Source organism: Salvia miltiorrhiza, chromosome 7, assembly GCF_028751815.1.
Source record: "Salvia miltiorrhiza cultivar Shanhuang (shh) chromosome 7, IMPLAD_Smil_shh, whole genome shotgun sequence".
Taxonomy (NCBI): Eukaryota; Viridiplantae; Streptophyta; class Magnoliopsida; order Lamiales; family Lamiaceae; genus Salvia; species Salvia miltiorrhiza.
Window position 1 is genome coordinate 28,306,291 of NC_080393.1, and position 59,900 is coordinate 28,366,190.

Here is a 59,900-nt window from a genome sequence, read left to right on the forward strand (position 1 = left end):
TTCTCAAAAAATTGAAGAGAGAATGAATCGGTTCATGGGTTTCTCTTATTTCTCAATCATATCAAATCTCAATAGCCGAAATAAATTAGGCGTCCATTTCGAAAGTATGTAGTTGGCTATTTGGAAAGTCGAAACACAGATGCCCAATTTACCCTCCAGAGCAATTTTAGCGTGAATTTATTCGACACATAAAATGAATCATTTGGTATCTTTAAGATTTGATCTCAGCCGTTAAATAGCTCAAGATCTAAGGTCAATATAAATTCTTAATTTATATGTTAAAGGGAGTTTGTGGAATAACTGCCCCCTATATATATATATATATATATATATATATATATATATATATACTTGAAAGCTTGAGAAATAAAATTAATTTTACACCTTTTTTATAGATGAAATATAAGATTAGTTGCCAGATTTATGTTGTGATTAGACATTCTGAATATTTCAAACTTTTCAATAGATCATCCATCGAAGACTTTTCTCTCTCGGTGAAAATGGGTTTCAAACCTGCGAATTAACTCACGTTGACCGGCAAACCTCCGTTGCCGACGTCTCGGTGGCTTCGACCAGGTAGAGCCTCCGGTGCAGCAGCCGACCTCCTCCGTGAGCAGCAGCAGGCGTTCCGTGAGCAGCAGCCGCCGTGACCAGCAAAGGAGTTGCAGCAGCCGGCGTTCCGTGAGCAGATCTCCGTTGAGAAGCAGCAGCAGTCGGCGTCGTCCCACCTACGGCCCGTTGCAGCAGAGCAGAAGAGAGGAGAGATCTGCACCGGTCGTTGACCGCGCCGGAGGAGCATCGACAGCCGCTGAGACGCGCTGCCGCCTGCCCCAGATCTCGGAGCTCGCTGCGCGACTGTCTCTCGCCGATCTCAGCTGCGCGACTGCACCGCGGCTCACAGCTCGTCTGCGCGGCGCTGCCTCTCCCCACCGTACCAGCGACCGGCGTCATCGGCAGTCCCTCTGTGCCTGCGCGGCACCGGCTATCCACAAGCCCGGCGACCGGCGTCCCCTTGGCAGCAGTCAACCAACAGGCGGTGGCTGCGTTTCTGGTGGCCAAACTCTGGTGGCCGGATCCGACAGCGTGGTGGACCGATCTGGTGGCTAGTCCTTGGCGTCTACAACCTCCACAAACAAGGAGTTTTTTGGTACAACATGACTTCTCCGGGAGGTCTGAATCTCCCAATAGTTTCGAACAATTTTGCCTGCAATAATTCCCCGATGAATGACTACACAAAGACTGGTGCGGGCTTGGCTGGCGGTAACGGAGCAGATTCTACTTTTGTGGAGGAACGAGAAGTTGCTATACCCAACGCCACAGCTATCTCAAACCCTAATGATTCGGATGTGGGGGCTGATAACATGCCCAAATCCAAATCGTATGCTGATATCACGATGAACAGGCCACCGAGACGTCCCGACCTAGCTGCTCATCGGTTTCACTCATTACGTCCCACCAAAGAGGGAGAGCAGTTCTCCTTAAAAATTCCACAGCACCTATATGCGCAAGAAGTCAGTAAGGAATTCTCTCATGCTATTATTGGTCGTCTTTTCCTTCGTAAAGGAGACAAACCTCAACCTGCATTGCTTCTCAAGGCAGAACTTCACAAAATTTGGAAATTAGAATCTGAGTGGCAACTTATTCCTCTTGGGAAAGGGTATTATACGCTGGTTTTCCGGACTCCTGAAGACAAAACTCGTGCTAAAGCCAAGCCGGTCTGGGAATTATCTTGTGGTCATGTACGTCTTAGAGAATGGTCCAAACACTTTGATCCATTTAAAGAGAATTCTTCCATGGCGAATGTATGGGTGAGGATACATTATTTGCCAATTGAGTATTGGCATCCTGAGATTCTAGCCGGGATTGGGCGGTACATTGGTCATCCTATTAAAATTGACGGAGCCTCGGCCCGTCGTGATTTTGGGCAGTTCGCGCGCCTTCTTATTGAGTTAGATATGTCCAAATCCTTTCCTACTACTCTCTTAATTGATAACGATTCTTTTTCGTTCTATGTTGAATTCACGTATGAGAATTTACCTTTCTATTGCTCAAAATGTAAACTTACAGGACATCCCACCGAAAAGTGTCGGAAAATCTCTGTTAAGAAGACGGTTGTGGAAGAGGATGTTAAAGATAGAAGTCAAATGCCTTTGGTTAAAAATGGGAAACAGTGGCAACCTATCTCTGGTGATGCTAGAGACGAGAGAGAACATGAGCAGGAGACAGCCAAGGGAGATAGGTCGGTTGAGGTGGGTTCGAGAAGCGACATACAGGTTTCCCCAGCTCGTTTGGACCCGGGATGTTACTCACTTCAGAAAAATGATCACCATAAACAGTTAAGCTTGCCGGTTTCGGCGTCGAACAACAGTTTTGCCCTGTTGGATAACGAAGGCACTGAATTGCTTGAAGAACCGGAGCAGCAGCAGCGGCGGGTACCTCTTTCTAGGGGTAAATCTTTGGATGATTCCAATTCTGCTGAACACTACGGCCCTGATAGGTTGGCCGAGTGTCTAAAACCTTGTAAAAACTGGGTGTTTGATCAGCCAGTCAACATTTCTGAGATCAATGATGGACATATCTCGGAGGAGGTTTCGGATGAGGATGAAGAAGTGAACTATGACAGCAGTGGGAAGTACGTTTCCACAACGGATGATATTGCTGTTAATAATGCCTTGAAAGCTCAAAGACTTGAGCAGATTTTGGCGATAGCTAAAGCGCCCATGCCAGAAACAGTTGCTCCTGCTAAGCGACGAGGAAGACCATCCAAACAGGACCAAGCTGCTAGGGCAGCGGAGAACACAGCAAACAGGCCAGCGGACACAAGCATTAAAAGTAGACTTCGTAACACGGGGGATACGTCGCGTACTTTTGTGATTGATACAAGTAATAGAGACAGCGCTCTAGCCATGGAGAGCGTCGCCAAAGAGAGCTGGGCGGAAGAGGTTGAAAGAAGCGGAGCTGCCTCCGCTAACATAAATTAATTCTGATGAATATTATTGCATGGAATGTCCGTGGTTTAACGGATGAATCCAAACGTCTGCTGAAGGAGCATTGTAATTCTTTTAGCCCGGTAGTGTTGGGCATTCTTGAACCGAAACGGGCATTTCGGAAAGTTAGACAGAGTTACTGGCATTCGTTGAATCTTGTCCCGGTGCATCAAAACTGCCGGTCTCCTCGCTGTTCGAATATTTGGGTTTTTGTTCACTCTTCTGTTGTTACTAATGTTTTGTTCTCTTCTGATCAGGTGGTTGTGGTGGATTGCCTGTGGCATAGTTATGATTTTCGTATTGCTTTTGTTCATGGTTCGAATGACCAAAATGACCGCCGTGATCTCTGGAATGATCTTCTTCGTTTCGTTTCTGGAAAAATAGTTTTCATGGGCGATTTTAATGCGGTGAAAGGTGCTCATGAGCGTCTGAGTTTAGCTTCGCCACATAGAGGTTCTTGTGAGGAGTTTTGTGATTTTATTGATAACTCTGGCTTTATTGAATCCCCTACGGAGGGGCTTCGATTCACTTGGTCGGGACGTAGATTTTTACCACACCATGTGGAATCTGTTTTAGATCGTGCTTTGTTTTCGCAGGGTTTTGCTGATCTCTGGTCGTCGTTGGTTACTGCTGTCCTGCCTCGCCTCACTTCGGATCACTCTCCGTTGGTGTTGCAATGCAAATTGACAAACCCTACTGGTCGGAGGCCTTTCCGTTTTTAATATGTGGACCTTGCATCCGACCTTTCAGGAGATGGTGGCGACATCTTGGAGGGAGACTGTCAGCACACGCTGCCCGATTTTATGTGTTATGTTGAAATTGAAAAGGCTTCGTAAGGAGATTGGGGTTTGGAATAAAGAGGTTTTTGGCAATGTGGATTCCTCCATTTCTTCTCTCATGAAACAGCTTGAGACTACTCAGGGGAAGATTTCTGCTTCTGGATATACGAACGATCTCTTTGATGAGGAGGTTAGTCTTCAGGCAAAGCTTAATGTTTCGTTGACACATAAGAACTGTTTGCTTCAGCAAAAAAGCCGTGCGAACTGGCTTCGGGATGGAGACATGAATACTGAGTTTTTTCACCGTTTGACCAAGTTCAAGAAACGGAATGCGCCTTTCACTCGCCTCAAGATTGATGGTAGAGAGACTTATGATGCCACTATTATTGAGAATCATATTATTGACCACTTTACGTCTCTTTTCGCTGATGATGGTCGACCTTCTGGAGATCAGTTAGAGATTGATGCGCTTTTTGAGTCGGGGGTGTCTGATGATCAGAATGCGCGGTTGGTGAGTATACCCGATGAGAGTGAAATTGCGGCGGCGGTTTTTAATATGGATGCTTCAAGTGCTCCTGGCCCTGATGGTTTCTCTGGTAACTTCTTTCAAAGTTGCTGGGATGTGATTAAAGCGGATGTCATTGCGGCTGTTCAGAATTTCTTTCGCCATTCTTATTTACCTTCTGGGTGTAATTCCAGTACGATGATTTTGATTCCCAAGAAGGATTCAGTCGACACTGTTGCTGATCTTCGCCCGATTGTCCTTTCGAATTTCTTATTCAAGATTATCTCGAAGATTCTTGCCTCTCGTCTTGGCGTGGTGGCTGCGTCTCATGTTTCTGACAATCAATTCGGCTTTATTAGCGGGCGTAATATTCATGATTGCATCATGCTCAGCTCGGAAGGTTTCAACTGTATGAAACGCACGGACAGGGGACGTAATATGGCTTGTAAAGTTGACATCCGAAAAGCCTTTGATACTATTCGATGGGATTTTATCTTGCAAGTTTTGCGAGCTAATCACTATCATGAGAAATTCATTTACTGGATTTCTATTATTTTCAGCTCGGCGAGGCTCTCTATTCTCTATAATGGTCAGCTGCGGGGATATTTTGCTTGTTCTCGCGGAGTGCGTCAGGGAGATCCCCTTTCTCCGATTCTCTTTGGAATTGCGGAGGATATCTTGAGTCGGCTTTTTAGCAGATGCGTTGATTCTGGGCATCTACAACCTATGCGCTATAGTCGAACTTTTCAGTTCCCTACTCACTTGTTCTATGCGGATGACGTTATGATCTTTTGTAAAGCTACGGTTCGAAATGCTAGAAAAATTCATCAGATCTTTTCGTACTATGACTCTCTTTCGGGTCAGCAGTGTAGTCTGGAGAAGTCTTGCATTTACTTTGGTTCGGGAGTTCTCAATGACAGGAAAAGTGCTATTCATCGTGAGCTCAGTTTCACTACCGGGAACCTTCCTTTCAATTACTTGGGAGTTCCGATTTTCGTTGGGCGTCCGAGAGCTTCTTTCTTTCAGGCAATTCATGATAGGATTGTCCAGAAGTTTGCTCGATGGAAAGGTCGTCATCTTTCTATGGCTGGGAGGCTTTGTTTAGTCAAGTCCGTTATTCAGAGTTCGATTGTTCACTCCATGATGGTTTACAAATGGCCAAAATCGTTACTGCACTCCCTTGACAGGAAATGTCGTAATTTCGTTTGGTCGGGAAATATTGATAAACGGCCCAGCTGTGCTGTTAGTTGGGGTAGAGTCTGCTCCCCCTTGAAAGAAGGCGGCCTCGGCATTAGATCTTTTACGTTAATGAACAAATCTTATTTGATGAAGCTGGCTTGGAAGTTAATTCAGGGAACTGTTTGGGCGCATTCCATTTTGAGATCGAGATATCTAAACAATTTTGGGGTTGCAAAGGATTCGGTGTCCAACTCTTCTGTTTGGATTGGGATGAAAGAAGAAGTCAATCAGTTGGTGGATGATTCTTATGTTTGTATTGACCGTGGTGAGCATACTTACTTTTGGCGGGATGATTGGCTTGGGTACAAGCTTGTGGATAAACTTAAAATTCCGATATATATGCATGATTTTCTGAGCTTCTCGGTTAGTGATTATTTTTATGATGGTGTTTGGCATTTCACGACATCCTTTGTTTCTCGTTTTCCTGATATTGTGGATGATATTCTGCGTATTCCGATGGGCGGCCAGAGGGATACGAGATATTGGAAACAGTCGGTTAAGGGTGAGGTTTCGGCCTCTTTGGCTTTTTCTAATATTTGCCATCGTTTTCCTGCTGTTAGCTGGGGCAAATGGATCTGGGAGGACTTTATTCCGATGAGGCGATCTATTCTCTGTTGGCGTGTCCTCCATGGGCGCTTGCCTACTATTGATGTTCTTATCCGGCAAGGGTTAATTGCGCCCAATGCTTGTTCTTTGTGTCTCCAAGATAGTGAGACGATTTCGCATGTGCTTTGGGAGTGCTCGTGTGTTCGCCCTATTTGGACTGATTTTTTAGGTTGGTTTGGTAAAGAGAATCTCTTGGGGTGCATGGATATTCATTCCTTCTTAGTTCTGGCTTGGAATCTCTCTTGGAGTTCCCAAATTGGTTCTTTTTGGAAGGCGGGAATTATCACTCTGATGTGGCGTATCTGGTCGGGACGCAATGCGCTTATTTTTGAGGATTTGTGCTTTGATAGACGTGCAGTTTTGGCCTTTGTCAAGGCTTACTTTATGGAGATTGATGGGGTTTTCCGGAAGTTGGGTAATATTTCTAATTCTTGGGCTGACTATTCGATCACTCGTGCGATTGGGGTGAGGAGCCGTGCTGCTCCTCCCCCCTGTATGGTGGAGGTTCACTGGTGGCCTCCCGTTAGTCAATGGATTAAAGTTAATACAGATGGCTCGGCGGCGGGAGCTCCTGGAGTTATTGCTGCGGGTGGGGTTTTTCGAGACAAGTGGTCTCATGTCCGAGGTTGTTTTCATTTTAAAGGCGGCAACGGCTTTGCTTTCGAGGCGGAATTGTTGGCTGTGATCTATGCTATTCACATTGCTCATACCCGAGGCTGGCGGCATCTGTGGGTTGAGGCTGACTCTATGTATGTGGTTCACCTTTTGTACTCTCGCTCGAGTGATGTTCCTTGGAGATTTAGGGCGTTTTGGCAGCATACTCTTCGCCTGCTTCGGGATTTTTCTTTGATGGTCTCGCATATTTACCGTGAGGGTAATCAACCGGCAGATATTATGGCCAATGATGATCGGCAGGAAGGCTGGTGGCCTTTTGCGATTGAGGAGATTAGGATTGCGGTTGCAAGGGATATGTCGACGCATAGTCATATCCGTATGGTTATATAAGCAGGTTCGTTGGTTCCCTTAGGCTTTGGTTGGGTTGTTTTCTTTTGTTGTTGGTCTCCTGTTTTCTTTCTTGGTTCTTCTTCTTCCGGTTTTCTTGAGCCGAGCTTCTTAGGGGTGATGGTTAGGCCGGAACTCCTGAAGTTGTCTCTTCCCGCTCCTGAACCGAATGTGAGTCTTTCACGAGTACTCTTTTTCCTTCTAAGGTCTCTTCTTCTTAGAAGGTTTTAATGAGGCTCGATCTTTTGTTTGCTCTCTTTTGCGCTTTCTTGGATGTTTTGTACTCTTTTAGTTTTCCATTAATACAAGCCTTATTCTCATATAAGATTAGTTGATTTATTAGATGAAATATAAGATTAGTTGATTTATCTATATTTGCGTCAATCATTTATTTGTTAATAATTGTAATCGTGATCAAATACACGCAGATACATTTGGAATTAATTTATTTATCTATGCATGTACTCATGATATTAGAAGGAAAAATGTTAATAATTGAACTTTATGGTTTTTAGATATTTAATTTAATTATTTATATAATCATAATTATAACAATCCTAAGATAAGGTAGAATCATATGCAAGTAAAATTCTGGTGGGGACGTATGTTAAATAGGATTTTAATTAAAATTTATCTGTGAGATATAAATGTTTTAGATATTTGATTATTTTTTTAGATATTTAATGGTTTAGAATCATATGCAACTAAGGGGGGTGTATTCGTTGTGGAATTTTATGGATTTCTATGGATTTTAAAAGTCTGGGTGTATTCGTTCAAGACTTTTAAAAGTCTGCAGAAATTTGGGTGTATTCGTTCAAGACTTTTAAAAGTCCATATAAATCTGGGTGTATTCGTTCAAGACTTTTTAAAATCCATACAAATCTAGGTGTATTCGTTATTCCATTGACTTAAAATCCGGAATGACTTTCATGGATTTCATCCAAAAAATACACACGACGAAATCCAGTCAAGAACTACGAAAATTAAAATCCATGAAATTTTAAGCGAGCGCTGAGTTCCAGCGCCCGCGGCCAAGAAGCCAGCAAGCGCTGGAACTCAGCAATCGCTGAGAGTGTCCAGCGAGAGTATTATCCTATTTCTCATTCAGCAATCGCTGGAGAAGGGATATGTCAAATGGATGATCCGATAATAATATGCATATTAAATCATTGAAAAAAAGTATCATATTTCATACTGAAATGTAAAGAATATATGTCCATCCACTCAAATTGAAGAATTTTTAAAAATACATATTATAACTACTAGCTATCCTATTTGTATGTTAGGAACAAAAGAAGGGTACAAGTGTACAAGTGTCATAGATTTTGAGAAAAAGATATGTAAATATTATTCCCTCTGTCCACGAAAAAGTGCCCTACTTACCCCTTTTTTTTGTCCACGAAAAAGTGCCATGTTTACCTTTTTGTACATTCATACCCTTTACTTTTCAATTTATTTACAACTTATGTCATTAATAAATCCACACTTTTATTTAATCTATGCAATTAACCCACACAATTAACTCACTAATTAAAACTACGAAACCAACTCCCCCACGCCTAATCAATCCCATTTATTTATTTTTGAATTTTCAGTTTATTTATTTCCAGTTTATTTACTTATTTATTTATTTATTTCCAGTTTATTTATTTATTTATTTTCTGAATTTTCAGTTTATTTATTTATTTATTTTCTGAATTTCAAGTTTATTTATTTTTGAATTTTCAGTTTATTTATTTATTTATTTTCGAATTTTCAGTTTATTTATTTTCCAGTTTATTTTTTTTTTCTGAATTTTCAGTTAATTTATTTCCAATTTATTTATTTATTTATTTATTTCCATTTTATTTATTTATTTTCTGAATTTCAAGTTTAGTTATTTATTTATTTTTGAATTTTCAGTTTATTTATTTTCCAGTTTATTTACTTATTTATTTATTTATTTCCAGTTTATTTATTTATTTTTCTCAATTTTCAGTTTATTTATTTATTTATTTTCGATTTTTTAGTTTATTTATTTCCAATTTATTTATTTATTTATTTATTTCCAGTTTATTTATTTATTTTCTGAATTTTCAGTTTATTTATTTATTTATTTATTTCCAGTTTATTTATTTTCCATTTTATTTATATATTTCTGAATTTTCAGTTTATTTATTTATTTATTTTTGAATTTTCAGTTTATTTATTTTCCAGTTTATTTATTTATTTATTTTTCTGAATTTTCAGTTAATTTATTTATTTATTTATTTATTTCCATTTTATTTATTTATTTAAATGCTTTCATTTAATTCACCTAATAAAATAATGCCAAATAGTTAGTGCAAGATTAGTAAAAGTAACCACAATACATTAATACTACCCTTTTAGTCTTTTACACCACCTTTACACCACCTTTTTCAGCTTTCTTAAAACCCGTGCCAGCACCCAAATGGGGCACTTTTTCGTGGACGGAGGGAGTATGAAGTGATAAATTACATTATTGAGCAGTCATTAAACATATTCGCTCATTGTGCGTGGGTGTGGCACAGAGAGAGAGAACCACACTTCCAGCGCTCGCTGGAACTCAGCGGTCGCTGGGTTTTCAGCGGGTGCTGGGACTCCGCGGGCGCTGGGTCTCTTCTAGCGGGCGCTGGTTCTCCGCGGGCGCTGGTTTCATGGAATTCAATTCCAAAATTATCCCGTGAAGTCTTCGAAAATCAGTGAAAATCGGGGTGAAATCCAACCACGAATTCTTTGAAAGTCGTCTGGAATCTATGTGAATTCCATGGACTTTTTAAAGTTTGTGGAAATCCTCAACGAATACACCCCCCTAAAACTCTGATGGGGACGTATGTTAAATACTAGGATTTTAATTAAAATTTATTTGTCAGATATGATAGTTTCTAGATATTTAATGATTTTTATTAAGAGCTTATAAGTTGTCAAAGTGTTTGGCTAATTGAGTTTATAAGCTAAAGAGAAAACTTTTAGTTAGTGAGAGATAATCTTTGTTAGAGAGAGAAAATCGAAGAAAAATGAAATTATAATTATATATGATGAAAATAAAAAATTATAGTTGAATTATTTTTGTAAAATGAAAATTTCTTATTATAAGATAATGAGAAAATAAGTTGGGTAGATGAATTTATTTTTTAGGGAGCTTATTTATACATTTGATAAGCTCTTAATAAATTACATTTTTGGGGAGATGAAAAATGAAATAAGAATATATATGATGAAAAATAAAAATGAAAAATAGCTAATTTAAAAGTCAAAAATTTGAGAAAAAAGATAAATAGGAACGGAGTGCTTAATTAGAGATATGCTAATGCCACAGAATGGAGGCCGGATAACATAGACTTCTGCTATGTCCCAACCTATCTATTTTGTGATCAAACTTATATAGTTATATTTGACCTTTTATTATTTAGTATAACATAAAATAACTTATGCCATTTATAAATTTACTATCGCTTTTGTTTGGTTGATATCCTCATTTATTTAGACTTAATAATCAAGAGGAGTTCTAGCATAAGTCATCGTATGCATTAAATATACGATGAAAATTATTTAGATATGAAAATTGATTAAAAATTTAGAAAAAAATAAGAATAAATAAGAATTAAGAAAAATTAAAATGAAGTGATTATATGATGCCATGTAAGATAAGATTTATTTTGCTATTATATATAGATAGACCATATTCGGTTTGATTCGTTTACATTACTACATGAGACTAATAATTAGGGGAACCAAATTTCTTATTGAAAAAAAAAAAGGAGGGAGAGAGAAGAGGAGGGAAAATGGTTTATCCAAAACCAAAATCTTCAACAACCTGAACCTCATCTCCCAACTATACAGAAAAAACTGATACAATACATTCTAGTAGCAGGGGTAAGAATCAAATCGAAGAAAGCGTTAATGGCGTCTCTCTCCACCATCCACCATCTAAAACCCTCATCAATCCTCAAAACCCCTCAAAATTACCGCTTCTCTCCCTCTAAAACAAGACCAACTGTCCATCATTTCAACAACCGATCACTCTCGCCTAAATCCGTTCTCTCCACAGAAACCGAACCCAAAATTCCGCAAAAAGTGGAGAGATTCTGGCAATGGCTCCAAGATGAAGGGATTGTCTCGTCTAAGACTCCCGTGAAGCCGGGAATCGTGCCAGAGGGGCTCGGGCTCGTCGCGACGCGGGACATTTCCAGAAACGACGTCGTTCTGGAGGTTCCTAGAAGGTTGTGGATTAATCCCGATGCTGCTGCGTCCTCGGATATCGGAACCCTTTGCTCCGGATTGAAGCCATGGATTTCCGTTGCTCTGCTTTTGCTGCGGGAGAGGTTAAAGGGGGACGATTCTAAGTGGAAACACTATCTTGATGTTCTTCCACAAGCAACTGATTCTACTATATATTGGTGGGTTTTGCTTTTGTTTCTCACTTAATATTTCATCACTGCGTTTCTATTTTTGTTGATAAGTGTTGTTCCACTCCAGTGCAGGTCAGAAGAGGAGCTTCTTGAGATTCAAGGTCACTTTCTTGATTTGTTTTTATCATAAAAATTTAAGCTTTATGGTGATTTATGTGTTGTCTCAGGAATTGAAATTTTTGATACTTGTGAAGGAACCCAACTGTTGAGCACTACATTGAGTGTGAAAGAGTACGTGCAGAATGAATTTCTAAAAATAGAAGAAGAAATCATACTCCCAAACAAGCAACTCTTCCCTTGTGCCGTAACACTGGATGATTTCTTCTGGGCATTTGGGATGCTCAGATCAAGGGCTTTTTCACGCATTCGCAATCAGAATCTTGTTATCATCCCCTTTGCTGACTTGGTAAGCTCTGTATCTTGGATTTCTAGTTGAAATGTAGTTACTTAATTTTGTTGGATGGTCAGATCAACCACAGCTCCAAGGTTACAACTGAAGATCATGCCCATGAGGTTAGAGGGGCAGCAGGCCTTTTCTCATGGGATTATCTGTTTCAAATAAGGAGCCCTTTATCTCTCAAGGCTGGTGAGCAGGTGACATTTTCATCCCCATTTCTACAATCCTAGTATAAGTTGAAGGCTTTGGCGTTTCATAATCTGTTTTGTGGGCAGGTTTTCATCCAATATGATCTCAACAAAAGTAGTGCAGATATGGCTCTGGACTATGGATTCATCGAACTGGAAAACTCCAGCCGTAATGCATTCACTTTGACGCTGGAAATATCAGAGTCTGATCAATTTTACGGAGACAAGTTAGACATAGCTGAGTTGAATGGTTTAGGCGAATCTGCTTACTTTGATATCAAAGATGGCCAACCTCTCCAAACAGAAATGCTTCAATATCTACGGCTTGTGGCCCTTGGAGGAACCGATGCTTTCCTCCTAGAGTCCATATTCAGAAACCAAGTATGGGGATTCCTCGAGCTGCCTGTCAGTCGTGCCAACGAGGAACTCATATGCCAAGTAGTCCGCAGTGCATGCAAATCTGCACTAGCTGGTTATCATACCTCCATTGAAGAGGTAACAACTAGTGAGCCCTTGATTCATTGTTTTCACGGGATCGCTTTGAGCTTACGTTAGAAATGGAATTGAATTGCAGGACGAGAAGTTGATTGAAGAAGGGAATCTGAGCTCAAGGCTTGCAGTGGCAGTTGGGATAAGAAGAGGAGAGAAGAAGGTGTTGCAGCAGATAGATGACATCTTTAGAGAGAGAGAGTCGGAGTTGGATTTTCTTGAGTATTACCAAGAAAGAAGGCTTAAAGATCTTGGTCTAGTTGGTGAGCAAGGTGATATAATCTTCTGGGAGCCTAAATAGTACACTCTCAAAACCCAAAACAAAACACTCCTTATCAATTCCGATCATGCCGTTTTCAAGTTTTGAGCTACGAATTTGTATGTGCGAGTGTTTATATTTAGGCTTAGTTGTCAGAAAAACACAACATTTATTTAAATTTGCAATTTTTGCATGATTTTTAAACTGTTGTTGTAATGAATATTGTGAGAAGAAAAATTTGGGAATGTAGTCATTGCAAAAAATTAAAGGTGGGATTATAATTGCATTGTATAGAAAACTGTGTACAAATTGTAAATTCGGACAAATGTATTTTTCTAGCAATTAACCTTTAATAAGGTGGTTGCCTTGAGATAGGAAAAAAGATTTTAAACAAAAAAAAAAAAAAAATAGGAAAAAGGATTTTATGTGATTAGTCGAGGTTTATTTTCGAAATTTAAATTCATAGAGATTGGGTGATAAAGGTTATGCTTTGTTTTTTCACCAAATGTCACAAATCTTGTATCAACTCGGACCTCTCCAATTGTATCGGCTTGTACTAAAACACCATAATAACTATAGACAATAATGAATTGTTGTATTAAAAAAAAGAAGATAATAATAAACTTTGTTCCTTTCTGCATGCAACAGTATTAACTGAAGATCATAATGAATTGTTTTCTATTATAAAAAAAGAAAATAGTAATAAACTGGGGCAACTTTTATATAAATAGCAGGGAATCATGTGAATTACAATCTGCAGCAAGCAGCAGAAGAAGAAAAGAAATGCTTATGAACAAAATGAATAAAGGCAATTCCAGCTTTAACATCTCACTTTTCATGCATTTCTTCATGCAATTCATAAATCGTAACGTGTGACGATCAAAATCACATACCTACCAACAAGTTAGGTCTCTTGTTATCTCTTACTGCTTTTCATCGAAGCATTCTGCCAAATCGAAGCCTTTGCTTTCTCAAATGGCGTCATTGCTTCCACTCCACACTCGATTCACAGACTCCGTCACTCAGTAGATCCTCGTTGGGAGGCAAATCTCACGAAGACACGGTAGCATTTCCAACAGGCGACAAGTTAGCACAGTTCGTTGCTTCACACAGACACTCCTGAGGATTCGCATAGAAATATTCTTCTTCCTTGGGTTTGTCTGCAATAACTCTACGCTGAGACGGCTGTCCCATTTTCGTCGCATGAGCAAGCCGTACAGCAGATGAAAACTCGTCCCATGAGAGAGTTCGATTATGATGTAAATCCAACAATTCCACGAGTCTTCTACGATCCAGTTGGAATGTTTTCTTGAACCCGAGATACCTGCAAAAAATCAGAAATGAGAATCTTCAGATTTTGTGGTACTAGATTAGATTAAGATATAGCATCCACCACTTTGAGAGTTCATCCTCGTACCTGCGATGGCCTTCTACAACTCTTGCCATATTACCGTCGTACGTGGGAATAAAGATATTACTGGCAACAGAAACCATAAAATCGAGAGCTGCCATTTGAGACGAATGATTCTGGAACTGCTGTAAATCTTCAGGGTCTAGCAGCATTTCTTTTTTCACCTGAATTTGTAAGATGGTAGAATCTTAGTGAAGAAGCAACCTAAAATATCAAAGTCGTGATAAGACAAATAAACTAAAGAGGTCTACATTTACTATCCAAAGACAGTTAATTTCATGAACTTGTGTTTGTTTGAATCTACTGTCCACCAGCCTTAAAATCCCAAAACACATATTGCTAGTAAATAGTTTCCTCGTCACAAATTTGAGCACACGCAGGCACATATAAATAGAGCCGGGCACAAAGAAACCGACTCACAATCCTTGGAAAAGCGGCTCTTAGTGCTGCAAGTCTCCGTTCACTGCCATAGATCTCACCAGATGCAATATAGATCTGTGTCTCTCTGCTAAAGTCCAATGCTTGCAAAATCAAAGCCATCTCTTCCGGAGTAAGAGGGCATAAGCCACGTGATCTTTTCTCTTCAGATACTATCTCTTTTTCCCTCCACCAAGGGAATGCATATCTGATGCAAACAAGTCAAGAACAGAATAAGGAAAGGCATGAGCATGCTAAAAGAAAGAGGAAGAAAGGGTGGGGTCAGAAAACCTAAGCTGCCATCATTGAGCAGTTAAATGTGCGGCAAGGATCAGTTATATGATCATGCACCTAAACACCGAAAACATAAAAGAAAGCATTCTCTCAAGTTTACAAATTAAGTTCTATTCTTATTTTAAGCATCCCAGGAATAAACATCATCCAGAAATAGCATCACTGCAAACCTGATTATTGATCCAAAGAAGTGCTAAATTTGTTGAAGCAACTACCTCATTCGTTTGAGCTCTTCTGCTTCCTCTTCGGTGCATCCATGTGTGCATCCAGAGAAAGCCAACATGTCCATCTCATATCTCAAATGCAAGGCTAAATAGGGCCCCTTCTGTTGGATAATATGGACCAACTTGTTTCCCAGTGCCTCAATCTGAGGGGTAAACTTTAGTGCCTGAAAATTGACACGGCACCTAAGCTTCTGAAGCTCCAGGGACATCCCATTGTTGGCCAGCCGCGAATCTGTTCGGTTGAAGTGTAACACTTTGTTCTTAGCAAAGAGAGGAAGAATCTGCAAAGGTAGATTTTAAAATTTTGTCGAGCAAACTTCTGATAAACAACAGTAATAAGAATACATTTATTTTGATTAACAGTGCATTTTCTAAAGCAGCAAAAACTACAATATGTTCATTCTAATTAAGATTTCAAAGTGTTCTCAGTTTCTATGTAGAAATCATGAACACTAGTTCATAAAAGGGGGGAATTGAGATCCTACAATGATTCTTGAAAAATTCAGAAATAAGCATATGCATACAGTTATACAGACCTGTTGCAAGTAGTATTGCTCATTTGACCAGCTAACAGGAGCCTTCACCAGTGGTTGGTACCCATATCGTAGGCCAAACCTCTTCGGTAACCTCTTGACAATTCGGACTTCATCTCTTAATGAATTGATGAAATGTTCCACATCAAAGATATCCTCAAAATTGCTGCATGTTTAACTGACTATTTGAAAATGCATATGGGCGAAAGATATTAATAATTCATGTAATGATAAATACCTAGGATCAGCCCAGAAAGATGTCTTATCAAGCTCTGGAACAACCAGTGTGAGATTTAAAAGTCGAGCAATTGTCACCATGTCACATATCTGAAACTCCAAAGGAGGAAAATTAGACAAGAGAAACACAATTGACAAGAAAAGGAGAAAGCGGGCACAAATTCATACCGCAGAGCGCATTTGATTCAAGCCACCATTGCAAGATATTTTAAGAAAGCCATTACTTGTGTAATTCCCTGAAAAATATTTGTAAATATTAAAATTTTGATATAGATGACATCTCAGTTGTCCATAATAATATATCAGACACAAAACCGTGCTTCTACTCATTTCCCAGGAAGAAACAAATAATGCAAGATCCTTAGATGAAACAACAACATATGTTCACCTAAAAGAATGAAGGCAGTTTTCAAACGTAAATAGTCAGCACATGTGTGATGGGAAAATCTTTTCTTTTACTTAATATGAAAGAAAACCCTTCTTTACTTTCACTTATCTCCAACCCAAAATCAAAGGCCAAACAGAACTTGTATAAACGTGTAGATAATCTCACCCAATATACGTCTAACCCATTCCTCACCAGAAAGAGCAGAAAAACAAATTACATGTCACCAGAGTCAAATGGATACTAGACAATAACTAACAACAATGTCTTCCAGGCGTCTAAAACTCATTTCCCATATCAAATCTTCGCAGTTTTACATGCATAAACACCGTAACACCCTGAAAATTATAGCCCCAAACAAGTTTTAAAAAATCGAGTATCAACTAAGAAACAAAGCACCTTAGATGTTGCTAAACTACTAGAACTCAAATCAATCTCTTGTTCACAAAAGTACAGCATCCTACTCATTCGTTCCATTTTCTTTGAACCACTCCTACATCACTCTACATTGTCATCTTCTCATCACACCATCATAAACACCACAACACCCTGAAAAGTATAGCCCCAAACAACTTAAAAAAGACTATCGAGCGATCAACTAAGCAACAAAGCACCTTAGTCCTAATCCACTACAACTAAAATCAATCAATTTTTCACGAAAGTACAGCATCCTACTCGAGCATTACTCACATCACTCTACATTGTCATCTTCTCATCACACCATAGCAAAGCCAGTCATAATTCATAAACACTGCAGCCAATCAACAAAGTAGCGCCACAAATTCTAAGAGATGCTACTCACTGGCTGGCAGCTGAGGCGGAGTAGGCAACGATCGCTCCTGATGGGCCGACATTTTGGTGGAGCCCGGATTTCCAGTAAGCAAACGAGGGTGCCAGAGCTCCCCAACCGCCACGAGTTGAACCAAGCACGTCCAAATTAGAATACTAGAACAAACCCTAATAAACCACACCTGCAGCCTTGTCCTCTGCATCACCGGCCCCTGCAATGCCGGCGATTTCTCCGCACTTCTCTCTGATCTACCCGCCTCCATTGAAGCCTCATTACCGTCGCCAAACCTTCATCTCGGTAACGGTATCGCCAGCGTAACCTAAATTTGTGGCAAAAGATTTCGTTTTTATAGATGAATTCATGTGATTTCTTAAATGCGCGTGCGATTCGGGAGGTAGGCGCTGGTAAAGATTCAACTGTTGGGCGCCTTTGTGGGTTTGAATGAAAGCCTAGTAGATAAACACTTGGATAAAAAAATGAAATTTTATTAATAGGCAAAAAAAGATTGAAGAAATGGGATCTCAAGAAGGGGAGTAGAAATGGGGGATCTAGATTCTAGAGCGACATAGCGGTGGATTTCACGAGGGAAAAATCGACTAAATTAAATGAAGAGTAAATCAGACGAAAATATGGTTTATTGGTTTGAGGAAAGTGGTAAAAAGTGCGAAACGAACTGCAAAACTTCTATCTTGTTTTCAGCAAAATCTAGAGAGAGAAAGAGAGATGCGCACGGTTATATTTAATCTTTCTCTTGTATTTTCTGCCTCTTTTTCTTCTTCACTTTCATCAGTCGATTTCTTGTTGGGCTCTGCAGATTGAAAGTTCTTTGTTTGGTGGCCTAATGATGATACACCACTTTTAGAGAGAGAGTTGGAGTTGAATTTTATAAATTTTCAATTGTTTAAAAAGATTGGGAATTTCTATAATGAGAGAGAAAGGGAGTTGATATTTCACAAAAAAAAAAAAGTTGAATTTTATAAATTTTCAATTATTCAAAAAGATTGGGAATTTCGGTTTATAGGTAAATATTTTATAGCCTATTATTTTATCGTTTTTTTAATTTTAATATAAGGATAATTATAAAACAGCATATTAATTGTATATTTTTATTTTTTTTATCTATGGCTCGCTAAATTTTTCGAGTGCCTATTTTTTATGTATTTCGTTGAATGTCCACCTTGTCAATATAAGCTGGTCATTTTAAATTACATGTCATTTTTATTAGAATTAAAAAAAACAAAAAAACATTAAACAAACAAACAAACGACACTTATAATTCGTGCCTCTCTCTCTCCCTCACACACACACACACACACACACATACATACACGTACACATATCTATTCTTCTCCTTCGCTTCCAAACCCAGCAACAGCTTGCTCCTCTGTCTCCGACCGCCTCCAAAACCTCTGAAGCCTTCCATCTTCTTCACCAAATTCCGCTGCACCAAACCGTTCTCAACATCCAATAACAAAGCTTTCGGCTAATTCTTCGAGCCTAGAGGAAATCTTGCGATGTTAGTGTGAGAAAGAGCCGTTGGTCACTCTCCATGCTCAAAAATGACGATGATGGTAGTAAGCCTAAGACCTTCGTCGTCGGTGCTTTCTTTGCGTCTCATCAATACGACAAAGAAAATTGAATCTTTCACATCGAAGAAACCCATTTTTAAGGAGACCAATAATGATGATGATTCAAGAAACCTAGAAAATGCACATGAAATATAGTCTATAAAGTAATTCCATTTGGAGAATTCAAGAACGCAATTGAATTTAAGGTAAACAGTGCCCAGATAGTGGAAAATAGACCAATTTGAAGATAAAAGACCACATTGATATACACTCTCAATATAAGAAGAGCTATGGTGGCGGGTTTTGGGCAATAACCTCCATTTTCAACAAGAAAATAACACAAATGGCGGCAAAAACAAGAAATGAAAATGCAAAACAATGCCACATTGCCGGTGGAAAAACATGTATCCATATTAGGCTCTATTCGATTTCAGCTAGGTCTTAGGTTAACTCCGTGAAAGTTCAATAGAAGTCGAGTTAAATCCATTTTTCTTCAGTAGACCTTATATAGCTGATAAGCTTATTTCATTCAGTTGATACAGATAGACTGACTTTGTCCTTAGCTTTAATCTTCAAACTGATCTTCTTTTTGGTGACCTTAAAGTTAATACTCCCTCCATCCCACCGAAAGTGGTGCACTTCTTTTGGGCACGGGATTTAAGGAGAATAAGATTGTAGTGTAAATGTGTGTGGGGCCACATTGTTTGTAGTGTAAAATTATTACCAAAAAGGAAATGCACCACTTTCGGAGGGGCAACCCAAAAAAGAATATGCACCACTTTCGGTGGGACGGAGGGAGTAACTTATATCAGCTAGCCTTTCGATCAATGGACTTCTTCTTCATGCGCCATCAGTAGCTTGATCTACTTATTCTTCAAGTTGAAACTTGTAAACATAAAAAGTACACTCCCTAACAAATGAGTTGCAATCTATAAGGTACATCTGTAGGCTATAATCATCAAGGGGTTTTGGTATCTAATCAAAACATACAAATTTTTTCCAACAACTCACTACAACAAAAATTGTAATAGAAACCACTAAATAGAAACCGAGTTTTGCTAAAAATCGATTTTGTAGCTCAAAAAACCGATTTCATAGATACAACTGGTTTCTATTCAAAAAAAGTACACTGATTGAAATCGATTTTTTAGTATCGATTTCTATCATGTGGTGTCTTAGATACATTATGAAACCGGTATTAGTTAAACTATATTATATCGGTTGGAAACCAGTTTTACAACATATAAAAAAATGCAAAGAAAGAATCACGTAATGTAACAGTGCCCTAGCATCTTCTCCTCGTTGCACAACGTTTCTCCGCCACCATCTCCCCGTGCCACCCCAGCCGATGTTACACCTTTCGGCATCGCCTCCATCTCATCATCAAATCCCCGATTCCTCATTATCGACATCCCTCACCGCACTCGTTACTTCCCCCACTGCCGTGAAGTCAGTTTCGTAGGAAAAGATTTCACTGAAGGCGAAACCTAACCTAAGGCGCAGATTTCACTTTTAGCTTCACAAGACAAAACCTAAGGCACAGATTTATTGTCAGGTTTTTATCTTTTCCGCATCTTCCTTCTTAGATTTTTATCTTTTCCTTTCGGTTTCTGGACTTTGGTTATGGGGTTGTGGCTTCTCTGTTCAATGTTGGCAATGCTTGAAGGATGATTGATTTTATTGTGTTGTGGGTAAAAATGTGAGTGACTGCATAGTTATAGTTGAGTGTTCCATTTTCCCTTACCTTCATAGACGACTTCTAGAAAAACATTAAGTTGAGGTCTGAAATAACTTTGTAAGTTGGTGTTTCGATGGCCATTTGAGGTTCATGAAGTGTTGTCGAGTTATGATGGAGATTTGGAAATGCACTGAGAAGTTTCGGCACCCATCAATTTACTAACAAAATTAGGCATTTCATAAATTGATTAACTCTATAACTCGGTGATATTTGTTCTTCCTGTTTTCCAATTTTCACAAATTTGTGCTTATGTTTAGGGCTGGGAAGTTCGGGATCGGGTATCGGGTACCCGATTACCCGACCCGAAAAAATCGGGTATCGGGTACCCTATACCCGAAAAAATCGGGTTCGGGTTCGGGATCGGGTATTTAGGGTGTTAGAAAATCGGGTATCGGGTATACCCGAAATACCCGAATTAATTGACTTAATATATCCGCACAGCTGGAATCCAATCCCATTTCCCAATTCCCCAATTCCCCAATTCCCGATTCCCCAATTCCCTTGAATCCCTTCGGCCTTCCCATTTCCCAATTCCCCAATTCCCGATTCCCGATTCCCCAATTCCCTTGAATCCCTTCGGCCTTCCCATTTCCCAATTCCCCAATTCCCGATTCCCACCCAATCCATCCCTCCCAATTCATCCCTCCCAGCCGGCCCTCTGTTCTCGCCGTCTCCCTCTCTCTGTTCTCGTTCACACGACATCTCTCTCTCTCCTTCACTGAAACGCACACACTCACGACGCTGCTGTCGCTGTTTTTCTCAAATTCGGCCGACGTCGCCACCGCTGAAGCAACGCCGCCGCTCGGATCTGCTGGTGGTCCTGAAGTCGCCGTCGACTGCCAGCAACCGCCTCGCCCGGAGTCGCCGCCGCCGTGGACAGCAGGGGCCTCGGCAGCCACCGCCCTCAACTTCGAACTGTGAATTTGGTTTTCTGTATTCTAGTTTATTGTGATGGAATGTCTGATTTTTCAATGAGTCGACTCGGGTAATTTAGGGTACCCGAATACCCGACTCGGATACCCGAGTCGGGTATTAGGGTACCCGATTTCAATTTCGGGGTCGGGGTCGGGTATAGGGTTTAGGGGATTTTTGGGTTCGGGTACCCGAACCCGACCCGATTCCCAGCCCTACTTATGTTGTTTAGATTTTGTCGTGAAATAATAGTTCTTTGTAAGAGGAGGCAACAAAAGAAAATTTGATCACCATATGTTGCGAGTAAGATAGAGATCATGATTAATCACTATTGGATGTCTACTATTAGTGGAGCTGAAATTACTTCATCCTTATCTTACCTGATATATTATATTTGTTGTCTTTCCAACCCTTAATTGCAACTTTTAAACTTCTTTTTACAACCATTTAACTGTATACAACACCATGTTCTCTCTGAAACAGATCAATCTGCCTTGCTCTAATGTGTTTCACCGCTGCTTTGAGCCTCTGGTCTGTCGTGCTTTGTCGCTGCTCTCCGAGTCTTTCTCTGGTCCGCCGTGCTTCGCCGTCTCTGAGTCTAACGTTAGTTTTGCTACTCTTGAAGTATGTTGTTGTTGCTGCCCTTTCTATCTAAGCGAGTGGATATGATGTTGTTGCCTTATCTATCTGAAGTGTTGATGGAAGAATATGATTGAACAATAATTGTTCTTGACCAATACCAGATCCAGATCCGTTTTTATATACCAGATCCAGATCCGTGGATCTGAAAATTTTGGATCCAGATCCAGATCCGTCAGATCCGCGGGTCCACGGGTCCAGATCCATGGATCTACTATTTTTAAATTAAATTAAAAAATTTTCACAAAATCAACAACATCTAATTTCCATCATGAAAAATATAACACAAAATACTTTTATCTAATTACTTTTAGTTTTTATTCTTTTGAATATAATTTATTTATTATTTTTAATTTAGTTAATATTATTAGTAAACTAAATATAAAATATAAAACATATATATATATAATAAAATGGATCCACGGGTCGGATCTGGGCCGGATTCGGATCTAAAATTTCAAGATCCAGATCCGTCGGGTCCAAAAAATTGAGATCCAGATCCATAAAAATGGATCTGGACCGGGTCCAAGATCCACTGTCATCCCTAGGGGTGGATTAGGTGGGTGAGTGTTAATGTTAGTCGTGGGAAGTTCTACATGACATCATCATCATCATCATCGTCATTATTATTATTACTCCCTCCATCCCACTCCAAATGTCTCATTTTCTATTTTGGGTTGTCCCTCTTCAAATGTCTCATTTCCTTTTTTGGCAATACACTCTCTCTCTATACTTAATATTTAAATAATTTCCACCAACCCACTTTATCTACTTTATAAACATTTCTTAATCTCAGTGCCCAAAAGAAAGGAGACATTTGGAGCGGGACGGAGGGAGTATTTACTAATTAATTCTATATGCGTGTAATTGTTTAATCTCTTATTTGCTTATCTATCATTGCTTTATTGCATCTTGGGAAATCTTGTTGCGTTGTATAAAATGTTGTTAGTTGTTTATATAGGTTCATAATGGATAAATCATGGATGCCAAATAATAGGTTGACTGATGAGTATAAGGTTGGAGTAGAGTCTTTCATATAATTTGTCATGCAAAATTTACCTAATGATGCATTGATGTCATGTCCGTGCTCAAAATGTGGAAATTTAATGAGAAAAAAAAAAACTAAACTCGTAAAGTTGCATTTGTTGAGTAACGGTATCGATTTAACATACCATACATGGATATGGCATGGAGAAAGATCTATACCAAATTATTCAATGAAACATGGAAGTGAATTCGAGCATCGTGTACCAAATTACTCAATAAAACATGCTGCATATAAAAAAACTCATGATCCAAGTGAATTTGTAAACTTACCTGAAGATGTAGAGAAATTATTATATCCTAGTTGTACGAAATTCACTGAACTATCTACAATTGTGAAATTATACAACTTGAAGGCAAAACATAGTTGGAGCGATAGGAGTTTTACGGATCTTCTCACTATCTTAGGAGATATGTTGCCTTCCTCTAATGAATTACCACCAATTGTATATGATGCAAAGAAAAGTCTTGTTTTATTTTTTAATGAGTTTTGGAAACTATGTTGGTTTTATGAGAATCTCGATGAGGAACATCTTGGTACGAACATCTGGGTTTATTGCCAGATAATATGGCACTTTGTTATGGATTTTTGGGTTTATTTCTCAAATAATATGGTATCGAATATGAATTTCTCTTGAGTGGGGATGAATGTGTGAAAAACAATATTAGAACTTTGTGTATTTGATCTAAGATACATCTTATATATTACTATTTATAGGGGATCTCTAGGTGTCAACGGCTCATGGGGAGTATTCCATGGCCCCTAGTGCTTGCTATCGGGTTGTTATCTAAGGGTTGTTTTTATGATTTTTACACCAGGTTTGAGACATGGATCTATCCATGTTAATCGTGATCTGACAATGAACTTTTAGAAAGAACCACTAGGTTTGGTTAAAAAAGCTACTAGTCCATCTACTACTTTGAATGCTACCACGTCATCACTATTATTGCCACTTGGGCTCAACGTTGCAACCACGACTCATTTGTTGCCATCTGGGAAAGTCACACTACAATATAGTCTTACACCTGGGTTGACCGAAGCAGGGTTGTCAAACATGGCTTTCGCTGCACCTGGTGGTGGGTTGGTCAATGTTACTATGACAGAACAAATGCTCTCACTATTCAACTATGCTATGATGAGGGTTCCTTTATCTTCGGTGGCTCCTGCCCAACCAACCTAGGACCTAACACTACAGATAAACATGCGAATGACCAAGGGTTTGACCCGGCGGCCCTACCTAAGGATGTTGACAATGGGCCAATTGGAGGCAATCCTGACAAACATCGGGATGTGGGGACACATTTAACTAAGAGTGTTGAATTCTTTGAGGATGTGGGTGACTCCACGAGTAAAACAATTCCGTTGAGCAAACGGGATGAAATTGCTGAGGCTGTAAAGTTAGAAAAGAAAATGTTATTCTTGCAAAAATAACTGAAAGATCTTGAGTTTGTGATGGAGGAAAGGGATCACCTAACTGAAAATCCTGCTTGAGCTGAGAGAAAAGAACATTCCAAGAAATCCACGAGGAGGAAAAAAAACTACTAGCAAGGCACCGATGGAGAGGGACGAAGGGGATAAGGAAGAAAATCATGTTCAACTCATGACTGATTCCTAGACATCGTCAAAGCCCATTTTTTCTAAGGAGATATTAGCTTATGTGTTACCCCGAAACTATATAAACCAATTAGTTTGGACTATGATGGGACAACAGACTTAGAAGTACACATGGCTCGTTTTGAGGAATTAGTAATGTTGCATCAATACATTGAGTGCATCAAATGCAGAATTTTCTCTTCTACACTATTGAGGTTGGCACAACAATCGTTCCGGAAACTTGAGTCGGGTTCAATCTCTATTCGTTTGAGAATCTGTATAACCTATTCATGTGTCAATTTTCTAGTTCTCGCAGGGTTGAGAAGACAACGATGTCCATGATGGACATACGCCAGGAACAAACAGAGACATTAAGGGAATATGTTGCATGATTTAACATGGCCTCTTTGGAAGTACCTGAGGCTGAATCTTATATTCAAGAATATGCTTTCGTAGAGGCCTCAAATCGGGACCATTTTTCGATATATTACAAATTGTGCCCCCAAGAAACTTCGACGACATAATGTTAAGGCTATCGGGATATCTAGTTGGAAGAAGCCATGGCTGCAAGGAAAGTTGAAAATGAATGTAACAGACCCAAGAAGGCAAAAGTCGGAGCTAAACAATATGAAGGGCGCTAACTTTACTCCCCTAAACAGGTGGTGAACGAAGTTACCTCTTTCGCCAACTTTACTCCCCTGAACATGCCTCAAGATGAGATATTTCACAAGGTCAAGAACGAACCATGGTTCAGAGCACCATACATTTATGTTGAAGGTGCACCCCAACAATCTCTTGTGTGGATATCATAATAATTATGGTCCCCCTACACACATCTGTGGGCATTTGAAAAATCAGTTGCACTTCTCTGCAGCGTTGTTCTTTACAGCCATACCACAACAAAAAAGAAAGTTGTACATGACAACTTATGCAAGAACATTCGAATTCATGTCTCTTATCAAAATAAAGAGCAACAAGCCATAAACGACAATCCTAGCTAGGTAACAGGCTAATGATTATCCATAGCAAACACATTGACTACAAAAAATAGTCATTTCGCACAAAAAGAGAAATTGTTAGTATTAGATGAGTTTATCTAGATTCTAGTTATAAGCTTCTTGGGTACATACTGTGTACGTGAATATGTAAAAGGATAAAATTACCCTTATCATGTAAAATGGTATAAATAGGAAATCATGATTCATTGTAAATAGGACAACAATATCACTCTCAAACTCTTAGAGCATTTTTGTACTTCATCTTGCGTACATCTTCATTGTTCTCACTACAAATTATTACCTCTTATTCTCACTGCCCATTACTTACATTGATTTATAGGAAGAGATCAATGAGATCGTTACTAATAGAAAATCGAGAAAGCTTGTATCTTATTCGTTCCTAATTCTCTCTTCTGAATATTAGGTTATGATTTATATTTGATTTGCATGAACAAATCACATTTTATGAACTCATCACTAATATTTACATAAAACGTATTAAAGTTCTTGTCGTAATCTTTAATTTGAGATGAATATCAAATATTTTATAATTAGTCAAATTTCATAATTTTAGAAAAGAAATCAAATAAAATTAAAAAGATAAAAAAAAATTAAAAAGAAAAAATATAATTTATTAATAAATTTTTTTATTTTATTATAATCATAAAATCATCACTTAATTTAGAATTAATTTTAAATTAAAAATTACCTTTTTAATGTATAGATTAACCGAGAAAAGGGCAAATCTGTATTTGAGTACATTTTGATTCGACGTAGGTTATTTGTCAACAGAACCGATCACCTACCCACCGTGGGCAAGCATAACATGCCCACCACTGATGTGACAATTTTAATTAAGAAAGAGAATTAATAAATCTTACTCTAATTAAAATTATCTTACTATAATTACGATTGCCACATCATAGTGGGCATGTTATGCATGCCCACGGTGGGTAGGTGATCGTTTCTATATTTGTCAATTGTGAATTTGAGATAGATCTTACACAATTTTTCTATTTCTTTTATATAATTAATTAATACTCCTATTATTCTTATAATAATAGATTCAACGTGGAGAAATACTCAAATCCCACGTGGAATAATCTAATTGGACATTGAATAACTTATGACGCGATTATGATTCTATTGAGAAAAAATTGAAAGACCAACCCAAGAAAACATAGAAAGAAGTTAATTCAGCCTTTTGACTCTTTGCAATTTCTGATCTTGTTCTGTCATCTTAAGACAATCGGCGAATTTTGGGAGAAAACTCAACTACTTAATCTGAATTCAGACAGCGAAAACCTAGCCCTAAATTTAGGGGGGAAAGCCCTTCCTTTTCTCGAAATCATCGATTATTCATTTCGTCATCGTTGATATGAAAATCCAAATCCAAAGAAAGGGTTTTTTGCTCCTTTTGATTTCAGTTTTCTTGTTATGGAGTCGGGCAGAATCGATTCGGTTCGATCTGGAATCTGGCCACACCAAATGCATATCGGAGGATATCAAGAGCAATTCTATGACTGTTGGAAAATACCAAATTGTAAATCCCAACGACGGACACCCTTTGCCTGACTCTCACAAAATCACTGTTCGGGTAATTTTCTCTGTTTATGAAGATTTTTTATTTTTTATTTTTTTGTGGAATTTTATCTTGTTTGTGCTGTTTCGCTTTTTTTAGACTTGTTTCACGGTTTGGAGGGGTTATTAATAGGGTGCCATTTGGAGTCTGTTTAGTTAGCGTATGCATCTCAATTTGGTCATTTTTTTGCAAATTTTGATATGATTTTTCCATTTATATTTCTCGAGACCAACTCATGCTGTTGACATTTTTGAGTTATAAGTTTATAGATTTTACTTTGTTTGGAATCAGATTAGTTTTGGTTGAGTTGGATGGTTATGAAAGGTTTAATCTTGGGCAATGAGCATCCCATTCACCTATTGATAATTTGAAAATATTTTGCTAATTGATGGAGGTTTTGGGCAGGGTTAGGATTAGTTTAAAACTCCTTTCTTCGATTATTTGAAAATATTTTGCTAATTTGATAATCTTGGGCAATGAACATCCCATTCACCTATCACCAAAAAGATTGTAGTTTTCACTTTTGACTCAAGAATGGTGCAGCAAAATCGGACACGATAAAATGGTTATGTTGATTCCATTATGTTTTCGCCTCTCTTGGTACTGCAGTCTGCTCTTGCCTAAAATGTTAATAATTCTTTCTCTGTGATGGCACATGCCCAAGTCCTAGTGTACTTTAAAATGGCTTTATCGGTGCTTGTAAACTCTATTGAGTTCTTCCCACCTTAATTTTATTTCAATTTATTCATCTTCCTGCCTGCCACCTTTTCTCAGTCCTTCTCTATGTAACTCTTCAATAACAATTTGGTGCTGCAAGGTGCCTATAAATTTAAAATGAATTAATTTAATGATAACCATGTCAAGCATCAACCTGGAAAGCCTGAACTGAATTTCTTAATTGACATCTTCGTACATGGTGGGTCATTTTGTTGCTTCTTTTGCTTATTTATTGGTGTAAACAGCAAGTTTTTAAGCACAAAAGTAGCATAGTTTAAATTAAGGTGGAAACTCCAATTCTTGTTTTTCCGACTACAACTAGTTCTGGACCTTTTTGTTTTGGGGATCTTGATATGTTCTCTTGAGCGTATACTTTTATAAAATCAATTTTTTCTTGCTCGAATCATGCTTCATGTATTGTATTTGCATGTTTCGATTGTGATTTGAATTATTTTTTTCTGTTCATATTCTTCCAGCATTTAAACTTACATATGTTCATTTTTATTTGGTTTTCCTGGAAGTTCCCCTTTCTGGATTCATGCAGAATTATGTTTTGATATTGTTCTCTGATATGATAAAATTGAGTGTCCTTGAAATCATTCCCGTTCTATCTATCTTGATTTTTAACTTTCTCGGCTTTTCTCCCCTTGGGATCAGTTGATGGAAATAGAACTGAAGAAAATGTTCGACACAGTCCAATCCATCCACGACGAAATGTACTATCTACGCGAAAGGTAAGTCAAATCAACTCTCTGAAGAGATTGGCAATGTCTCTTCTCTTGAAGTACGTGATTTGCGATGTTTGACCTAATGGTTAATGCTCTCTTATCGCAGGGAGGAAGAGATGCAGTTGCTGAATAAAGCTACTAACTCAAAGATGTTCTGGTTTAGTTTTCTATCAATTCTTGTTTGCCTATCTGTAGCTGGACTGCAGCTATGGCATTTGAAGTCTTTCTTCGAGAAGAAGAAGCTTATCTAATGTGCTTTTTGAGTAATTTATTAGCATTTCTGAGTACTGTACAATTACTTAGAGAAGAGATTAAATACATTTTTGATTCGATATGGTAACAGAACTGTAATAAAATTCCATTTGGTGTTATAGGGGGTTTTATTGAGCTGAGTGAGAACTACTACTATATTATAATATTAATATTAATATTTCAGACGACAAATTTTCTACTAGACAATTGGGATACTAGTATTGAATGTGATTTGCAATTTTTTTAAAAAAATTTGGTGTTTATATATCATGGGCAAAAGTTAAAAATCAAAGTATTTTTTCTTTTGAGAGAGAAAAGATGATGAAATTCTCTGAACGGTTTTTCACTGGAATTTCGTAATATCGGTACTTTCTTTAAAGATTTGGAATACTCCCTCCGTTCTATGAAGCATGACACACTTCTTTTCTTTAAAGATTTGGAATACTCCCTCCGTCCTATGAAGCATGACACACTTCTTTTCGGCACGGAAATTAAGAAATTGATATTTTGTGTGTTAAATGTGGTAAGTGAAAAAGTAAAATGTGAATAAAAGGGTAAATTTTTTGTCATTTTTAAAAACGTGTCATGCTTCGTGGGACAGACCAAAAAAGAAACTGTGTCATGCTTCGTGGGACGGAGGGAGTATTTCGTTATGGACCTTTTTCAGAAATTAGGAGCTTTCTCATTAGTGCAGTAACAAGAATAATTGTCTCCATATTCCTGGAATAGCCAAAGTTTTAATAAAATAATGTATTTATTCATTTTTCTTTATCTGCATGTATTTGTATATACGAGCTTTACAAACTTGAATATATCAGACAGAATCCCAAGAGAGAAACCAGAATATGAGCTTTACAATTTGAATAAATTTCAAAATTCACTCCATCAAACTGTTGAATATATCAGCCACAACCGGTGTAAAAATCAAATAAATTAAGAAAGATAAACAACATGACTATTGGAGTTACTAATGGGTGTAAGAAGTTGGGGAACCTGACAACATAAGCATTTGCGAGATGAAGATTCCCCAATGTCAAAAATAAACTTCATACAGCTGAACAAGTGTAGCTAACCTTTGCTGTAATCTATTCACAAACCCACACGTTCTGCTGCAAATTGAAACAGAGAAATTAGTTTGCGTACATACAAATGAGCAGCTCAGCTAAGATGAAAAGAGGTGCCAGTGATGATCAGATGGCAGCGCTTCCTTAATCTTTTCAAGTCTCTTCAAAATCTCCAAGAAGGGAGGTCTCTGATTCATGTCTGGTGCCCAGCACTGCTCCGTTAGCCTAAAGAAAAAATCGAATGAGAATATAAGTACTCATGTACTCTGCCTCAGATTATAAGGATGGTGAACTCAGTCATTTCATGTCAAAGCAGATATAGGAAACAACAATGTATGCCTTGTGGCTACTTGCTCCTCAAAAACCAACATTACAGGAAGGTGCAAATCCTTGTGTGTAGGTTCATAAAAATATATATCTCAAGAAAAGCATCTTTTGCTGAAGTCTGATCTTCTGTGACTAAACATTGCTATGATTATCCAAGGTCTACAGTTCAAGGAACGCTTCTAGCATTGTTCTAATGACAGTGAATAATATATTGTCTATGTTCATGTCAACATGCAGCAATCTCATCAGATTTCTTTTATAAAAAATGAAATTCTTTAATATTTTACCCATTTGTGCTTATTACATGAGCTGTTACCATCCTCATTTCATATATTGCTAGTTCACTATTTCATATCCAGAGCTACTTACTCTCTCAATTCAGGTGTGTAGCCTTTTGCCCTAAACATTGGTCTGTGTCCTTCAGACACATATCTGGCAGCTTCATATGGTTCATAAGCCGACATTGGTGGCTCACCTTCAAGCATCTGCAATGGTATAACCCTTCATGTTGGATTTGACGACACACAAATACCTCATATAATTTTCTTGTTGGATTAAATAAAATAAAAATACCTCATATAGTATCATTGCGAAAGAGTACACGTCAACTTTCTTATCATACTTCCGGTGCTTGAAAACTTCGGGCGCCATATAACGATCTATTGAAATCACAGAGAAAGGTAAACTGTTAAGGACAAACCATAACTTCCAGCAGTGAATGAAAAGCATTTCTAAATAGTTACTCACAGCTTCCAGTCTCGCCAGTCAATTTGTACACATCGTGAGAATGTTGCACCTTTATGAGCTTGCTTAACCCAAAATCTCCTACTTTTAGATGGTCGGCACTTGAGTTGACAAGAAGAACGTTCCTGGAAACAAACCATACACAGATATTGCCTTGGAAGCTTAGAAGGGAAGCAGGAAACCTCTGGGTTCATCATAGAGATTTATAAAATCATTCACACTAATTGTCGACATGTATTTTGTGTGATACAATAAGAGGCAGCATAATGTAGATGTATTAAGAAGCTCATTTACACTTTTACCACCATAAAAGCAACTAACCTTGGCTTCAAATCTCTGTGTATTATAACATTTGGCTCACTGTGGAGATAAGCCATGCCTCTGCCCAAAGAAAAATTGCCAAAATCAGATTATTATGCTACAAATTCAATGTATCTAACAGATGTTTCTCTCTCATGCAACAAAATTGAAGGACTAGTCTTTCCAAAGTAATAGATTCAGCGGTTGAAAAATGGATGATGCTTCAAACTGATTTTCTTTACAAAACAGCGTGAAAGATTAATAATTAAATCAAATACCTGGCAATATCTAGTGCAAAATTGACCGCAGTTGATGGACTGAGGGACCCTTTTCCCTTTAGATGCTGATGCAGATCACCCTATAAACGATTATAAAACAGGGCTGAGATCATATGAACTTTCCATATTTGAAAAGATATATTTCCAACAAGGATAGTACCCCTCTCAAGTATTCTGTAACCAACATTAAGGGCTTCCTTTCAGTAACAGCTCCTAAAAACTGGACAATATTTGGATGACGAAGCTTCACAAGCAAATTGACCTCATGCCTGAAGTCCTGGCTGAATTTAGAGCAAGAGATAACTATCTGAATGTTAGGAAGAAAAGGCCAGAAGTAACATATAATGTGGTGTCAACTCAAAAACTTCAAATTAATGCATTGAATGGCCAAACTAAAAGAAATTGCACACTCTTTAAAACAAGTTCTGACCCAGAAGCTTATATGCCACTGTTGTATGAGCACAAGCTCCATTCAGGAATCAGAAAATGCATGAAAAAGCACACTAGTCATTGTATTTAGAATTGAACAATTGAAAGGAAGTTTCACACTGTAAAAATGTGATCATTACTAAGGAAGATTGCGAGACATACATCACCAATTTATCATCTGAAAGGTTGGGCAGGATGCGTTTGACAGCGACAGGTGTTCCTCGCCAACCCGCTTTTAGTATCTCCCCGAAAGAGCCCTAAAAATATATGTTGTCATCAGCAAAGAGCTTTCAGAAATGTTTGAAAAACAAGAGCAATGCTTTCCAAATTATGATCTACAAAGAAATTGTTGATTTCATATGGTGTAGCAATCTCTTAAAGTGTTAGCAAATAGGCTTGTTGCTTCAAGCAGTAAACATTCATTAGTATTCTGCAAATGAATTCAGACCTTCCCTATCAGAGTCGAGCTTGCGAAGTCTAGCTCAGAAGGCTCGATTTCCCAGTCGCACTTATTAGGTAGAGGGGGTGCAACAGGCCTTGGCTCAAAATGGCTTCCACTCTGGCCCTGCAATATGCCCCACTCGAGAATCAAGCTAAGAAACTATAGAATGGGTTCAAAAGAGTAAGATGAGAAAAACATAAACACTAAATCATTCTAATAATTCAGCCATCTCATCTTATCAAATGATGGTTCATTTAGGTCAGCCAGTATCGACCATAAAAATGATGATATCCCATGATATCAATGTCCAGTTCCAAGGATTGTTGAGAAATGGAAAAGCTCCGACTTAACATCAAGATATAAGGTAAAAGGGGGAACAGAGGATATCAGCAAATGCTTAAACCAAATAATATCCAATAAAATCTTTGTGCATTCAGAAACAAGTCTTGCCGAAAACCCTTCACAAAAAATCTTCAAGATTGTAAGTTTAAAAATAATAAAGGGAGGAACTTACATAAGACAGCCCTCCATACGACTTTAGTAATACAATGATCCGAGATCTTTTTGCTCCTTCAGCATCAGCTAAAGGCTGTTATGGCGATTACAAAATTCAGATAGAAAAACTCAGTCATTCAGTGGAGAAATATCAGATAATATTTTCAGCAAAAGAAATGCATATCACGAGTCAAATACAATTGAAACAGACAGTATCAAACCAAAAAATGAGAGAAAAAGAAAAAGATATCTTCATAAAAGGGCAGTATCAACTCACTCTGAATCAATCAGACCAACAGAATTATGAATAAAAAACTCGGAAACAGAAAACTCCCCCGAAATCAACTCACAGATGCACTCAACATTTACCCAAGCACGCCATCCCAAATTCCCAATTCACCCATCAAAAGCTGCATGCACAAATTAAGATAAAACCCTCACCGTGTTCCTCCATCGATCCTGCGCGTTAACGTCAGCTTCGTACTCGAGAAGACACTTGGCAACGTCGACCCAGCCGTGGATCGCCGCGACGTGGAGAGGAGTCCGATTATCGTAGTCTCTGGCGTTCACCAGCGAGGGATCCTCCTCCAAAAGCCTTCTCACGGCCGCGAGGTCGTTTTGATGTGCGTGCCACAGAATCAGAGACGTCCTGCTCACCCGCGCCTTCTCCTTCTTCTTCTCCCTCTCCGCCGGTGCTACGCCGCCGGAGCTGCCGCTGCTCCCGCTCATCGGCCGGAATTTTCCGCGATAGATTTTTTCCGATGGTCTTCGGCACTTCAGTTTCTTAGTCTCGCGCCCCTCAGATTTTAATGATCAACGGAAAAACTGATTTTTGTTAAAGATCTAAAAACAAATAAAATTGAAAAACAATATAGTATGTAAAAATGGATTTTCCTTAGAACTTAAGCTTGCAAAAAGAAAAGGACACCAAATTAATATATTTGGAAATTATGACTAAACGTTATGGATCACTTGAAAAACTATTGGAATTGGAAAATGGTCGCATGTCTATATAATGTGTAAATACATTACACTCCTACATTTTTTTTCTTTAATGAAGTTGACTATATTTTAACAATATTAAAATAAAAATTGACTTTTTCATAGTCGTAGTATTGTGAAGATATGTATAGTTGACAATTTTAAAACCAAAATGGAATTCCCTAAAAAAAAAAACAAAAAAAACAAAATGGAATTGCTTCTCCTTACGAGAGTTATATAGTGGGAGTATTGTTTTAGAATAATTCAACAACTCTTTGCTATAAAGATAACGATCACAAAATTAATAATGAAAAAAAATAGGTTCGGATGAGATTTTCGAGATCGTGTAAAAGTGAAAAGAGACTAGATTAAGCTTGGAGTAAGAAATAAGAATATACCCAAAATACTATAGAAATACTCTCCGAGAAACTTCCTATTACCTAAAAAAATAAAAACCTATGAAACCATTAATTATCTGCCTTTTATTTATACTAACACAAAGAACACGTACGTTAATTAATATTATTTTAATTGGTAATCTATTGCTTAAATTTTTTTATTAAATCATTACTTTTATTAGATAATTTATTGAATGGATATATTTATTTATAAGCCTTATTAATAGTTATAGATATAAAATATTCTTTTAGATTTGGGTGACAAATAAATGTGTATCAAAATAAATTTATATTTTATAAATATAATAATAAATATAAAATAGGGGTCAAATAGACAATCCACAAATTGTGTCTTAGTCTGCCTTAGGCTCAATAGCTATAGATATAAAGTATTCTTTATAGATTTGGATGACAAATAAATGTATATTAAAATAAATTTATATTTTATAAATATAATAATAAATATATAATTGGGTAAAATAGGCAATCAACAAGTTGTGTCTTAGACTGTCTTATGCTCTTTTTCTATTACTAGCAGAAAGAACGTACGTTGTACGTGTAATTAATGATATTTTAATTGATAATCTAATATTTAAAAAAATCTATTAATTCATTACTTTTATTAGATAATTTATTGGATGGATATATTTATTTATAAGTCTTATCAATAGCTATAGATATAAAGTATTCTTTATAAATTTGGGTGACAAATAAATGTATATCAAAATAGATTTATATTTTATAAATATAATAATAAATATATAATAAGGGTAAAGTAGCAATCCTCGAATTTTGCTTTAAACTGCCTTAAGCTCTTTCTCTATTAGTATAGATTATTAGTATATAAGGCATTTTTTTATTAGTATAGATTATTAGTAATTTAGTATAGATAATCGGATTCATGTTTATTTATGCAAACTTTAAATTGGCGGAGAAGATGAGCTCACAATCGAAAATTGTTTATGCACTTCTCTATAATATGAGACGATTCAATAAAATAAATTTATCAAAATAAATCCAAGATTAATATTTGTATGTTCTCCTCACGTTTTATATAATGTTAGCCACCTATTAAGAATCCTTTTTAAATGATGTCCATGTCAAGTTATTTGATCTTTATCCAAATAGCTAGCAGTCACGGGAATAGTTCCATAATCATTTTCATTTAACTATTTAAGCCGTGTCTCCAACTAAAGGAAGAAAAATAAGTTGTTTATTATAATGTGGTCACATTTATACTAGAGGGATGTGTTTATATAGTCATTTTTATAAAATTATATAGTCCTAGTTCATAATTTAAGGCCCCGTTTTATAGGTATGTTAGGATATGACAAGATAATTTAAGTCAAGATAGATATTACAGATAATAAATGATAAGTATAATATATTTGTGTTTGATAGTTTTTTTTTTAAGGGAAAGACGAACTTCTTATCAAGCCAAATCGGCACGAGCAATATTCGAAAGCTAGGTAGGAAAGTCTGACCTCCAAATCTTGATAGTTTTTTTTTTGAAGGGAAAGACGAACTTCTTATCAAGCCAAATCGGCACGAGCAATAAAAAATCTTGATAGTTAAAATACAATTTTTAAGGTAACTAATATTTTGTTTGGTAGATAATATATAATATAAGATTAAACTAATAAATTATCTTTTTGACATTAATTTAATAAATTAAAAAAAATTATCAGCATACGTATCCAAAGTCCCAACCCCCACCCCTTTATTTATAGAACATGTACTGCATCCCCCAACCCCCCACCCCATTTCTTCTTCTCAGGCTCCCCCCCCCCCCCCAACCCCCCCACCCTTTTCTTCTTCTCAAATATACAAAAAATTATTGTTGAAGTTTCCGTCGATTTCACCGTCCCCAATGTTTTCATTGACTCAGTCGCCTCCCAACACTCCACCGCTTCCCAACACGTCTCCCCCACCCCTTTTTTTCCTGGAGCAAAATATATCGACTGAATGGGAAAAATTCACTCTTCCACCCCCAATAGGTGAAAGCCGCCCCCCAACACTCTTCCGTCCACCAATGCTTTCGTCTCCTAATTACACTACCCAATTGCGCCGCCATGCTCCAATCGCACCGCTGTCGCCATGCCCCAGTATCTCTGCCCCATTTCTTGTTCTATTTTGTGGACAGCAAGGGTGGGGGTCCACGGGGGCGGTGGTGGTGGTGGTGGTGTATTTGCAGGGATAAGATGGTAACTTCAAACTCTAATCTTGATTACTGTAGAATCATGGAATCTGTAATTGGGGGTGAGCGTTGGATACATATACAAGGTGGAACAGTGATTTTTAAACGGGCCTTGTCCTTTTCTCGAGCCTAAGTGCTTAGATATCTAAGCGACCAAACAACCGAATAACCCATGATACTTGACTAATATGGTCTAAACTACCCTACCAAACCAGTTCGGATCCCCTGTCCCCACTCCCCTGTCCCACTCCCTGTCCCAACCAAATACTGCGTCGTTTTGCCCATAATAAGTGCGCCCACTTAATTACTCAAAATATGCTGATACTAAATTAATAATTCAACTCACTAGTGAAGCACAGCTCGGCTCAAGCAAGCCGTGATCTTCATCTATTTCTCTTTTCTCTCTCCTACACCACAGATCGAATTTTTCTCTTTCCATTTGAAAACATTTCTTTCTCCACAAAATCGAGAGACTTTCATCTTCTACACGGGATTTGCTTCAAATTTTTTCTTCATCCAAAATCAGTCTTCGTCTTGCTTCAATTTTTTCTTCATCTTCACAAACTTCCATACTCGATTTTCTCTGCTATTATTCTTCCAACAAGAACCAACTTAGTGTGGGGAACATATTCAGTCTTCGGCGCAATCGAATAATTTACATTCAAAAGATGGGTAAGCTTTTTTTTTTGTTATTCGTGGTATTTCAATCAAGTATAATGTCTCTTGAGTTGGTCAGTAACGATTTCTTTTCTGCTGAAATCATATGAAAATGTAACCTGAAAAAATTTGCTTGATTTTGAAAATTTGTTTCGATATTAAACTTAATTTGCATAGATTGTTGATTAACTTGAACTATTGTGGCTAATTGCCCACTAATTAAATCATGAAATCCATTTATTTACTGCTCTTTGGTGTTAGACCTAATCAGAAGACTGATGCTTCTATTTTGGAGGGGAAAATGTGACAAATACTTATTTCATGTATCTTAATCATTCTTGTAGAGTATGACTAATCAGCGATTGAACATTCATTTCATCTGGAAAAAATTTGTTGTGATTTCTGCAGAAGGGGAAAAAGGGTTCATTTTTTGATTAGCTACAGCACCAGCACACTTTGAGGACAGACTCAATGATGTTTGGCTTAAGTTTGCAGAAGGAATGCCGTGTGATCACCCGCAGTCAAAACAAGGTTGAACCAGCTGATGGGATTATAGGATCAGCTGTAGGAGGCGATGGTGCTCAAGCTATTAATGCAAAGCAGGCTCCTAGCACAAGTATTAGCTCGTCTTCTCCTGGTCCTATGGCTATGAGTTGGTATACTAGTTCATATGAAGTCCACCGCTACGAGGCTCGGTATATCCAATGGGAATGCTGCAGCAACGATGTGTTAAGTTCTAATGACCCAATTGTTTCTGCCTCTCGGGAATGGACTTCGCCATTTGAAGAGAAAGGCCTGTTCAATTTACCTAGACAAGTTGTTTCTCTGCTGCACCATGAGTGAATGGGGAGTGATTCTATAAATAAAGAGAAGAATCATGAGCTTGCTTTTGATGCTGGTGTTAGTTCTTTGATGCTTTTGCCTTTGTTCTTGATGTGAATTCACAAATCTTAATGGGGAAAAGCATTACAGTTTCTTTGCTTCACTGTCTTTTATTATTGTTTTCTTGCCAAAAATCTTAATGGGAAAAAACATCTTAATGGACTTGGCCTACTCAGGGCACGAAAGATTCAGGTAAAGAGCTGTAGCTGCTCCAACAGAATCAGTATCAACAATCATGTTCTGTAGTATTGGAAGTACTCCTAATGCCAGCATCAATTCTTTGTTTTTGAAAAGCACAGAAAAAGTTGTTTCATATAAAGCATTCTTGTAAATTAGATTATACATAAGCCCTTAAAAGAGAGTGGTGGTGAGACGTGCCAAAGCCTTATTTTTTAAGAGACTACATTTCTTAATACATAGTCATTTTGGTCCCAGAAAGAAATTAGTCTATTCTGAATAAGTAGAGAGACCAAGATATTTGTGTTTGTCTTAAAAATTTTGATCAATGAATACATGCATGATCTGGAAATGGTAGAATTTAACACGTGCTACTACTACTATTAGATTGTTGACATATCTGGTGTAAGGCCAGTCATGTTAATTACACAAGCAAAAGCCTTCTAGTCAGCACTTCTGCCGTCATGAAAGCACCTGAGACCCGGAAACACTTGAGAATATTGAAACATAAAAGCAATCCATAATGTTGGAAAGCCATTGATATTGACCTCACAGAAGAGTTTCGTATGCTGGTAAACTATACTCTACATGAGAAATTATTCTCTCAACCTACAAAGTGAGATCCCAAATAGCTAGTGAAACAGCTTGACTCACTACTATTCCTGAACCCAAACTCCCAATAAAGCAAAAATGAACTCACTAGTACTCAATGCATCAATCTATTATCCAAACATAATGATCATATAAATCCATTAAAAAATCGATTCAACAATTGGATTGTGCAAAATTAATGTATAACGCTAAAGTTTCAAATTTTCAATCGGGGATATAGCTATAACAAACTGACGAATACAACAAAGCTATACAAGATCAAAACACATTATAAATTCAACCAGTAAAGGAAAAACAATAATGCGTTCTTAATCGAGTTTTTCAGTTTGTCGATTCTCGAGTGACTTCATGAGCTCATTTATTGGCATTAATGTGTTGTTGCGAGTCATATGTTTGAAAAGGGTCAAAGTCGAGTGGTTGTTGTGCCTGAAACAAAAACAATGAAATGAGCTACACCAAAAATACTTAGCTTTCTAATCTAAATAGGTGAAACATCAACTAAAGTCCTAAAAAATAACATCTTTCAATGAAATGCAAGAAGACATCATAAATCGACACTAATGATGTTTTAAAAAAGACATTATCAATAGTAAGCTAGCCATGCTCATTGATAACGGGGATCCACCAAAATTTTGATAACTCGAACTTGCAGAAAAATCCTGCTATCAATAAATAAAAATATTAGAGCTACAAATTTACCAAAAATAAGATCAGACAATATGCTATCAAAATTAAGGAATAAGGGACTATGATTCTACTCTAACTTAATAACAATTAACATCATCAACAAGTTATCTTCGTATCCAAATCTCACAAAAAAATAGTTGAAATTTGAGGTAAGAGATACACCACTCAACCTCAATGATACTAGCACACCATTATATTCCAAGAGTTTTACAAGTTACAAAACAATCAATCAAGAAACTGCAAGCTAGAAGTAAAACAGAGAAGTGTATCACAGTACATTACCAACAATCTTTAAAACATAACAAAATAGGCAAAATAGCAAAATGATATTCTGGTACAGAGGACACTACTTATAATCTTCAAAACACTATATTGGTCAATAACGAAGGACCATGCAAAAAGAGAAAATGAATAAGGGCCTGTGATTTTATTCTAATAAAATACTCCCTCCGTCCCACTAGACTTGGCACTTTTGAGTTGGGCACGGAGATTAAGAATAAAGGGAGGAGAGTGTAAAGTTGGTAGGGTCCACTTATTTTATGTGAGTAGAGAAAGTAGAGACCACATGCTATTTTAGGAAAGTGCCAATTCTAGTGGGACAAACAAAAAAGGCAAGTGTGCCAAGTCTAGTGGGACGGAGGGAGTATATTACAAAAATTAACAAGAAGACTTTCACTAAAAAAATATTAGCATAAACCTGAATTTCATTTACCCCTTGATAAGGTACAGAGGGCAAATCAGAAACAATGTCATGATTTCCTTGGACACCCTATTCCATAACAACAAATAAAATTAAAACAAAAATATAAATAAATTGACAATGTATCTAGAAAAATTATCAACACATTATAGATGCTAACCTCCAAATTATCAGAGGATAAACGCTGGACTTCTTTTCGCCCCACTTTCTTTTTTCTTGAACCTCTTTCTAAGCCACCTCTAAGTCTTTTCCCTGAAGTTGTCTTATTTTTAGACTTTATACCTTTGGCTCCACAAGTGTTTCTTTCATTAGTTTGTAATTCAGTCTCATTTAATAACAAACTTGTTTGATCTCCATGTTGATCTAACTCTTGACCTTGCAATCTGCTATCCACCATATCAAACATCTTCAAAATACCATCTTTTACAAGTCTGTAAGTATCTTCATCCTCAGAAGCTTTTGTAACCAACTGAACATACAACCCACATAATTCTTTATATCGTAGATTTTGAAGTACTTTTGGATCCGAGTTGAATTTATTGAGATTTGACTCTCCAATAAATCCAACTTTTGCTTGTCGTGTCCATCTTTTCATGATGTATTCACTTGAGATCTTCATAACGTTTTTCATGGTGAATACCTTCAAAATATGAGAACACAAAATTCTAGCAAATTCAAACTTTCTGCAACTAGATTTAGTTTTTCCACTTGATGAATCAAATGTAACTATATGGCTATGAATCTTATTATGAGGGGTAACTTTATATCTGCCCAGAAAACCATCGTCATCAAAGCATTCCAAACTCGAATCATGGGATTTATACCACTCCTGCTCAAACTTTTTGTATACTTCAGGGGTATAAATACTAGTTGCGTGCTTCAAAATCTCAACCGGATACACCATAGATGGAATGCTTGTATTTGCTTTGAAATCAGCTTTTAGTTCTTCATATCTACGATCTTCAAGAAGTCTTTGGAAGTGATTAAAAAATTCTAAGAACTTGTGCTTGTAGTTGACATACCTTTTCACAATACTATTCACGCTCTCACTTCTTTGGGTGGTAGTCATATCAGCACAAAACATTTGTCGTCCATAGACTAAGGCCCATTTTTCTTTTAGTTTAAACATTCGCCTCAACCAATCATTATCTTCAAGTCCATACTTTTTCAACATATTGTCCCATGCTGCAATGGCAGAATAAAAGCACTGAATATTGATTATGGAATTTGGCGAAGAAGAAGAAGAAGAACAAACGATGGACCGAAAAGATTGATTGATGATGAATATCCTTTGCCAAATCATGTGATGCAGATGAAATCCCCATTTTTTCGGTGGAGATACAAAATTTCCAAAGAAATCGGATATGGATTCAATCTGTTAAAGGAAAGAAAAATATAAATTTCGCGTTGGAGAAAAAAAAATAGAAAGATGAAGGTCACGGCTTGCTTGAGCCGAGCTGTGCTTCACTAGTGAGTTGAATTATTAATTTAGTATCAGCATATTTTGAGTAATTAAAAGGGCACACTTATTATGGGCAAAACGACGCAGTATTTGGTTGGGACAGGGGAGTGGGGACAGGGGATCCGAACTGCTACCAAACACAGTCTAGAAGTTATATGGTCTTCAGAGGTTAAAGTACAAAAATATCTTTAAAAGACGCTTATTTTGCATGATTGAGTATTTTTATCCTCAAAAGTATAATTTCTATAATCCCATATTTTTAATGGGATAAGAATCAAACAAAAGTAGTTTAAATGATAAAAAATAATCAAGGACCTTAGAAAATCTCAAAGTGTCACCTCATCAAAGTAAACCAGAGATTGATCTTACTATTTTATCTATCAAGACTAATCCTTTAATGTAAACGCCCATCTAATTTATAAGATTGTATTATTCAATTTTGGTCCCACCTATCCCACTTAATCAACTTTCTCTCTCGTCTCCCACCTCTTCTACATCGATGTCCAAGAGCATAATTCTGGTGAAATGAGTGACACCGAGTTTGACCGCGATACGTCGTTGGCCATTGAGGAGGAAGAGGAAGTACCACAACCTCCTCTACTCTCGTCGGTACGAGTCCTAGGATCAAGATATTCGATTTTCTTTTTGTTGCTAGAATGTCTTATTACTATTAGTCTATTACACTGTGTATAATCTGAACGCAATATCAATAAAATAAATTTCAAAACACCAAGAATACTATACTAACATAAATCATGAATACTAGTCATCTATTCATTTAAAAAAGAACAATATACATTCTAACAACAAAAAGAAAATAAGATTAACACAATCCTAGAGCTCGTACTGACGAGAGTGGTGGAGGTTGTGGTACTTCCTTTTTCTGGTCGCCGCAGTGCGATTATTCTGCTCCTGGACATCGACGTAGAGAGAAAGAGAGAGAGGAATTGGTGGGGATCAAGTTTAAAATTATTAAAATCTAATCAACAAAAAATATTTTTGTACTTTAATCCAAAATTAATCATATAATAACTTTTAATTTATGAAGTAGGGATATATAATTAATAATTTTATAAAAAATGACTATATGAACATATCCCAATCGAATTATCCAACTAATTCATTAGAAAATCATAAAAAGAAGAGCATGAATGAAAAGAAAATGGGAATTTTGATCCGGAAAAACAACTTTTTTTAGACATGGGGCCCGCCCGATTCGAACAAGAACAGAATCGGGTTCCAGCTACCGCTTTTCCCACCGAAACGAGCAAAAAATTCCACCGGGAATCGCGACCACTTTTCCTTTTTCATCTTCCTTTTTCATCTTCGTCTTGCTGCTGCTGCTCAGATTTTATTTACTACTAACAAATAGATACAAAAACAAAAAGACAGTCCTCTGTATTTTACAATACACTCTCCCGCAGCTTCTGAGCCCGAAGAAGAAGAATGGAAAAAGCAATGGTGAAAATGGGGAGCATAAAAGCTGGCAGCTTTTGGCTGTCCAAGAAAGCTAAGGAAGAGTTCAATAACATTTCTCAAGATCTCACTGTATGTATTTTTATTACCTTAAAAATCTACCTTTTTTCTTCTTGTAAATAATGGAAGTCGTGTTTTTTCTTTTCTCTTCTGGGTTTTTTATTGTATGAATGTGATATGTGTTGCAATCTGTAATAAGATTTCAAGAATTAGTCAATGAGTGAAGATTTTGGTATTGACTGATTTTCGTGGATGTATTGTATGTTTATCTCTGTGTTTTGGAACGAAAGTCTTTGTGAGTGCCAAGGATTATTACATAAAAAATATGAACTATTTATCACTAGAGATATACATTGATGGTTTATACTTGCCCTATTTTGCAGACTGTCTCAAACGTTGTTGAGGAAAAGGCAAAATGGATCTTCGATAAGCTAAAAGGTGTGCGTTTCATTTAAAATCTCACGTCTCGAGATATGTTCTTATTCTTGCGACTCGAAACAGACTATTTGAACTTCAAGCTTAAGCTTTTTCAAAAAAAAAAAAAAAAAAAAAAAAACTTCAAGCTTAAGCAATCAATAGTCAAAGTGTAGAATTCAATTCAACTAACAAGCTTAACATATTTTTGTAGTTTGTGTAAGTTACTGATTTCAAACCTTTCTATTCATCTTCAATTGAGAACGTAAAAACCAGTTTCCTATGTATCTATTTCATACAATGCCAAAATTTTCAATTTCTTTTCTAACTTTAGTACTCTTGTTTGCTAATTTCATACTAGTTGCATTTTCCTTCTGTGACACATTCTGCTGATGCAGCATGCTTCATTTCACTATCCTTCAAGTTAGATACAAATCTATGAAGATAACTTTCTTGACATCTCTTCCGCCATAGGAAAACCACTAAGAAGCTTGCCTGATCTTCTACGAGAGTACAATCTGCCACCGGGCCTTTTCCCGACCAACGTCACAGCATACGAGTATGATGAGACCAAGTCGAGGCTGACTGTTCACTTGCCCTTTGCTTGTGAAGTGAGCTTCAAGGACTCGTCTGTCCTAAGGTATGCCCCTCGTGTCAAATGCATTCTCCTCAAGGGTAAGCTCATCGGCATAGAAGGGATGAAGACAAAGGTCCTCGTGTGGGTCAAGGTCACAAGCGCGGCTGTTGAGGGCAGCAAGTCAGAAAAGCTCTCTTTCACCGCGGGTGTTAAGAAGTCGAGGCCTAAGGATGCTTACGTCGTGCCCCGTGAAGCTGTTAGAGTTGAAGAATTTTGAGGGCAGAATGCTGATGATATATATCTCTGTTTTTTTACTGGCAATGGTGATGATGGCCTAGGTAGGATTTTGTTATTCCCTTGGTCCAAATATTATTAGGAGGATCATCATCACATTTTAAGTTGATTCATTTGTAGAAGCATCATATTCAATCTATTTTGAAGAGTTCGTTACTCAAAAATGTATTGCATGCAAATTTGATCATTCATTTACATTAATCGTATCAACGATGGAGAAAAAGCAAAAGAAATAGTAGCAATTATTATAACAGTGTGTGTTAATAATAACACAATGAATGTTTTCTTACAATAAGACAGCAAAAATTTGGCTGCAGCAAAAGAATTGTGTATATTGCATATTTTCCCCTATTTAACTTCCTATAGATTCCCTAACAATCTCATAAATTGAGATTATGTTTTCTAATGCCAACAATACTATGATGCACCATTCCAGCAAATCTGACTTTCGATTTTGGAGCACTTCTTGAAGAAAATGGATGTTATGCTGCAGGAAAAAAAGAGAGGAAAGAATTGTTACAAGTCATAATATCCCTAATCATTGTTTTACAAGAGGGACATAGTGGGTGTAGAGAGCATGCAATCTACTATCTAACATCTCCTCCAACATACATTTATTTGTGCGTTAGATTAGATTGAAATTGCATACAATTGAGTATTTTGAGTGATCTATGTGGTGGATTAGCCAATGTAATCTTTTTTTTTTGGTAGGAGAAACAAATATTCCAAAGAGCTTTGGCCTCAAGTATTAACCACTCTATCTCTAGGCCAACACATCCACACTCCTATGTTTATCATTCAAAGTAAATGCTTCCTTCGGAATAAGCAACTAGCAAGACCTCCAAGCTCGTCATAGACAAATTTTAAGATGTTGATCATCTTTCAGACTATAAGATTACAGAGATGCTGATTACCAGCCCCTTCTCTTCAATTCAAATACCCCACGGTCAGAATGGGCAGCCCAGAATCCAAAATAAAGCATCTGAGCTGAAATATGCATACCTCAACAAATTTTAATTTCAAATCAAGATTTCCAAATCGCTGTGCAACCTCGTATTCCTCGCGAAGGTAGTCAAGAATTTGTGCATATTTTGCATCCCTCCAAGCAATTTCTGATCTGAAATGTGCACAATATAAACATTCAGTAATTGACACTCTTACCTAAAATCTCAAGAGATAAGCAGCGGAAAGTAACTAGTGAAATGAGAATGCTGACATGTGGTCAATTTTTTTCTTAAATTGACAAGCAGATATGCTAATCAAAATCCCTACAAAGAAATAACCTTGGGAGCATAAATTATTGACTAAGAATGTGTTCTCTTTGTTTGTAAATTTATCATGAGAAAAGGAGGGATAAAAAAAATTGCTCCCTTTATTTTCCCTCATTTTCTACCAACAGAGAATTTCACCCTCTTCCATTCCTTCTTTTCACTCCAAGGAGGGATATCCTTTCATTTTTTGTGTGATATCCCTCATTGGAGTGAAAAGAAGGAATGAGAAAGGGTGAAATTATCTTTTGTAAGCGAAAAAAATTTGCATCCCTCATTTTCTCATGATAAATTTACAACCAAAGAGACCACACCCTAAAAGAGATATTGATAAATCTAAATAACTATTCAGCAAGTTACATCCATGACATGATTACACCAACATTAACCTACAAATTACCTCTCAAAAATACCAACTTTTAGAATCACATCAGCTAGATTTGAGTTAGCCTTCCCAACAAGTTGAAACAACCTTTTGCGATCCATAGTGAAAGTGCCAGTTTTCTGCATTGCGCGATTTATCTGTGCAAATTCCTCAACCATACCATCAACCTGATACACAAAATTATATGTTTTGAGTACAATCTTCTGAATTTGAAATCAGTGTTCGGTCATTATGTTAGGTTTGATAAGGCAGCTTGCTTTTAACTACTGATCGCATTCATTGTAGCAATAAACTATGAGATATTGCAGTGGCATATGCATATCTTTATGTAAAGATTAAAGAGTAGTATCCATCTCTTTACCTGTGATACAAAGTAGTCCAGAGCAATGCTTTGTCCAAGAACACTGCCAATTATACGGATGCTATCCATGTCTAGATTTTTCAAGACGATGTGATCCGGACCTCCCTGCATATCCTCAACCAACAAAGGCTTCTCTTTTATAGCATAATCTGATGAAAAAAAAAAACAACATTTAGAACAAAAAATTGACAATATTCATGCGTAGAATGTGGACTACTAATCATAAAAGTGTTTTTTATTTCCATGGTCAATTTAGTAAAAATATGGCAACACATACATGGACATTGAAGGATTTGATACTGAACAACTAGCACTCATATTGACTTCACGGTCGATGAGTTTCTCTGATGGTAAAAACTTAACTTAGGTTACATGATAAGCGTAGTGTTCTCATTCCCTGCTGCAAAACACCCACCCCACCCGAAGCAACTGGACCATCTTATCTATAGACAAAAAATGCAGATAGTCGAAAAAGCCTAACCATCTTTTCTCATTTCTGTAAGCAATCCAGAGGCATGTCGTCTAACAGCTTGCAAATAGAAGTCAACTTCATGATCTTCCACATTGAAGAGGATTGCTGAACCATACTGGTAGACAATCATGTAATGATAGCATCTCATGCCATCTCCAGTTGCACCTTGCTGACAACAACATTTCGAATGAGGATATTTGACCCAGAGCATTGGTGCATTACTTTGAATACAACCAACCGACATTTTATTTAAGTTGGTATTTGATCTACAAGCACCAACTTTGATAACACAAAGCCATCATAATATGGATATCACTGTGGCACTGTCAAGTATTAAAACCATTTTGGCCAATGAAATGGATACATAGCAATATCAATAACGCTCTAACCTAGTTACAAGTTGCATTCAGGGCTCCAAAAAATGTATTGAATCCTACTCAACAAGGTTACAATTAAAAAAGAGAAAAGAATATGGTGAAACTATAGCAATGGTTGGTGGCAGCCTATGATATATGAGATGCATATAAGTTCTCTTTTATGTCTAAAGAAAATGAAGACATTCTGGTCTTCTGTAGCAATTCAAGGCTTTCTAATGCACCTATCGCTAAATTTTGTTCACTAGTCTGTATTTTCACCACTTTTTCCCTAACTCCTATTCCTTTTCCAACAAACCGAACATAAGAACTGCATCATGGCAGGAATCTTGATCCCATTGCTCTGGAGTAGCTATAATGTCAAGAAATACTATTCCAAAAGAAAAGTTTTAAAAATTCTCAACTTCCAACTAGATGGGAGGAAAATAAGGAAACAGAGTTTTGCGATCGTGATGAATTGCAAGGATCAGTTAAATAAGCAAACATTAGGATATGAACTCTACTTACAGTTTGCCAGGGAGGACCACAAAATCTGAGAGCAATACTATTTGAAGAACGTGATGTAGGAGGAATAATATGTTTTGAATTCTCAGCTTGCATACTCTTCAAATCCACACTGCCAAAACCATGAATCTGAGAGCGAAAATCGAGATGCAACATCGACAAAAGAAACGAAAAAAAATACAGAGGAAATTGTACGTGCAACTGTGCAAGTGAGTGAATCTAACAACAAACAAAATCATCACCTGACAAAATCATAACTTTCAACAAGCATAACGAATATCAGAAAACAAGTTCAATCACATAAGCTCTGCAATTATTTTTTTCTTCAAAAATAAAAAATGAAACTTATAAATATCAGCGTCACATTTCATTATAAATAAATAAAACAGTAGAACGAACCTGGTACAAAGAAAAAAAGCCCTCACTGAGATTTTGCCAGCCTCTTCATCTTCCAACAATTCCTCCAAAATCTGATTTGCATCAAAATCGTGATTACTGGCATCAAATTCTTCGACGTAGCGTGGAGATGCTGGGAGAGCAGAGAAGGGCCTGAAACTCGAGAAATGATTCCTGGGCCCTGAAATTAAAGAAGAAATTTGGGATCTAATACGTGGGTTCCTGCTCAAGTTTGGGTTATTAATGGATTTGGAAGCTGATACGATGCGGGAAACTGCGACAGAAAGTCTCCATCTCCCCATTCACTGGGCTAAACAGTGGCAAAATTCTTGCTCGCTGTTTAATTTCTTGTCCCTTTATTTTTTCTCGAATTCACTCCATTCTCTGCATGGTGCTCAAAAGGAGGGCGAAATCTGTTGCTGTGGTCAATATTTGTAGTTGCTGTTGAAGGATTTTCAAGACAACTAATTTTCAAATGGGATTTAGGTCAAAAGCCCTAGCCAATTCACCGTCACCTGTTTTATTAATTGCTTCCTGATAAATTATGCTCTTGTGCCTCCGCCCCCTTTGTTTTTACCGGCATTTTCTTTTTGTTTTACGAGAAATTACCGAATTCAACAAAAATAACACAACTTCTAATATTGGATGGTAAATATATTATCGGAGTAATTAATTTGATTTTTCCCCCGGCGAACATACGCGGCATACTTAATGTTGAGTTGGCATGGCATGGCGACCGGGATTCCAGTTTGGCAACGCCGGACGCAAAAACAAGACGTTGTCGTTTTGACGAAGCAATAAATGGCGTCGTTTAGGTAGAAACGACGTCGTTTCTTCCTCAGACACCCAAGAGGCACGTTTTTTACCGCCAAAAAGTCACCCATTTTTCCATTAACCCTAACTTTTCATCTTTCTACCTCATAAACGAGAGAGAAAAGGTGATAGAGTTCTTGGGGGAAGATGTGTCAGTGTTCTTCAAGAAGCTTGGGTTACTTTGCTGGAGAATAAACTTTTGAACTTTGTCGGAGTTTTGGAGGCATCTGGGAAGAAATGTCCAACAGGTAGACCCTCTAAATAATTGTTTAAGGTATTTTTCCATGAAAGTTTTGTTCTTTTTGCATGGCTCAAAGATCCATTTTCTTGGCTTATGCAGTGAATTTTTTTTCCGTTTTTCTTCATCATGGTGGTAGATTTATGAAGTGATATGGTGAAGAATCTTATTTAGGGGGTTCTATAGACTGGAAAACAAATCTAGATCAAGATAAGTTTGGTTATTTTGATCTTATGGAGTTAGTGGAGAGCATACGGTTTCCTGCTTCGACCAAAGTCTGGTATAGGACTTCTAGTGATGCTTATAGGGAGATAATCAGTGATAAGGAGGTAATGGAGTGGTTTACCACGATTCCTGATCACACTAGGGTGGGTAATGTGTTTATTGTGGGTGAGAAAGTTGACAAGGGTAAGGGTAAGCTTGTTTCTACTAGTGAAACACTGACAAGGGTAAGGGTAAGTGTATTGAAGAAGAAATGAGATATTCTGAAGCACAGGATGAAGAAGCATTGTCTGACCACTATAATGACTGGTTATTGGGCATTGATGATGACAGTGATGATGAATCCTATTCACCATCAACAGATATGCCTTCTAGTGAGGATGATGGGTTGGATGATTTAAAGTTAGCCTCGGGTGATGAGGAATATATTCAGTCTAGAAAGAAAAAAAAATTATTGCAAATAAGAAAATCTTTGAGATGATAGATGATGATGTTAGGACTGAGCAGGACCTACAGGAGGAGGGTTACTTGTCTGAGTATGAGTCATCAGATAGGCCTGTCAATTATGATGAAACTGATGAGGATGAGGTATTTGTCAAACGCAGGGTTAAGAGGGTTGTATATGACCCAAAATGTGACCATAAAAACCTAGATATTAAACTTGGTTTGAGATTCCAGGATGGTTGGGAATGTAGGGAGGCTCTCACTACTTGGGCAATAGAAAATGGGAGGTACATCCATTTTAAGAGGGTTGCTGTTGATAAATGTGAGGCCTATTGTGATCTTCCCTGTACATGGAGGGTTTATGCTAGTATAATGAAGGGGGAAGGTTGTTTTAAGGTGAAGTCAGTGGGTGGTAGGCACAAGTGCACTAAGTCCATGAATAATAAGTTGGTGAGTAGTAAGTGGATTGCAAACAGGTACATGAATGTATTCAGAATTAGGAACAATATAAGCATTTCTGAATTAAGAGATGTCATTTGGACAAGATTTGCAACCAAAGTAGGGAGAGATAGGCTTTACAGAGCTAGGTCAATAGCAAAACAACTTGTTAGGAGGACAACGACTGAGCACTATGGGCTAATAAAAAACTACATAGCTGAGAGTAGAAGGGTAGATCCTACTGACAGGTTTAAGCTACTTACATGTGAAGGTAATGTTTTCAAGGCATTGTATATGGGATATACAGCCTTGAAGATAATCACATGCAACAACTGTAATCAGCTTGGACATAATTCCAGAACATGCACCAACATGACAGTTGCTAAAGTGCCAAAGGAAAATGTATCTTCCCATTCCTATTTTAGTAAAACAACTTTCTAATTGATGATGGTTTACTAATGTTATTTCTCTCATAAATATGCATAGGCAAAGAGAGGGCGCCCAAGGAAGAAGGCTGACAAGTAGGGGTGTAAATGAGCCGAGTCGAGTCGAGTATTGACATACTCGAGCTCGAGCTCGGTCTATATGTATCAAGCTCGAGCTCGAGCTCGACTCGCTCGAGTTTGAGATTTTTGAGCTCGAGCTCGACTCGATTGCATATTCGATGAGCTCGAGCTCGACTCGGTCCGGCTCGATTATTGAATCTTAATCTAACTCGAGCTCGTTTAGGCTCGGTGAGCTCGAGCTCGTTTAAGCTCGTCTCATACATGCTTCAACAAATTGTATATATTATGAGCTATATTAGTAATTAAGCTATACTATAGGGATAAAATCGTAATTTGTTTGAAAGCTCGATTAGGCTCGCGAGCCTAACGAGTCGAGTATGATGAAACTCGAACTCGGGCTCGATACCTAGTCGAGTAGCTCGAGCTCGAGCTCGACTCGACTTATACCGAGTCGATTTCGAGTAATTTTCGAGTCGATCACGAGTAGCTCGCGAGCTAGCTCGACTCACTTACACCCCTACTGACAAGGATGCTGCTTCATCCACCACAAGGGAGGAGACTAGTCAAGCAATTGCAGCTATGGAGAAAAATGTTGTCAGAAAAGGTGCTGGAGTTTATACAAGTATAGGCACGGCCGCACGGGTAACATCTACTATCATGTAAGCACAAATATCACCATATTTTAACATATACTAGTGATTTGTTGTTACATGTACTAATTTTTCTTTATATGTCAAATAGATGCCACAAAACAGACAACTGACTCATGTTAACAAAGCCACTAGAAGTAAGGGAAGTGGAAGCAAAGCCACTGCAAGCAAAGGGAGTAGAAGCAAGGCAGGTGCAAGCAAGGGGATTGGAAGCAAGGGGAAGAAACAAACAAATGAAGGAACAAATGTGGAGATGGCTGCCCAAAATGCTGGAGTTGTTAACACACAAGAGAGTCGGTGTTCAACAGGAGGCATGGGAGAATTCAATCAAGAAAGCTCACATCCTGGAGACTTAACTCAAGTGTAGTTCATCAAGATTTGGCTGTTGATCAAGGCAGCTGTTGTTTTTGTCTTTTGGATCAAGATTTGTTATTTTTATGAACAATTTGACTCAGTCAGTGTTTGTGTAAGACATTAAAAACAAGCTTCCATCATTTTGTGAATGAATGCCATTGATTTCAACTTTCGAAGTTCAATTCCTTATTTACATGCATGTATATTCTCAGCATTTAATAGGTAAACAAGCTTCCATTGATTCATGAAAATTAGCTTGATACATAGTTAAGTGGTTGTACAAAAGTTACCATATTGGTAACTTCTTAATCTAACTAACCCAAAGCAAACAACCAAAATGGCTATCACAACCTCCCTGAAAGTACACTTTTTCTTCAACAATTTGATCTCCCCCTTCAACTTTGGAATTTCCTCCTCCATTTCATAGTGTTGCACAATGATAAAGCCAGCCTTATCCCAAGCTATCTTTGCCTCCTCCTTCAACTCACTGCATTCAAAGGATTTCTGGCGAAGTTCATCTTGAAGTGCATCCCTCTCACGTTTCAACTTAGCAATGTAATTTCTCTGCAAATCAGTTGGTCTCGGGTCGAGAAACTCAAAGAAAGAACATGATTCCTCCTGCCATTCACAACAAACGACATTATAGTGATGAAAACTGAAATCAATAAAACTGGTTACTTACATCTTCTTTGGGACAACGATAGAACCTCATTGTCGCGTTAGCATCAGTCCACGAAGTTTGGATTTCACAGGGAAGGTCATGGGTGCACATTCGATGACTCATCTCGTCGAATCTGGAATAAAGAATAAGAAACTCTAGCTTCAAAATTTAAAATTGAAGCAATTTGGGAATAATAAGTTGAATTTATATTGAGTTGGGAAAACATGGCAACGACGTCATTTTGTTGTTTACAACGTCATTTAAGACAAGGATCGAAACGACATCGTCTGCTTTCACCGTCCGGCATCGCCAGTGGGTACGTCGATTGCCAACTTAGCTTTAATTATTTCGCGTATGTTCGCCGGGGGAAAAATCAAACTAATTACTCCGATGATGTATTTAGGAGCAAAATTAAAAGATCGTGATATATTCCTGAATTTGGGAATTTCTCGTGAATTTAGCGGCAATTAACACTTTTAAAAAATACCTAAATTCTTATGATTTTTCAGCCCCCCTACTCTTATTTCATTCTTTTTAAGATAAACACTCTTTGGACAAGAGACACAATTAATGAATCGTCTTATTGTTTTTATACAATTAGTATGTTTACTTTATATGAAGTAGAGTGATTAAGTCTTTATATTTATTTGTGAAAATTTATCTATTTAATGGTCGAAAAATAGATCAACATAAATCTCAAAGATTTGAAAATAAATTTGATCAATCCAAAACCATGTTTCCTCTATAATTTTATTTGCTTTGATGTATAAAAAAATTCGGGCAGGTTGTATAATTTTTCTGCCAGTCCTTTATCCCTTGGGAAAGGGATAATTTTATACCTAAGAAAGGTTGGTATAACTTTATATCACCTTATAAGGAGTGGATAAATATATTATTCTTCAAACCAAATAAGTTATAACAAATGTGGTTAAGTGATAAGTTTATACCTCGTTATGTTATCTCTCCATTTAGAGGCAATTTTGTTACTATTAATAACTTAACCATTTGATTTGTTTCTTATTATTGATAAGTCTTAGAGGCAATTTTGTGATATTTAATTTGACATCTATATAATACTCCCTCCGTCTATTTAATTTTGTTACTAATAATAATAATAATAATAATAATAATAATAACGATATTTAGTTTAGGGGAGACTAATTACATAAGTAATGGTGGAATAAAATGGGCTCAATAGATAAAAGTGTAGTAAATTTAAAATCAAGGAGGGTATAATTGTCCAAAAAGCAGAGTAGGAGTTTATTTCGTGGACAAATATTTAAGGGCAAGTAGGAGTTTATTTCGTGGACGGATGGAGTACTCTCTTGGTAAAATATAACAAAAATAATCATTTTTGAAAGAAAATGCTCCCTCCGTTCCACTGATCTTGTTCCGTATTCCTTTTTTGTTTGTCCCACTGATCTTGTCCCATTTCTATAAATGGTAATAATTAACTAAACAATAAAAATTCTTAATTACTTTCTCTCTTTCCTACTTTATCACTTTATCACATTATCTCTCTTAGGAATGTCAAAAAAGCCCGAAACCGACGGGTCGACCCGAATAGACCGATAAAAAGGTGGGTTAGGGCTGAAAATTTTTAGCCCGAAAAAAAATTTAGCCCAAATGACCCGAACCGAAAATAGCCCGAGCCCGATAGGGTTGGCCCGAAAACCGAGTGAGTTGGCCAGATTAACCGAACATTTTCTTAATAATTGATTTCTAAACTTTAATACTTTACTTTTTAATTTGATAATAACATTTTGATGCTTGTATAATATGTTTTGATTTTTTCTAATGATTAATAATAAATATTTATGATATAAAAGTCAAAGAAAGATAATAATTTATGTTATATCTATATACAATTTTTATCGGAATCAAAGTTAAAATTAGATATTATGTAAATTTACATTAAAATAACACTAATTTTTGTATCCAAAATAAGGCGAAATATTTTGATTTAAAAAGCATGACATATTTTTATTACAATAATATGATTATCCATAAAAAAAATTATACATATAAAAAATCATAAATTTGTGGGCCCGAACGGGCTAGCCCGAAACCGAGTGGGTTAGGGTCGAAAAATTTTAGCCCGAAAAATAAAAAAATCGACTAGGCCTAACCGAAAATAACCCGAAACCGAATGGGTTGGCCCGAAACCGAGTGGGTTGGCCCGATTGACATCTCTAATCTCTCTTACTTTATCACTTTATTACATTCTCTCTCCTACTTTATCACCTTCCATCTCCTACTTTATCACCTTCCATCTCCTACTTTATCAATTTTATACTTTTATTACCTACACACTTAAATCACTAATAATACTCTCCTTAATAACCGTGCCGAAACCAAATGGAACAAGCCCAATGGTACGGAGGGAGTACTATTTTACGGTACCCTCGTGATGTAGACATAAAGTTATGTAATACTCCCTCCGTCCACAAAATGAGTACCCATTTGTGGACGGCACGGGTTTTAAGAAATGTATGGAGTGTAGTGTGAATAGTTTAAGGGTCCCATTTTTTGAGTGTATTAATTAAAGAGATGTGTGGGGTACACTTGTCAAAAAGGGAAATGGGTACTCATTTCGTAGACGGACGAAAAAGGAAATATGGGTACTCATTTCGTGGACGGAGGGAGTATTAAAATATAAAAAAAAATAAAATATATTCTTTTTTTTGGTACTTTAGCTAAAAAATAAATCCTTTTAATTTTGTTTTCTTTCTTGCTATTTACTAGTATTAGATCACTTTTTCCATTTTCACATTTTGCCAAGTTAAAGTTTATATGTAATAACATTAAAGGGTTGTTTCCATTTTTTTCGAATGCTGGATCATTTGTTCTCTTTAACTAGTATTGTACTTGTGCGATGCACAATACAAATATTATAATTTGTTTTTTTTTTATATATATACAAAGTGTAAATCTATAAGCTAATTATCAATACAAAGAATAATATTGAAAGACAACTTGCAATAAATTATATTCGCTCCATCCAATAAGAAAGTATCATATTTTTCATTTTCGTATGTACCATAAAAAAGTATCACATCTATTTTGGGGCATGATCCTACTTTTTCTTTTTTACCACAACTACTCGTTTCTACATAACCCTATAATTAACTCAACCACAACCACTCATTTTCCCTCAACACATTATCTATCAATTTTTTCTTAAAACTTGTGTAATTTTCAAGTGATACTCTCTTATGGGAATGAGGGAGTATTAAATACTATATTTAAAAATACTACATTATAAGTTGAGTAACTAATAATGATTTAATCAAATTCAATATTGTAGGTTAGTAATATTCGTTTATTTGTAAGAGTGGGTGATCTGAATAAACAATTGTATCAGATTCATTTTGAATCTGAATCCCTTCACCCCCAAATAAATAAATAAATAAATAAAACAGTGATTTAATCAAACATGTGAATAAATAATTGTATAATCTAATTGAGTTATATTATTGAACAATCAATTAAGATGAATACTGTATTTTATCAACCATGGTTATTATAAATAAAAAGGGACAATATAACTTATATAAATAGTAATATACAAAATTAATTATGAACTATAATCTCACAATAACTTTATTATTTATTTTAATAGTAAAAAAGTAAAAAAATACGCATGAAAGGCCCTCTAAAAAAATATACTTATAAGAGGACCTTCAAGCAGTAAAGACCATTTTTGTTAATAGAGAGAATTGTGGTTCAATCTCCACCATTCTCATTCCTCATCCAATTTTTTTTTTACAAAACTCTTGTGTATTAGTGTGCAAATATCATTCGACTAAATTCACTCATTTGAACTCTCTTGTGTGGATTATTCTATATGAAATTACATAATTTTTTTATAATTATATTTTGAGAATAATATTTTATTATTGTATAAAAAAATAAGATTATTCAACGTAACGAATACAAAAATAATTATTTTATTCTCATATGCAATTTTGTAAAATAACCACTAATTTAATATTATAAGGCTCGTGACATTGACTATACTAAACACAATATGAATATCTTATATAATTTATTGTGTATAATGGAATATCTATATGATAACTTCAAATATTATAAGACAAAATATTAAGAGTGGATTTTGAAAATAGCCACTTTTATATAGTAAAAATAAATTTTACCCACTAATATAAAAACTTAAAAAAATACCCACATTTACCATTTCACCCTTACATATAAAATTTTACAAATACCCACTGTTCACTGGTTGTGAATTCAACTCGAATTCACAACTAAATTCAAGTATTGGTTGTGAATAACAAGTGTTGGTTGTGAATTCGCGTGAATTCACAACCAACATTATTTCGAGTTGTGAATTCACAACCGATAAAACTTGAATTCACAATCAACATTATTTCAAATTGTGAATTAACAACCAATGAAACTTGAATTCACAACCAACACTATTTCAATTGTGAATTCACAACCAACGTTGATAATTCAGTTGTGAATTCATAAACCTGGTTGTGAATTCAAGAACATTTGTACAAAATTGCGCGATTTTCATCAATTTCTTCGTTACTTGTAAATTTTTTTATTAAAATCAAATTGAATTCAATTTTTCCTCAAATAATCTAAATAATCTCCTAGTTAACTTCCGTGTTGAAATCAACATAAAAGAATATCGAATATAATTGAAAAAAAATCAATTTTTCCCCCCTAATTCACTGATCCATCAACTCGAAGAAATTGTTGATCAAGTCAATCTGCAACAATTCGCTGATCCCCTAATTCACCAAATTCACTCAAACTCACCAAAACTCCCCTCAAATTCAACAATTTTAAAATAAGTCACATGGAAATTATACACATTCGCCCCATTCGTTAAGTAAACTGGAAATTGATGGCAGAGGGAGATCGACGGCAGAGAATGCGTTTCTCGCCGGCCGTTGCAGGAGAGAGAGAGAGAGAGAAGACAAAGAGCGAGGCGGCGGCGGCTGCGACGCGGGCGAACGACGCGGCGGAGACGTCAAACTTGTGAGCGTCGAGATCTGATCGCCGAGCTTCTGATCGTCGGCGATGGTGAGGCTCGAGATCTGATCGCCGAGATCGATGACGTTCTCCAGAGCCTCGACCGCGGCGAGGGGGCGGACGGCGGCGGAGGTGCATGTAGATAGAGGAAGAAGGAGAGAGAGACGCCGAGATTGGAGATGAGGAGAGGAACGCGCGGCGGCAACGCCGATGTCGCCATGGCTGTCCTCGACCGCCACCGCCGCGCTCCAGTCGATCCGCCGCCTCAATGGCCACCCTCGGCCGCCACCGCCGTGCTCCAGTCGATCCGCCGCCTCAATCGCCAGAGAGAGAGATGGAAAGAGAGAGAGAGAGAGTGCGTTGAGGAATGAGAGAGAGAGGAGAGGGCGGGTAGAGAGAGAGAGAGAGAGAAGAGAGAGAGAGATAAATGAGATAATGAAATGAAATTAGGGTTTGCCCATTTATATAGAAGGGTAATTTAGTCCTTTAAAACAAAAAGTGGGTGTTTTTTTATGTTTTTATTTGAGTGGGTAAAATTTATTTTTGTTATAAGAAAGTGGGTACTTTGATATATTAACACAAATATTAAAATATATATTAAATTATACGAAATATATTAATTTGTTCATCAATTAATTATAGGGACCAAAAATATTTTTAAAATATAAATAATATTGTAAATCTAAATTATAAGTATTTTATGCTTAATTTTTCTTTTAAATGAGCTATATATTGGCCCAATACCCATTTTATTTTACAATTGAACTCATCACTAAATGATATAAAATATTTTTTTTATAAATATTTTTGTTTATTTTTTGAGAAAGTATTTGATGGATAGCAATCACGATCCATTAACCAATAGTTAAAAGGGTTAAGGTGCAGATGCACCCTTAAGGTAGAGGCCCCAAGAGTGTATACCCTTCCATATTTGACATTAGATCAAATAGGCCCCCGAAGTTCAAAAATTTAAACAATTAAATCTAGTGTATAGACGGCTGTTTTCGTCCGTTAGTTTTATTTTATTTTTTATTTTTATTTTTCAGAATTAGGGCAAAAATCTCATGTCCCGATTATATCAGTCACTGCAAGAAGCTCATCTGCAGAAAACCACTTCTTTGTTAGGGAAACCATTAAATGATCGACTTGCAACTCTTTTTGAGGAACTCCGATGGCCTCAAGTTGTGCTTTTGTACGAGGATACAATATACGACAATCAATTTCAATCCCATCTCAGCAATGCTTTTCGAGATGTTGCCGGAGAGATTTGGTGATGAGATATCGAGATACAGTAAAGCGGAAAGACCTGAAATCTCCGGTGGCAGTTCGTCGTCGAACTAGTTCAAGTACCCGAGTTCGATATGCTTGAGTTGATTCAATGAGCTTAACTCAACAGGAATCGGGCATGTTAGTAAATTCCCATGTAAGTATAAATACTTGAAGAAAAGCCGTCGTGGCCCTCGAAATAGCTTCCTCTAAGGTTGAGGATCTCGAGGTTGGTGAGGTGGATGAATTATTCGGGCGAAGGGCCGATGGAGTTGTTGCTGTAAGCGTTGAACACGGTGAGAGATTTGAGGTTGGGCACCCCAGGTGGGAAGTTTGAGTTGAAGGAGTTGCGACTCACATCGAGTGTGCGAAGAATAGGCAATTCGAAAATGGCTGCAGACAGCGGACCATTTAGTGAGTTCCTGCTCAAATTGACACCGAACCAAGAACACCAGCTCCCCTGAGATGCATCCCCGTCGTGGAATGTGTTGAGGGGGTCGTTGAATGAAGATTTGATTGATAGGAGAGAGAGGAGTTGGAGAGGCGGAGCGGGAGCAACGACGATTACAATTAGTGGTGGTGTGATGAGGAAGAAGAAGGTGGGGCCCACCTTCATATCTGAAATTAAAAATAAAATAAAAGTAATTGATGAAATTGGTCATGAAGACACATTTAAGCGAGAGAACACAAAATACATTTAAGCGAACGTCTGTGAGAGAGAACACAAGCGAGAGAACACAAAACCGCGTCTATGAGAGAGAACACATTCAAGCGAGCATCGAAGACACAAAATACGCGAGCCCTAATTTGAAGACAATGCCCTAATTTCTCCCTCTGAGTTCATGTCTATGAGCGAGCGTCGAAGACACAAAATACGCGAGTCTTCTTCTTCAAGGTAGTAGCAGGGAGCAGGAAACTCGAGCTTCCAAAATCGTGAGTCTTCTTCAAGGTAGAAGGGAATATGGGCTCGAGCAGGGAGTGAACTGAAATTCATCATTTTCTTGCAGTTGTGCCCTAATTAA

The 59,900-nt window shown here is 37.1% G+C and overlaps 7 protein-coding genes across 8 annotated transcripts; 3 read left to right on the forward strand and 4 right to left on the reverse strand.

Annotated features, from left to right (window-relative positions):
- Nucleotides 1–10,815: 10,815 nt before the first annotated feature.
- On the forward strand, nucleotides 10,816–12,985 carry LOC130995799 (ribulose-1,5 bisphosphate carboxylase/oxygenase large subunit N-methyltransferase, chloroplastic). 2 transcript variants are annotated; one of them, XM_057921226.1, is made up of 6 exons: nucleotides 10,816–11,518; nucleotides 11,603–11,631; nucleotides 11,698–11,936; nucleotides 11,999–12,124; nucleotides 12,203–12,610; nucleotides 12,690–12,985. In XM_057921226.1, exons 1-6 carry the CDS (start codon nucleotides 11,022–11,024, stop codon nucleotides 12,903–12,905), a joined length of 1,515 nt encoding a protein of 504 aa, XP_057777209.1. In that variant the 5' UTR covers nucleotides 10,816–11,021; the 3' UTR covers nucleotides 12,906–12,985. The 2 variants fall into 2 exon arrangements, with proteins under 2 accessions (XP_057777209.1, XP_057777210.1); XM_057921227.1 differs by having other exon boundaries at nucleotides 11,725–11,936.
- A 575-nt stretch (nucleotides 12,986–13,560) lies between these two features.
- On the reverse strand, nucleotides 13,561–18,072 carry LOC130995800 (rhamnogalacturonan I rhamnosyltransferase 1). Its single transcript, XM_057921229.1, has 9 exons — nucleotides 17,886–18,072; nucleotides 17,167–17,473; nucleotides 16,148–16,215; nucleotides 15,981–16,069; nucleotides 15,746–15,908; nucleotides 15,201–15,490; nucleotides 14,695–14,899; nucleotides 14,281–14,438; nucleotides 13,561–14,187 (listed from the first exon to the last, which is right to left on the reverse strand). Exons 2-9 carry the CDS (start codon nucleotides 17,414–17,416, stop codon nucleotides 13,914–13,916), a joined length of 1,497 nt encoding a protein of 498 aa, XP_057777212.1. The 5' UTR covers nucleotides 17,417–17,473; nucleotides 17,886–18,072; the 3' UTR covers nucleotides 13,561–13,913.
- An 8,727-nt stretch (nucleotides 18,073–26,799) lies between these two features.
- LOC130994032 (transmembrane emp24 domain-containing protein p24delta7-like) lies at nucleotides 26,800–29,045 on the forward strand. The gene is made up of 3 exons (XM_057919070.1): nucleotides 26,800–27,322; nucleotides 28,583–28,680; nucleotides 28,781–29,045. The coding sequence occupies exons 1-3, from the start codon at nucleotides 27,026–27,028 to the stop codon at nucleotides 28,923–28,925; spliced, it is 540 nt and encodes a 179-aa protein (XP_057775053.1). The 5' UTR covers nucleotides 26,800–27,025; the 3' UTR covers nucleotides 28,926–29,045.
- Nucleotides 29,046–29,760: 715 nt separating this feature from the next.
- LOC130995802 (serine/threonine-protein kinase VIK-like) lies at nucleotides 29,761–34,182 on the reverse strand. Its single transcript, XM_057921231.1, has 11 exons — nucleotides 33,447–34,182; nucleotides 33,025–33,099; nucleotides 32,517–32,633; nucleotides 32,231–32,325; nucleotides 31,800–31,920; nucleotides 31,640–31,719; nucleotides 31,383–31,442; nucleotides 31,065–31,186; nucleotides 30,891–30,976; nucleotides 30,687–30,802; nucleotides 29,761–30,215 (listed from the first exon to the last, which is right to left on the reverse strand). The coding sequence occupies exons 1-11, from the start codon at nucleotides 33,732–33,734 to the stop codon at nucleotides 30,089–30,091; spliced, it is 1,287 nt and encodes a 428-aa protein (XP_057777214.1). The 5' UTR covers nucleotides 33,735–34,182; the 3' UTR covers nucleotides 29,761–30,088.
- A 4,106-nt stretch (nucleotides 34,183–38,288) lies between these two features.
- LOC130994033 (protein FAR1-RELATED SEQUENCE 9-like) lies at nucleotides 38,289–41,482 on the reverse strand. The gene is made up of 3 exons (XM_057919071.1): nucleotides 40,457–41,482; nucleotides 40,233–40,365; nucleotides 38,289–38,398 (listed from the first exon to the last, which is right to left on the reverse strand). The coding sequence occupies exons 1-3, from the start codon at nucleotides 41,468–41,470 to the stop codon at nucleotides 38,289–38,291; spliced, it is 1,257 nt and encodes a 418-aa protein (XP_057775054.1). The 5' UTR covers nucleotides 41,471–41,482.
- A 1,202-nt stretch (nucleotides 41,483–42,684) lies between these two features.
- Nucleotides 42,685–44,683, forward strand: LOC130995827 (uncharacterized protein At5g01610-like). Its single transcript, XM_057921278.1, has 3 exons — nucleotides 42,685–43,306; nucleotides 43,618–43,672; nucleotides 44,123–44,683. The coding sequence occupies exons 1-3, from the start codon at nucleotides 43,205–43,207 to the stop codon at nucleotides 44,500–44,502; spliced, it is 537 nt and encodes a 178-aa protein (XP_057777261.1). The 5' UTR covers nucleotides 42,685–43,204; the 3' UTR covers nucleotides 44,503–44,683.
- A 62-nt stretch (nucleotides 44,684–44,745) lies between these two features.
- On the reverse strand, nucleotides 44,746–48,834 carry LOC130995805 (protein RETARDED ROOT GROWTH, mitochondrial). The gene is made up of 7 exons (XM_057921234.1): nucleotides 48,283–48,834; nucleotides 47,887–47,995; nucleotides 47,015–47,174; nucleotides 46,534–46,682; nucleotides 46,188–46,339; nucleotides 45,522–45,636; nucleotides 44,746–45,006 (listed from the first exon to the last, which is right to left on the reverse strand). Exons 1-7 carry the CDS (start codon nucleotides 48,579–48,581, stop codon nucleotides 44,872–44,874), a joined length of 1,119 nt encoding a protein of 372 aa, XP_057777217.1. The 5' UTR covers nucleotides 48,582–48,834; the 3' UTR covers nucleotides 44,746–44,871.
- Between the last annotated feature and the right edge of the window lie 11,066 nt (nucleotides 48,835–59,900).

Excerpts from the sequence above, each read along its gene's own strand:
- LOC130995802 (XM_057921231.1), bottom strand. The coding sequence starts at position 33,734 with ATGAGCGGGAGCAGCGGCAGCTCCGGCGGCGTAGCACCGGCGGAGAGG. Across the intron at positions 31,921-32,230 it reads TCAGATGATAAATTGGTGAT|CCAGGACTTCAGGCATGAGG; the intron begins GTATGTCTCGCA and ends CTCTAAATTCAG. Across the intron at positions 30,803-30,890 it reads TCGCAATGATACTATATGAG|ATGCTTGAAGGTGAGCCACC; the intron begins GTATTTTTATTT and ends ATACCATTGCAG.
- LOC130995805 (XM_057921234.1), bottom strand. The coding sequence starts at position 48,581 with ATGGGGAGATGGAGACTTTCTGTCGCAGTTTCCCGCATCGTATCAGCT. Across the intron at positions 47,996-48,282 it reads GCTTTTTTTCTTTGTACCAG|TGTGGATTTGAAGAGTATGC; the intron begins GTTCGTTCTACT and ends TGGTTTTGGCAG. Across the intron at positions 45,007-45,521 it reads TGAAATTAAAATTTGTTGAG|CATAACATCCATTTTCTTCA; the intron begins GTATGCATATTT and ends TTTTTCCTGCAG.
- LOC130994033 (XM_057919071.1), bottom strand. The coding sequence starts at position 41,470 with ATGTTGAAAAAGTATGGACTTGAAGATAATGATTGGTTGAGGCGAATG. Across the intron at positions 40,366-40,456 it reads TATCCTCTGATAATTTGGAG|GGTGTCCAAGGAAATCATGA; the intron begins GTTAGCATCTAT and ends GTTATGGAATAG. Across the intron at positions 38,399-40,232 it reads TTTTGTAATATACTCCCTCC|AATTGATGCTGGCATTAGGA; the intron begins GTCCCACTAGAC and ends TCAAAAACAAAG.
- LOC130994032 (XM_057919070.1), top strand. The coding sequence starts at position 27,026 with ATGAAAATCCAAATCCAAAGAAAGGGTTTTTTGCTCCTTTTGATTTCA. Across the intron at positions 27,323-28,582 it reads TGTTTGTGCTGTTTCGCTTT|CTTTTCTCCCCTTGGGATCA; the intron begins TTTTAGACTTGT and ends TAACTTTCTCGG. Across the intron at positions 28,681-28,780 it reads ATGTACTATCTACGCGAAAG|GGAGGAAGAGATGCAGTTGC; the intron begins GTAAGTCAAATC and ends CTCTTATCGCAG.
- LOC130995800 (XM_057921229.1), bottom strand. The coding sequence starts at position 17,416 with ATGGAGGCGGGTAGATCAGAGAGAAGTGCGGAGAAATCGCCGGCATTG. Across the intron at positions 16,070-16,147 it reads TGAATCAAATGCGCTCTGCG|ATATGTGACATGGTGACAAT; the intron begins GTATGAATTTGT and ends TTGGAGTTTCAG. Across the intron at positions 14,900-15,200 it reads GAAGAGCTCAAACGAATGAG|ATATGCATTCCCTTGGTGGA; the intron begins GTAGTTGCTTCA and ends TGTTTGCATCAG.
- LOC130995799 (XM_057921226.1), top strand. The coding sequence starts at position 11,022 with ATGGCGTCTCTCTCCACCATCCACCATCTAAAACCCTCATCAATCCTC. Across the intron at positions 11,519-11,602 it reads ACTGATTCTACTATATATTG|GTCAGAAGAGGAGCTTCTTG; the intron begins GTGGGTTTTGCT and ends ACTCCAGTGCAG. Across the intron at positions 12,125-12,202 it reads CTCTCAAGGCTGGTGAGCAG|GTTTTCATCCAATATGATCT; the intron begins GTGACATTTTCA and ends TTTTGTGGGCAG.
- LOC130995827 (XM_057921278.1), top strand. The coding sequence starts at position 43,205 with ATGGAAAAAGCAATGGTGAAAATGGGGAGCATAAAAGCTGGCAGCTTT. Across the intron at positions 43,307-43,617 it reads ACATTTCTCAAGATCTCACT|ACTGTCTCAAACGTTGTTGA; the intron begins GTATGTATTTTT and ends CCTATTTTGCAG. Across the intron at positions 43,673-44,122 it reads GATCTTCGATAAGCTAAAAG|GAAAACCACTAAGAAGCTTG; the intron begins GTGTGCGTTTCA and ends CTTCCGCCATAG.